General features: G+C 55.7%; 1 protein-coding gene across 1 annotated transcript; it reads left to right on the top strand.

The window, feature by feature from the left end:
* Window positions 1–24593: 24593 nt before the first annotated feature.
* LOC309583705 (uncharacterized protein) lies at window positions 24594–55221 on the top strand (the record flags this gene model as incomplete). The annotated part of the gene is given in 7 exon segments (XM_082299495.1): window positions 24594–25209; window positions 25212–25320; window positions 51759–51993; window positions 52168–52218; window positions 52422–52788; window positions 53404–53504; window positions 55087–55221. Coding segments are annotated over 7 exon segments (1614 nt in total).
* Between the last annotated feature and the right edge of the window lie 14939 nt (window positions 55222–70160).

Below are 70160 nucleotides of genomic sequence, written 5' to 3'. Positions count from 1 at the left end.
CCCCACACTTGTGGGGCATCTCCCTGCCACGAAGCTGCTCATGAACCACCAGCTCTGACCTCTGGCTGCATCTCCGGCCGCCTTCCCAGCACAGGGTGGGTCTTTCCTCCTCAGAGCACCCTGGGCTGCGTTTGCAGCCCCTCCTCCTGTGGGATCTCCGGGGCTTTTCCTCCCCGTTGGATTCCTGTGCTGCGGAGCCGCTCAAAACGGCCTCTTCCACCAGGTTCTGCCGCAGGGATGTGTCCTCCCTGGGCTCCGTGCTCAGCTCCTTGTCTGGGGAGGAAGGACAAGGAGAGGATGGGATTTGCCTCCGGGCCACAGGGAAGGGCAAGGAGATCCCCCCAGTCCGTCCCCGGCAGGACGGCGTCGGCAGCGGGGTTGTCCTGCAGCCGGGGGCGATGCTGGGCTGGGAGATGGAGCAGGAGAGAGGGGAAAGGGGCACTGACTTCCTCCTCACCTGCCTGGGGCTCCCGGGGCATCTTCCTCTTCCTCACAGCCTCCTCCTCCATCTGGCCAAGGGTTGGGAATGGGAAATCCTGGTTTGGGGAAAACAAGGGATGAGCACATTGAGTTTAAGGTCCCTCTGCCCAAGTCCATCTCTAGAAGTCACTGGGCACTGTGTGTCCATAAAAATCTGCTCTGAAAAAGCCTCTCAGGAGTTCCCTCTCTCTGGTCTCTCCCCTTTGGTGTCCGGGGGTTCCCCCTGTCCCAGCTGTTGGGGGTCCCTCTTTTATTGGGGTCCCCCTCTCTACTTGGTCTCCACCCTCCCCAGGCTGCTGGGAGTCCCAGGAATCCAAAAGCTCCCCCCTTTGGTCTTCCCACTTAGGGATGCTGGGGGTTATGGGGTCCCCAGGTCCCTTCTCCCCTTATTCTCTGCTTCGGGGTGCAGGGGGTCCAAGGAGTCCCCCCTGCCCCTCTCCAGGCTGTTGAGGGTCCCGCGAATGGCGGCGCTCCCCCCTCTCTGGGCTCCCCACTTTGGGGCCCTGGGGGTCACAGGGGTTCGCTCCTCCAGACTGCCGGGGCTCCCCTGCTCCCGGTACTGCCCCTCTCTGCTCGTCCCACTCTGGGGCTCCCGAGGTTCCCCCTCCGGCTCTCCCAAGGGGTCCCGCAGCCCCCTGGCTCCGGGCTGGAGGTGGCCGTGCCTGACCCGGGCAGACCCAACCCCCACCAAGGGGCGTACCCCACATCCCCCTGCCCGCTGCCAGGGCTCTGCTGGCACCGCCACCGGGACCCCCAGAAACACCTCCTGGGGACCCCCAATGTCCTCACAAGGGGCATTTTCTGCTCAGCTTTGGAGTTCTTCATTCTCCAAACATCCCCCCAAAAAACCCAACCCAGGGAACCCCCCGGGATATCTGGGCCGAGCTCCCCCTCCCCGGGCACCTGCGGGATGGGGGGCGATGATCCCACGGGTGGGGGGCTGTGAATTCAGGGAGCGCTCAACCTCATGTGGGGAGTGACTGGGTCTGAACTGGGGGCAACTGGGTTCAACTGGAACCACACTGGAAGATAATGGGAGCAGCTGTGCCCATGCTGGGGTCATACTGGGATCCTACTGGAACTGACTGGGATCATACTGGGAGTATCTGAGAGGGACTGTGATCATACTGGAATCAGACTGCAAGGGACTGGAAAGGTGCTCGACATGACTGGAACCATACTGGAGGTGACTGGGAGCAACAGAGACCATGCTGGGAGCAAATGGGATTGATCGTATTTGGAGTAACTTGGAGTGACTGGATTCATACTGGGAGCAACTGGGCCCACACTGGGAGTGACAGGGAGGCACTCTGGGCATGACTGGAATAATACTGGGAGTACCTGGAGTGACTGGGATCATACTGGGGGGGTGATTGGGTGCAACTGGGATCATACTGGCATTGAGAGGGAGCAGCTGGGATCACATTTGGGGACACTGGGACCATACTGGAAGTGACTGGAACCATACTGGCAGTGACTACGGGTCCTACTGGGATCATGCTGGGAGCCACTGGGATTACAGCAGGTGTGAATGGAACCTGACTGGGGGTTACTGGGAGCTGCTGGGCCCATGCTGGGAGGAAAATGTGGACACATTGGGAGTAACTGGGATCAACTGGAAGGTACTGGAACCACGCTGAGGGGACTGAGACCACAACTGGCATCATACTGGGAGCAACTGGGACCACACTTTGGGAGACTGACAGAAACTGGGATCACGCTGGAGGACCCTGGTAGTAACTGGAAAAGACTGGGATCATTCTGCGGTAACTGGAACCTTACTGGAGCAACTGGGAGTGCCTGGAAATGACTATAAGCATGCTGAGGGCAACTGGGATATACTGGGAGTGTCTGTAACCATACTGGGGGTGACTGGAACCACACTGGGAACAGCTGGGATCATGCTGGGGGGAAATGAGACCATGCTGGGGGCACCTGGGAGCAACTGGATCTATGCTGGGGGCAACTGGGCGTGACTGGGACTGTTCTAGGGGCAACTGGGATCATACTGGGAGGAACTGGGAACAACTGGAACTATGCTGGGGGCAACTGGGATCATACCGGAATCACAGTGGGTCCATGCTGGGTGAGACTGGCATCATACTGAGGGTGACTGGAATCATACTGGGATTGACTGGGAGTGGCTGTGAACAACTGGAATCGTGCTGAAAGCAGCTGGGAAGAAGTGGGAGGGACTGGGAGCATGCTGGGGGTGACTGGGATATACTGGGAGAGACAGGGAGTCACGAGGATCATACTGGAGGCTACTGGGCTCATGCTGGCATTGACAGGGAGCAACTGGGAACACCCTGGGCACCACTGGCATCATACTGGGAGTGACTGGGATCATCCTGGGATTATAGTGGGTGTCAATGGGGGTTACTGGGAGCGACCAGGCCCATGCTGAGAGCCTACTGGGGATGCACTGGGAGGAACTGGGAATGATAGAATGCATGCTGGTGACAACTGGGATGTACTGGCAGTGACTGGGATAAATCTGGGGGCAACTGATCCATGCTGAGGTAACTGGGAGTGCCTGGGAATGACCATGAGAATGGTCAGGGCAACTGGGATATACTGGGAGTGTCTGAGACCATGTGGGTGGTGACTGGGACCACACTGGGTGTGACTGGGAATGTGCCGGGGAGAACTGGGACCATGCTGGGGGCAACTGGGGGCAAACATGAGTGACTGGGGCTCTGCTGGGAGAGACTGGCATCATACTGGGAGTGACTGGGACTATCCTGGGGCAACTGGGAGAACTGGGAACACACTGGACAAAAGTGGGAGGAACTGGGAGCAACTGAGACTGTGCTGGGGGCAAATTGCATCCTAATGGGGAGTGACTGGGAGTGACTGGGTTCATACTGGGTGCAACAGGGAATCTGCAGGGAGTGAGGGGAAGTGACCAGGATCATACTGGGACTGACTGGGCTCATACTGGGACTGAGGAGGAAACTGGAACCACTCGGGGAGGGAACTGGGCTCATACTGGGAGCAGCCATTTCCCAGCCCCGGGACCCCCGAGCCCCTTTCCAGCCCCGGCACCCCCGAGCCCCTTTCCCGGCCCCGGGACCCCCGAGCCCCTTTCCCGGCCCCGGCACCCCCGAGCCCCTTTCCCGGCCGTGCCGCCCCTGCAGCCCCCAGACCCCCCCGCCGGGGTCCCGCCAATCCCAGGGGTCCCCCCTCTCGGGCTCCCCGCTTTGGCCTTCTGGGGCTCTCCTCTCTCCGGGGTCCCGCTTAGGGAAGCCGCGGCTCTCCCGGGGCTCCCCAAAACCGGTGTCCCCCCGCCCCCGCCGGCCCCGCGCCGTCCCCACGGGGCCCCGGCAGAGCTCGGAGGGCCCGGCCCGGGAAGCCCAACCCCCACCGCGGGGGGACCCGCATCCCCCCGCCCCCGCCGGGGCTCTGCCGCCACCGCCACCCCCAAAAACACCTCCCGGGACCCCCCGATATCCGCCCCCGCCGGGGCATCTGCGGCTCGCCTTTGGAGTCCCGCAAGCTCCAAACATCGCGCCGCCCGCCCCGACAGACAGCATGAAACAGCGAGCCCCAAATCGATTCCCTGCGAGCTCCAAATATCCCTCCCCCCTCCAAAAACACCGCCCGGCATGTTTGGGCCGAGCTCCCCCTCCCCGGGCACCTGCGGGATGCGGGGCGGGCGATGCTCCCGGCCCGAGCGGCTGCGGATCCAGAGAACGCTGCCCGCACCTGGAGCCTCCTCCGCCTGCTCCGGCTCCTCCTTCTTCCCCCCGTGCCTCCTCTTCCTCCTCCTCTGGCCCGCCTCCTCCTCCTCCTGCCCTTCCTCCGTGCCTGCGGCCGCGGCCCGGGAGCTCTCGGGGCAGCGGGGCCGGGCCGGGCCACGATGGGAAAGGGCTGGGTCACCCCAGAGCGAGCTGGGGCAGCGGAGCTTTGGGGCAACAGCGGCAAAGGGGTGCGAGAGGGGGGATCCGGGCAGGTGGGACAGCGGCAAAGGGCTTCCAGTGGGGTCCCCCAGTTAAGCCCAGCACCCCAAAGCCCGTCCCAGCCCTCCCCGTTCCCTCCCCAGCCCCGGCTGAGTGCGGGGCTCAGCCCAGGAGCCGTCGCCGTTCGGGGCTCCCCCGAGTGCAGCAAACGGGAGAGTGCCCCCCGGGTGAAATTTTGGGGTTCGCTCTACCATCGGCGCTTTAAGATGCCCCGGTAAAGTCGGTGCCCACTGTAACTCCCGTTAAAAGGGCAACACCACTCCCGTTGATTCCGGCAGCGGAGCCCCGGAGGGGGGTTTGGGGGTCCCGGCAGGGTTTGGGGGTCCCGGGAGGGTTTGGGGGTCCCGGCAGGGTTTGGGGGTACCTGGGTGGTGCCGATGATGGCGATGGGGACCCCGTGCTGGATGTGAACATTCGCGAGGGGCTCCTGCGGTGTTTTGTAGATCCCGGGGGTTTTGGGGTCACGGTGGTTTTGGGGGGTTCCCGAGGGTGGTTTTCAGGGGTCCCAAAGTGGGGGTTTGGGTGATCCCGGGGGGAAAATTTGGAGGTCCCAAGGCTGTTTTGGGTTCCCTGCCAGTGATGGAGATGGGGACCCCGTGCCAGGTATAAACCTTCTCAAGGGGGTCCGGGGGGTGTTGGGAGGTCCCGTGGAAATTTTGGTGTCCTGAGAGGGTTTTGGGGGGTCTGCATGGGGCTTTGCGGTCCTGGGGATATTTTCGGGGTCCCAGGAGAGGTTGGGGTTCCCCGGGGGGTGTTGGGGATTCCCGGGAGGTTTTGGGGTACCTGGGCGATGCCGGTGACAGAGCTGGGGACCCCGTGCCGGGTATGAACCTTCTCGCTGCGCACGGGCAGCGTCAGCGTGTTCAGGGAGATCCTGGGGGACCCGGGGGGTTCACCCCAAATCCCAGGGGACCCCAAATGCTGAGGGACCCCTGAACTCCCCTCACCGCTGGATCTGCTGCAGGCAGGGGGGCACCAGCACTCGGCCTCCACCCCCCACTCTGACGGGGGGGCTGCAGAAGAAATCTGGGGGGCACAGACGGGTGAATGGGAACACCTGGGACCATGGTGGGATCATAGTGGGATCATCCTGGGAGTGACTGGGATCATACTGAGTGTAACTGAAAGTGACTGGAATCATACTGGGAGTGACTGGGAGCCCCAGGGCCCATGCTGGGAGTGACCTGGGCCCCACCCCAGGTGGAACTGGGGGAACTGGCCCAGCTGGGGCTCAGGGTTGTTCTCCCCCAGGGCTGCTGCCACCCCCGGCCCCAGAGAGCCGAGGGACAGGGGACAGCCGAGGGACAGGGGACAGCCAGGGAACACGGCCTGGCGCAGGGACACTGTGCTCCAGCACTCTGGGCTGTTGTGCCCGGGGCGTTGCCCTTGGGCTCCCAGGACAGGCAGAGGGGGCAGAATCCCCTCCAGGAGCTGTTGTTGGCTCGAAGCTTTGGTGTTGGACATTCCCGCGGAGCCACCTGCAGTGGCCGGAGCCCGGGCGGTGCCCGGTGCCACCAAAGCCGCTCCGTCAGTGCCCTCCTGCCCCGGGCAGGGCAGAGAACACCGAAGGAAAGGCCCGAGCTCGGCTCGGGGCAGGGAGAGGGCACTCCCCTGGCGCTGCCACGGGCACCACAGACCCGGCCTGGGGAAAGGATTGGGATTCATGTCCCAGCGAGTCGCAGCAGGGATCGCTTCTCATTTCACCGCTGTCATTTGATTGGCCATGAATTCCAATCATTTCCCCATGGAATTCCCATGGCAGTGGGCTGGGGGGAGATCCATCCATGGAATTCTCACCTGACTGGGGTGACAGTGAGATCTGCCCGTGGAAATTCCATGGGAATTCCTGCATTCCCAAGTGCCCCATTCCTGAATCCCACATTCCCATAGGAATTCCCCTCCCCCTCCCACACCCACCTTTGTGCTCCAGAGCCTCCTGACCACATCCGATGTATTCTGGGAGCTCTTCCACACAGGTGTGTCCCAGGTAATGCTTCATCTGCTCTGCCAGGATCCCTTTGGATTCCCAGCACCTCTGGGGGATCCGGGTGGCACCGTCGGACACCGCAAAGCTCCCGGATGCCAGCTGGAAGGAGATGAAATCCCACCCGTCGTAGCCGTGCCGGTGGGATCCATGGACGCTCCGTTGGACAGGAGGTCGCAGCTGGAAACCACCTGCACCGTGGGGAGACCTGGGAACGAGGAGAGAACGGACCCATGGAGTTGTGTCCCAGCCCCACGGAGCCCCTTGCAGCTCCCTGCATTCCTATGCCAGGCACGCAGATCCCATCCCACTCCCACAGATCCCATTCCCACAGATCCCAGCCCAGCCCCCGGCTCCCCCCACTCCCCCCGCTCTGGTTGTACCGGCCCCGTCTCCAGGTCACTGTCGGCCGCGTGCCGGTTCCTCTCCTTGAGCCGGGTCTGGCCATCCCAATATCCCGGGTCTGGCCATCCCAATATCCCGGGTCTGGCTATCCCAATATCCCGGGTCTGGCCATCCCAATATCCCGGGTCTGGCCGTCCCAATATCCCGGGTCTGGCCGTCCCAATATCCCGGGTCTGGCTATCCCAATATCCCGGGTCTGGCTATCCCAATGTCCCAGGTCTGGCTATCCCAGTATCCCGGGTCTGGCTATCCCAGTATCCCAGGTCTGGCTATCCCAGTATCCCGGGTCTGGCCATCCCAATATCCCAGGTCTGGCTATCCCAATGTCCCAGGTCTGGCTATCCCAGTATCCCGGGTCTGGCTATCCCAGTATCCTGGGTCTGGCTATCCCAGTATCCCGGGTCTGGCTATCCCAGTATCCCGGGTCTGGCTATCCAAGTATCCCAGGTCTGGCTATCCCAGTATCCCGGGTCTGGCTATCCCAATATCCCGGGTCTGGCTATCCCAGTATCCCAGGTCTGGCTATCCCAATGTCCCGGGTTTGGCTATCCCAGTATCCCGGGTCTGGCTATCCCAGTATCCTGGGTCTGGCTATCCCAATATCCCGGGTTTGGCTATCCCAGTATCCCAGGTCTGGCCATCCCAGTATCCCGGGTCTGGCTATCCCAATATCCCGGCTCAGCTCCCGCTCCCATCCCCGTGCCTGCGGCTCCATCCGGCCCCGCTCGCTGTGGCAGCGCTCGGAGGGGGTCCCGTCCACGTCCCCGTGATCAGGGACTGGGGGACCCCCGGGCCGGGCCCTGACAGCGCCACTTCCAGGTACTGCAGGGGGTGGAGAACTGGGGGGACACAGAGATCTGGGGGGTGGGAGTTTGGGGATCCAGGGGGTCTGCAGGTCAAGGAAAGGGGGCACTTGAAGAGTTGGGAGAGCTGGGAAGGAGGTTCAGGGGCTCAGAGTCAAGAAAAGGGGGTGCAGGGACTGGGAGAGGTGGGATGGGGTGTCCAGGGAATCCTGTGCCCAGGAAAGGGGGTGCCAGGGGCCCTCAGTGTGAGGAAAGGAGGTGCTGGGGGGCTGGGAAATGCAGGAATGGGGTCCCAGGGTAAAGGGTGGGTCTGGGGGCTGGGAGAGGGGGGTGGCCGGGAAAAGGCTGGGTTGGTGCTGGATAAGGGGGTGCAGGGGGGTCTCAGTGCCGGGCAAAGGGGTAAAAGGGCATCTCGGTTCTCAGGAATGGGGGTGCAGGGGGGCCTCAGGGCCGAGGAAATGGGGGGCAGGGACTTGGAGAGGCAGAAGGGAGTTCCAGGGGCTCCCTGTGCCCAGGGAAGGGGGGTAACAGGGTGGGGGCACCCGGGAACGGGGAGTTCAGGGGGTCTCTGGTCTTGCAGAAAGGTGGGGCTGGGGGCTGGGAAAGGCAGGAATGGGGGTCCGAGGTGTTCCAGGGCATCCCAGGGTCAAGCACACGGGAGGTCTGGAGGCTGGGAGACATGGGATGGCCGGGAAAAGGGGAGCAGGGGGGTCCTGATGTCCGGCAGTAGGGGATTCAGGGGGGTCCCTGTGCAGGATGAGGGGTTCAGGGGGGTCCCGGGGGTGCTGGGGTCCCAGTCCCCCCTCGCCGCCCCAGGAGCCCCCAGCCCCAGCGCTGGAGCCATCGCGCTGCTCCGGGCAGATCCCGGCGGCGCAGGCTGGGAGATGCGGCAGTGCCCGAGGGAGGGCGGGGGAACGGGGGGATCACTTCCAGCTGTCCCAGGGAAGGCTCTGTAAATCCCAGTCAATCCCAGTATGGTTATAGACAATCCCAGTATGGTTACAGACACTCCCAGTACCTCCAAGTTCCCCTCAGCATGTCCGTAGTCATTCCCAGACACTCCCAGCGGCCCCAGTGAGGTGTTAGTTATCCCAGTATGATCCCAGTCATGCCCAGAATATCCCAGTTGCCTCCAGCATGCATCCAGTCATTCCCCGTTACTCCCAGTTGCTTGCAGCATCATCCCAGTTTCTCTCGGTTGCTCCCAGTAGGCCAAGGTGTGATCCCAGCTGCTCCCTTTCAACACCAGTATGATCCCAGTCACCTCCAGTATGATCCTTGTCACATGCCAGCATTGCCAGTATGGTCCCATTATCATCCCAATTGCTTCCAATCACTCCCAGTATGGTCCCAGTTGCCTCCAGCATGGTTCCAGTTGCTTCCTAGATCAACCCAGTCAGTCCCAGTATGATGCCATTTGCCCCCAGCGTGCTCCCAGTTGCTCCCAGTCACCCCCAGTAGGGGGGATGATATGCATGGTGTGTTCCCAGTCACTCTCAGATACTCCCAGTATTAGTCCAGTCACTCCCAATATGATCCAAATGTGACCCCAGTGTGCTCCCAGTCGCTGCCAGTATGAACCAGTTGTGCCCCACATGGTTCCAGTTGCTCTCTTTCACCCTCACTTTAGTTCCAGTAACTCCCAGTCTCTCCCAGTGTACCCCAGTTCCATCCAGCATATTCCCAGTCACTCTGTCGCGGGTTCGGTTCGTAACCGGGCAGAAACACCAATTTAGTGTAGTAGTTTGGTCCAAAATACTCATTTACTGTTTATCTTCTGTGACATAAGAATTAGGAGAAATGCAAAGCAGGCCCCAAACTTGGAAGAATATAAAGAAGTTTATTAACAGACCTTAAAGAGGGAAAAAAAATTACACCATACCTTCAGAACTCTCCTCCTCCCCCCACCTTCCTCCCTTCTCCCACTGACAATGTAAAAAGACAACCCTTGAGATGTTCAGTCTGTTACCACTTCCATAATAACCTTGTTCAGTCCATTTACAAAGAGAAGTCTCTTCTTGCTCATGCTATGAAAACATTATCACAACGAGCCAGCCGCCCACTTCCAAATATTGTTCAGTCCATTTAGGAAGAGGAGTCTCTCTGCTCGCATGTGAGTCCCTTCCCCCGACTTGCAGCTTTTCCTGCAACTGCTTTCAAGGGTCCACTCTTGAAGTTTTTGGGGTACAATTTTAAGGTTGAGCCGTTCAGAAACAAAAAACAGAGGCCCTTCTCCTTCCCTGGGAGCAAAGGGTCTTCCTCATCTTCATCTCTAGGACTATCTCTGGGAGCATTTCTAGGTACTGAGGTTTTCTCCTTTCCCGTTTGGAGCAAAAGTCCTCATCTGGTCCATCTCTCCCTGTGCAAACTTCTCATGAAATTACAGCTGCGTCAGCATCTGCCTATCTCAGCGCAGGTGCTTTTGCTTACGAGCTGAACACTCCACCCCCCATATCTTCATGAAATTACCACAGGATACTCTGATATATCACAGCTTCACAACAGAATTTCAGCTTTAAGCATCTCCTCTCTCTCTTCCCTCAGGTTTCCAGCTCTTCACAGCAATAAAAGGGTTAATCTCACCTCGGCCTTGCAGCTGTGTGGCTTATCGCTGTTGTCACCTGACCTCTGCCGGACAGAGGTGCGGCTTTGCTGAAATCTTGGCCGCAGTGGAGGGGGGGTGGAGTTCCGAGCCGCTCTGGCTGCCACAGCCCTGCTGGGGGGGTCATCCTGGAGCCATGGCCTGGCCCGAGCAGGGCCTGGGCCGGGCCCACTGGGCCCCGCTCGGGCCCCGCAGCCACCTGTCCCAGCGCCAGAAACGAGAGAGAGAGAGCTGGGGGGGTTTGTCTGTTCTTAAGTGTGGATCACAGAGGTGGTCACAACTTTAAGTGGCTTAAAGAATTGTCCATATTCAAACTGGCCGCTGCTAGGTTCTGTCAGGTCCCAGAGGAAGCTGTAAGCACCCCTTAGCAAGGACATCCCTTCTAGGACTTAAGAATTATTATCAAAATTACATTCAACTTCTACCATATTCCACCCCTAGCCATTTCAGTACAATTACAATATAAGTGTCTCACAATCATGCTACTTAACTTATGACTTAATACCTGCTTTGCCCAATATTCCTCCTAATTAATCTTTATCTCACAGGTCTCATCAATTGCCAGCATTCCCCACCATTTTGTAGCGGGTTCAGTTTGTAACCGGGCAGAAACACCAATTTAGTGTAGTGGTTTGGACCAAAATACTCATTTACTGTTTATCTTCTCTGAGATAAGAATTAGGAGAAATACAAAGCAGGCACCAAACTTGAAAGAATATAAAGAAGTTTATTAACAGACCTAAAAGAAGGAAAAAAAAAAATTATACCACCATCAGAACTCTCCTCCTCCCTCCACCTTCCTCCTTTCTCCTACTGACAATGTAAAAAGACAACCCTTGAGATGTTCAGTCTGTTTACCACTTCTAAAATAACCTTGTTCAGTCCATTTAGAAAGAGAAGTCTTTGCAGATTTCCATTCTATAAATTACACAAGTCCTTCAGTTGGTGTCTGTGTCTTTGGTGCTGACCCTGCCCACCAGCAAAACAGGGCCCCATCCTGCCTGAGTGTTACCTGGGAAGACAAAAACCCTCACTCCAAATGTCCCCCCTTCCTCCTTGTTCCCCCCACTTTATACACTGGCCATGATGTCCTGTGGTCTGGGATATGCCTGGGGTCAGTTGGGGTCAGCTGTCCTGGCTGTGACCCCTGCCAAGCTGCCCCGCACCCCCAGCCCCTCGCCAGCACGGCCGGACGAGGGGCAGGAAAGGCCTTGGCTCTGTGCAAGCTGAGCAAGAACAAAACCATCTCAGTGTGAGCAACGCTGTGCTCAGCACCGAGCCAAACACAGCCCCAGAGAAAGGGCTGGCAAGGAAATTCCCTGTGGCCCAGCCCACAGCAGCACCCCATGGCCACCCAGCATCACCACAGCTCCACGGGTTCCTTTCCATGGCCCCGGCCCTGGCCACGGGACCTTGGGCTGGTGGCCACGGCAGCCGCCTGTGGCCCAGGGCTGCGTGCCCGTGTCCATGGCAGCAGTGCCCGGCCACGGGCCCTGAGTGCAGGTGACCGTGCCAATGCCCATGGCAGCGGGGCCAAGCGTTGGTGTCCGTGGCACCAAAGTGAGGAACGGGTCCCTGTGGCCGCTGCCGTGGCACCTGAGGGCATCAGCGAGTGTCACTGCAATTGTAGCTGGCACCAGCCCGGCACCGCTCTGTCCTGAGGGCTGCCATGGCAGCCGAGGGCAGCCACAGCTCTGCGGGCAAGTGGCCACGGAGCCTGACTGCAGCAATGGGGCCTGGGGGGGTTTCCAAGGGCACTGGAACTGCTGAGGGTTGCCATGGCATCCAACCCCCTGGGATGTCACACAGCCACCCTGGGATGTCACAACCACTCTGTGATGTCACATAGCCACCCTATGATGTCATAGCCACTCTGTGATGTCACACCACCCATCTGTGATGTCACAGTGCTCTCTGTGATATCACTGTGATAGCTCTGTGATGTCACAGCTGACTACGATGTCACACAGCCACCCTGTGATGTCACACGACCACTCTGTGATGTAACACAAGCGCCCTGTGATGTCACAGTCGTATCTGTGACATCACAACTCTGCACTATGCTGTCACACCAGCACCCTGTGATGTCACAGCCATCTCTGTGATGTCATAGTCTGCCCAGTGATGTCACAGCCCAAGCTGTTATGTCACAGCACCACTCTGTGATGTCACGTAGCTGTTCCATGATGTCACAGTAGACTCTATGATGTCAAACAGCCACCCTGTGATGTCACAACCCACTCTGTGATGTCACACAGCCCCTTCCTGACATCACAGCTGCTCTGGGGGTCTGTGACACAGGCACAGAGGTGTTCCCAAAACTTCAGTGAAACAAAACCTCCTCAGCACCAGCGCAGCACGAAGCAGCAGCATTCTTTATTGGGCCGGATGCACGAGGGGAGAGCCCCTCCCAAAGCCGTGGGTGCCGAGTTCAGGAATGTTCCTGTTTGCAGACTGTGCTTCACAGACACATTCCCAGATTGTCCCACCAGAAACACACACACGATCATCATTGCCCCAAAATCATTGCAGATTTCCCCCACCCCTTTGCACATCCCTTCTTCTGCCCTGGGGGTCTCCTTGGGGGTCCCTGGTGGTCGCTGACCCCAAAGCCAGCCCTGACTGCCCAGTGAACTGGTGAAAGTTGGCACACCTGGGCTGGTTGCTGCCCACAGAATCAGCCTTGGGCGGGTCCATGGCCAGTGGCTTTTGCAGAAGAAGCATTGTATGAACCCACCAGGTGCAAACGGTTTTTCATCTGGCAAATTTCCCCTCCTTGGAGGGCTGTGAAGCTTCTCTTCCCTTCAAGCCTTCAGAAGCCTCACTCTGCTCCTTTACTCACATCCCACGAGTTCCTCAGCTGCTTTCACAGCCATGTTCTTTACACAGCTCAAAGCAAGTGTCACAAGCACAAGTAGTGCTGTGATCCCAGTTAGACTTTGCAAAAGTGAGGCCAACCATCAGTCAGGGAAAATCCAAGTCCTCTAAATATTTTATCCAAACAGTTACTGTCTAACCCTCCCCTTAATTCCCTGCTGGATGCAGCAACCAATTTTATCCTCTCTACCTGATCATCCAACCCAGCATCACATTTGGAATGTGCACACAACAAGTGTTGCTGTTTCAGTTCAAGAATCCACACACTCCCTGTCCATGTAGCAGCAACAGGGCTAAAGCCAATCTGCTCTGGAAGGTCATTTTAGCTGGGGCTGGCAATTGTTCCTTTATTTCAGCAAACCCCAAAGGAGCTGCATTCACTGAAGTTCCCATTTGCAGAGCCCAATGGTGTGGGGCTGGTCTGTTCCTAAAGGCAGATCTTTGCGGAGCAGAGATGGATTCTAAAATCCATCCCGCTGGAGTTCCCGCACTGGGATGTTTCCCAGTTCCATCCCCTTTAACCTTTCCCCACAGTCGGGTTCCCAGTGGTGACTCCTTGCACGAGGGACGGAACGTTCATACCCCCAGTGTCCGTGGTGCTCCTGATTCTCCCAGGGGCAAACGTGTGCTCCAAATTCCATCCCTTCCCACCCATCCTGGGGCTCCTAAGGATCTGACCGTGTCCTGCTGACACTGTGCCTCTCCAAGGCTCCTTGTTTGTTGGCTCAGCCCAGGTGTCCCTGAGAAAGGCAGAATCATTTCTACAAACACAGCCCAGCCTCAGAGCCTGGGCCACAGCCAGGAGCCGCTGGACCTCAGCATTCCAAACAGCTCAAGTGTCTGTCCCAGGGCAATCCCACTTTTCCTTGGTCCTGGCATCCTTTGGCCTTGACCTTGTTAAATCTGGATATTTTATACCCACCTCTAAGGGGTCCTGTGGGAGGCCTGGGCTCCCTGCCCAGCCCAGACACCCCTGAACTGGCTGAAAACATTCCCAGTGTCCTGTCTGAGGGCCATTCCATACTGCTGGAATTTGACAGCCCCAGGGGGTATCAGTGCAATCTGTCAGCTGATCAATATTTCCTGAGGTAATTTCCAGATCCGCTTTGGAAATGTTACAATTCTCAGCACTATTGTTCTGATGTGTCCATGGTAAGGAATATTCTCCTTCCATCCCTGTCCAGGTGCCTTGGGTGCTATTTCCTTCCCACACGCATTCCCAGATTTTTGTCAAATTGTTGACTGAAGCTCCCCATGGCACTGGATTTTCTGCAGAGGTTGGTGTTGGCAAACAAGCTGTTACAGGGGTTACATTCTGTCATCTGCCAACACCTTGAACTGACTTTGAAAACCGCATTTCCCTTCCCAGAAGTCAGGAACATCGTTTCTATTATTATTATAGATACACAATTATTGATCATCTTTATCCAGATCCAATAAATAGTATCCCCTTAGAAAATCAGATTCAATACCTAAAACAATAGGATTTATGTAAAACCCCAAACTCCACGGTGTCAGTCAGTCTTGTTTCTGCTGTGTTTAATGTGTGCTCGCTGGTTTTACCCACATGTGATGAACCCCGAGTTGGATTCCTTCTACCTTGAGTGCAGGGTAGGTTACCAGGAGGACTTGAGATGGTCCCTTCCACTTTGGCTGGATTGTTCCAGAATTCCAGGTTCTGATGCACACCGCATCTCCTGGTTGGAAAGGATGTACAGGCGAGTCCAGCCCCAATGATCTGTTGAGAACCATGCACCTTTTAAGGCTTACAAGAGTTAGTCCCAGTGCTATTAAATATTCATTTCTGCAAAACTTCTGAGCCTTCCCTTGTCTTGTTGGTGCCACATGGGAAAGCTTCTGGCCATCCAGAAAAAGGATCCACCAAATGCCAAAATGTGCCAGTGCCCCTTCTGCCTGGGCACTTCTGCAAAATCAGTTGGCCAAAATCACCTGGTGATTCCCATTTAACCAGCCCTGCAGGCAGCCTTCTTCCTTCAAAACCAATCCCATTTTTCTCAACAACTGATTATTTTTTGCCATTTTTCTGCTTACTAGATGCCTTTGTAAACTGGCCACCATATTCTCCATTTCCTCCTGTGTTTGCTGATGTTTTAGTTCCGTTCTACATTAATTGTGGAGCTACAATTACCTGCCCACACGGGGTTACCAATCACCTGCTGGGATTTTCCGTAGCTGCTGCTGCTGCTGGGGCTGACTGCCTGTCCTGATCACTGGAATCTGGTTGTTGTTGCAGAACATTCCAGTTTTTGCTAGGTATTAGTGCAAGGAGAGCTTTTGCAGCCCCCTCTTGAGCTGCTTGGTCAGCCAATGGATTCCCTGGATTACCTGGGGAGTCTCCAAACCCATGGGCTTTACAAGGGCACCAGGGCCACTTCTTTTGGCTTTGGCACACTCTGCAGTAGGGGACTGATTTCTTTTTGTGCTCACTGGAGACCTCTGTGCCCTTTCCTTCCATGTGGCTCCCTGGGCGTGTATTATTCCAAACCCAGAGTTCAAATCAGTCCATATGGTCACCCTTTGTCCTTCAGGGATTTCTAGGCAAGGTCATTCATTCTGCTTTTTGTGCTGCTCTGTTCAAAGCTAAAGCCTGGCCTTCTAGGACCTGGCTCGAGGTTCCCACTGCACACCCAGCTGCCCGTTTCCCATCCGCACCACGCTGCTCCCACCAGGGTGCAGGGCCAGTGCTGGCTCCTGCATGGGATTGCTCTCGAGGTCCCAGAGTCTGCCAGAACACACTTGTTCCATGCATCCCAGGCAGTCATGGCACAAAGACTCCAAGCCTTCTCTTAGAAGGGACTCCAACACTTCCCCACCTTGGGGACCTTGAACCAAACCCTGCAAAGCTTTTGCTGCACCTTACAGGCAGGTCAACAGTTTACACCAGGAAAGGAAAAGGAAAAGGAATAGGAAAAGGAAAAGGAAAAGGGAAAGGGAAAGCGAAAGGGAAAGGAAAAGGGAAAGGGAAAGGGAAAGGGAAAGGAAAAGGAAAAGGAAAAGGAAAAGGAAAAGGAAAAGGAAAAGGAAAAGGAAAAGGAAAAGGAAAAGGAAAAGGTGCCTTGATCTGAGCAGGGCTCTCTCTCTGATTTCCTTTGGAGCAGGGATCAAAGGCTCTCCCCAGAATCCTTCTGTGCTGCCTGCAGGTGCTGCCATCCCTCAGATGTGTTGGAATTCCAGAGGATGAGGCCACGGGGTGTCCCAATGGTGCCTTGGTTCCATGGCCCCGCAGTGTAACCATGGTGTCCTTGGCTCTGCAGTGGCACCATGGACCCTTCATTCCATGAGGCCCCACAGTGTGGCAATGGTCCCTTGAGTCCAGGAGGCCCCACAAGGTCCCAATGGTCCCTTGGTTCCGTGGCCCCGCACTCTCACAATGCTCTCCTTGGCTGCACAAGGTCCCGCAGTGGCACAAGGGTTTCATTTTCTCCTGGATTTCTTTTAGCTTTCTTTCTTTCTTCATTCTTTCCTCTTTTTTCTTTCTTTTTCCTATTTTTTTGTTGCTTTCTTCTTTCTTTCTTCATTCTTTCTTTTATTTTATCTTGTGTCTTTCTTTCTTTTCTTTTCTCCTTCTTTTTTGGTTCTTTCCTCTTTTTTTTTTAAAGTTTTTTTGTTTCACATTACTTAGTCTTTCTTTCTTCTTCTCTTTTTCTTCACTTTTTAAATTTTCTTGTGGATTTCTTTTCGTTTTCTTTCCTTCTTTTTTCTTTCCTTCATTTTTTTACCTTTTTTCTTTTTCTTGTCTTTGTTGCTTTCTGTTTTTCATCTTTCTTTCTTTTTCTGCTTTCTTTGGTTCTCTTGTTCTTTTATTTTTTCTCATGTCTTTCTTTCTGTCATTTTCTTTCTTCCTTGTTTCTTTCTTCTTTTTTTGACTTTTCTTAACATTTATTTTCTTGTTGGTTTCATGTTTTCAGTCTTTCTTTTTTTCTTCCTTTCCTTCATTCATTTTTATTACCTTCTTGCTTTTTTCTTTATTTCTTCATTTTTCAATATTTCTCTTGGTTCTTTAATTGTTTCTTGCTGCTTTCTTCATTTTATTTTTTCATTTTTCTTCTTGGTCTCACATTATTGAGTCTTTCCTTTATCTTTTACTTTCCTTTGCTTTTTAAATTTTCGTGTTCATTTCTTTTAGCTTGCTTTCTTCATACTTCACTCTTTTATCTTTTTTTCTTTCTTTTAAATTTTTTTTGTTGCTTTGTGTTTTCCTTCATTCTCTTTTGGCTTTCTTTCTGTTCTTCTTTTGTTTTTTTCTTGTGTCTTTCTGTTCTTTTTTTCTTTCTTCCTTGCTTCTTTCTTTCTTCTTTTTTTTTCTTTTCCTTTTATTTTTCTGTTGGTTTCATGTTATGTACTCTTGCTTTCTTTGTTTATTTCTTTGTTTCTTTCTTCTTTTCTAATTTCTTCACTTTTTTCATTTTCTTGTTAGTTTTTCTTTTCTTTCACTTTCTTTCTTTCCTCTTTTCTTCCTTTCTTTCATTTTTATTATCTTTTTGCTTCCTTGCTTCATTTTTTTAATGATTTTTCTTTTCTTTTTAAATAATTTTTCCTTGTTGGTTTCATGTTATTTAGTCTTGCTTTCTTTCTAATTCTTTTCTTTTTTAATCACTTTCCTTTTTTATATGTCTTTTGATCTTCTTCCTTTCTTCTTTTCTTTTTTTTCATTTTTATTATATCTTTCTTGCTTCCTTCCTTCATTTTTAATTTTTTTCTTTTTTTTTCTTTTTTATTATTTCTTGTTGCTCTCTTTCCTTCTTTCTTTTTTTCTTTCTTCTATTTTTCTTTTCTTCCTTCCTTTCCTTGTTCCTTCCTTCCTTCCTTCCTTGCCCAATTCTCACCCCACTTAAGGGGTGCAAAGCAGCAGGACCCCCTCCCAATTGGGATCCCCTCACCCTCCCAAAATGTGGGGACTTCACCTCAGCCCCCCAAATTGCAGGGGGTTTCGGCACCTTCCCCAAATTCACTGCAACCTCCCAGAAGCCACCTAGAGGCCCCAAAATTGTCAAAAAGCAGCAGGAGCCTCCCCAAAAGCAGCTCCTTCTTTCCCTTCCTGAAATGCCCCACTCCAAGTGCCCAAACCACCCCATCAATCCCAAACTTCATCCCACCCCCACAATGCCACCCCCATCCCATCCCATCCCATCCCATCCCATCCCATCCCATCCCATCCCATCCCATCCCATCCCACCCCATCCCATCCCATCCCCATCCCACCCCATCCCATCCCATCCCATCCCATCCCATCCCATCCCATCCCATCCCATCCCATCCCACCCCTCCTGGACACCAATTCCCCTTCTGTGCTTCCTGACTCCCCACAGCCGGGCCTTGGGGCTGATGGATCGAGCCATTTGGGGCTGCCATCGACACATTGGGGCTGGCATTGAGTTGATTGCAGGCACCCGCTCAATCCCTCCATCCCAAATGGGAGCTTGGAACCTCTCCTCAGCCCTTGCTGTGCCCATGGGCTCACCTCAAGTCCCAAAATGAGAGCCAGGGCCCCACAGCCCATTCAGAACCTCTCAACATTGCCACAAACAGCAGCATCCTTCCCAAAATGGGCTCCCTGCATCCCTGACCATAGGTCCCTCTTCCAAGGAACAGAGCCCCCCTCTCACAACCTCTCCCAAAACATTGGGGGGACCCCAAAACTGCCTCAGGAACGGGACATACCCTGAGATCCCTTCAGGAATGTGGGATACCCCAGAACCCACTGAGGAACGGGGTCCCCCCGGCCTCATCATGCGCAGCCTTCAGCTGTCTCAGGCAGAGCCCATCCCGCCCTCAGCAGCCCCAGCCCAGCCCAGCCCAGCCCTCCTGGGCAGGAAGCCCCAATGGCCGAGCCGGCCTGGGACACTTGCAGGGATGCGGGGGCAGCCGCAGCTTCTGGGGCCAGCCTGGGCCAGGCCCTGAGCGCCCTGCCAGGGAACCATTGCTGCCCCACATCCCATCTCAGCCTGCCCTCGGGCAGCGGGAAGCCGTTCCCTGGGGCCCGGCCCCGCAGGCCCTTGGCAAGAGTCTCTCTCAGCCAGCAATTGCTGCTCCTCCCTGCTGCGGGGCCCAAGCTGCAAGTTGATTTTCTGCCGCTGGCCCCGGCCCAGCCCCGAGCCAGGGCCAGGACCTTGCCCTGGAGCTCTGCGGGCGCTGCCTTTGTGCGGCCGCAGCGCAGCGGCCGCAGCTCGGAGCTGCCCTTTGTGTCCCCGCCGGCAGCTGCCAGAGCTGGCGGGGCCGGGCCAGGGCCGGGCCAGCCCCGGCCTTCCCGGCTCTGGGACACAGCGGCGGCAGCCCCAGCCTTCCAGCCCTGCACACGCTCCCACACAAGCCTCCAGAGCCGCGGCCACGCAACGCAACTGACCGGCCGCTGACCCCCCAGCCTGGCCTGATGGCCATTCCTCTGCCCACACCTCGGCCAAGCTCCCCTTGGCCACCTCCTGAGCCACAGTGCCACACACAAGTGGCACATACAGCTACAGAGCTCTGCCCACAGCTGGCAGGGAACGTTCCTTCAACAGAAAAACCACCAAGAAAAAGAGAACTGCCCCCAGCAGAGCTGTTCCCTCCTGCAGTAGTTACACCTGCACACCCACAGCGCCTGAGACTGCAAGCAATGAGCATTCCCTGGGCACATGTGCAGCCCAAGCAGCTCGAGGACAGCCTTGCAGCAGGACTGCTCTCAGCTGAGCCAAAAAGGCCCCTCTGGCAGCTGCAGGGCCATTGCAAAGGGCAAGGGCCAGAGCCTGGGCCCACGGCGGAGGAAAGGGCTCTCAATTCCCCTGCCCTGGCACCTCAACCCTGTTCCCAGGCTGCTTCCCACACAGGATTGCTCTGCAGGACTGCGGAAAGCTGAGAGGCAGCTCTGGCTTCTCCACTTCTCCTGTGCTAAAGCTGCCTGGCAGAAGAAATGGAGGGACAGCTCTGGTGGCACAATCCCTCCCGGCCCAGGGCCCAGCACTGGGAAGGTCTTTCCGTGCCGAGGCTTTGCTGCGGCCAAGGAAAGCTCCTGGCTCAGGGTCACCTTTCCTGCTGGGCCAGAGCCCCCGAGTGGCCCAGCAGCAGCAGAGAATTCCAGCACAGCCCCGGCACGGGCAGGGCGGCCCTGGGCGGGCTGCGGGAGCCGGCAGCGCCTGAGCTCAGAGCAGCTGAGCCCGGGGGCTCTTGGCCAAGGCCGAGGCCCAGCGAGCATTTCTCAGCTCGCAGGGCGGCCTGGAAAGGTGCTGGGGGGGATCATTCAGCCCCCAGGGCGGTCCCAGTGGCTCCCAGGATTTCCATGTCCGTGCTCCCAGCGCTGCTCCCAGCCCTGATCCGTGGGGATGGCAATGTCCCGCTCCCTTCCCGGGGCAGGCTCACACCTGAGCCAGGTGTGCAGGGCAGGACCTTGCCCTGAGCCCAAGCCCTGTCCCCCCTGCAGGATCTGCTTCCCATCGGCCTCTTCCTCCTGCGGCCCCAAGCCCAGCTCGGTGCTGAACGAAGGGCGCTGGGCCGGGGTCATCCCCCGGCGGGGGCTGCACACCCCCTCTGCCCCCTCCCCAAATTCCCTCCCGGGGCAGCAGGGGCTGCCTCAGGAGCCCTGGGGCTCCTGGGGCTCCGTGCTTTCCTTCCTAAAGAAGAGAACCATCCTTCCCATCCAGGCTCCCATGGCCAAAACTGAGATTCTACCTCCCAAATTCTGTCTATCCAAGGATTGCTCCCAGACAAAAGCTGCCATGAGAGACAGGTCTGGCTGCCCTCGCCCATGGTGGCCACCTCTCATCTTCTTTCCAAACTCTTGGACTTTGTGCTTTTCTTTCATGTGGAATAAACCCATCCTTCTCAACAAGGTGTCCATGGCCAAAATTGGGATTCCACCTCCCAAATTCCCAATATCCAAGGGCTGCTCCCAGACAAACCTGCCAGGACAGACAGATGTGGCTGGCCTTGGCCTCTGGTGGCTGTGTCTCATCTGCCCCTGAAACCCTGGGGCTCGGTGCTGCCCTTCCTCTGGAGACCACTGTGACCCTGCGTGGCCTCGTGGAACCCAGGGGCCGTTGTGACCCTGCAGGGCTGGTGGCACCAAGGGGACCATTGTGACCCTGTGGCGTTCCATGGAACCAAGGGGCCACTGTGGCACTGCTGGCCCCAAAGAACCGAGGGGCCTTTGTGACAGGGCAGCTGGGGAGGCCCAGAGTGGACACCAGGAGAAAGGAATTTCCCTCCCAGGCAGGGCTGGGGTGCAACACGTCCCCCAGAAGGAGTCTGGAGCAGCCCAAGGCTTTGTGTGCCCAGGCAGAGGCAGGCAGGACGCAGAGCTGCCAGCAAAGGAAGGGGCCAGCCAGGTGGGGCAGCCGGGGGGATGAGGACAGCCTGCAGGGACAGAGGCGCAGGGCAGGGACACCGTGGGACAGCCTGGGCTGCAGAGGGCAGAGGGATGGGCAGCAGCTGCAAGGCCCTGACAGAGCCAACTTGTGCAGCCCTTTGGCCACGGCTGCTGGCCCTGGCCCTGAGGCCAGGAGGGGACAAGTGACCCCTGCAGCCCTGGGGCCTCAGTGCCTCCTTGTCCCTGCCCAGCAGCCTGGCAGGGGCCGCCCCATGGTGCTGCCCTGGGCACTGCCCATCCCCACATCCCAGTGCCCCGGCAAGAGCCCTGAGCACTGAGGGAGGGACAGGATCTGCCTTGCCAGGGGCTGGGGCTCAGGCCTTGGCCCTTTGCACTCCTGGAACACAGCCAGCTTTGCTCAGCACCAGAGACACCTTTCCCTTGCTTGTCCCCCCCTGCCATCGCTGCCTCCAGAGTTCTGCTCTCACTGGAACCTGGGGACACTTTCACGTGAGTCGTGTCCCTCACTGGGACCCATTAAAAGTTAAAGAAACTTTGGACTTCGAATCTGACTTTGAGTTCTTGGGAAGTTTTTTGAAGACACTCTGAGGGACTGAGTCTGATGTGAACAACACCAAAGCCCCGAGAGGGTCATTAAAATCCTTGTGCTGCTGCTGTGCTGCTGAGCTGGGCTGGGCTCCTGGCACAGAGGGAACTCTCAAGCTCCTGGCAACCAGTGAGAGCTTCAAAGAGGCAGCTCTGCTGAGGAGCAGCTCCTCTGCCAGCCCAGCAGGGCTGAGGGCACTGCCTGCAGGTACCTGGCAGGAGTGAGCAGAGAGCTGGCTAAAGCAGCTGGGAGGGCAGCTCTGAACTCATTCCTGGAGAAACCTTCCCAGCGTGGGACACAGTGAGTCTCTGGCTGCAGGGATCCTCTAGAGCTGGCCCATGGCACGGCTGCCATGGCTGTGAGGATGGCTCTGCTGCCGTTCCTGCCTTGGGGGAGGATGTGCTGCAGAGCGGGGCTGCCCTGGGCACCGTCAGAGGGACAGGGCAGGATGGCTCCTGCTGCCAGGGCCGGCTGCAGGCTGTGAAGGTGGGCAGCAGCCAGGGGTGCCCAGGGCTGTCCTGCAGAGCAGCTCCTGCAGCCCTGAGGGCTCTTTGCCAGGCCAGGGCATCTGCCACCTGCCAGGGGCAGCTCTCAGCCTGCCTGGCAGCTCCCCATGGGCGGTGCAGGGGAGCTGTGGCTGCAAGGAGTGACTCCTGCAGGGCAGGTCCTGCTGCTGTGGAGAGGCTGCTGTGGGGGCCAGGGCTGCTCAGAGCTCCAGCTCATGCCCAGCTCATTCCTGAGGGGATTTTCATGAGCACATTCAGGGCAGGAGATTCCTGCTTGAGTCTCTGCTTTCCTCAGTTTGTGCTCCCACTTTTCCCAGGCTCAGCTTGGTGGGAATGGAAACTCAGCTGTGCAGGTGGAGCAGGGGCTGAGGCTCTTAAACCATCCCACTGAGGATTCCTGGGAGCCTCAGCAAGTGCCTGCACCTCCGCGGCCTCCAGATCCAGCCAGCATCACCTTTCCATGGTGCCCAGGCCCGGGGGAGCTGCTCTTTAATCCCCGCAGCCCCGAGCGGCTGCCGGGCAGGGCTGGCCCAGGGGCTGGGCTGGGCTCCGGCAGCAGCGGCAGGGACGGAGCCCGGGCCGCAGGAGCAGCTCCCGGCTGGGACAGCTCCAGCAGCAGAGCCGTGGGCAGGGAGGGAGGGAGGCAGCGCTGAGGGCAGCCCTGCTGAGGGGAGCTGTGGCAGCTGCCGGGCCTGCCCTGCAGTGCAGACACCGCGCTGAGCAGCGCAGCCCCGGTGTCCCCTCGCAGCCAGCACAGCCCTCAGCCCGGGGGCTCGGGGCCCTCAGCCCGGGGGCTCGGGGCCCTCAGCCCGGGGGCTCGGGGCCCTCGGTGCCCTCCTGGGCCGGCAGAGCAGCACCAGAGATGAAGGGCATCTCTGCGGCCGCGGGCCCGTTCCTGCTGCCCGGGGCCTGAGGGCGACTGTCCTGCCCTGGTGCTGCCCGGGAGGGGCTGGGCAGCGCTGCGCAGGGAAAGGCTTTTCCTCAGGGCCCGGCTCTCTCTCCTTGCCCTGCTCAGCTGCTCCTGGCGCTGCTCAGGGGCTCTCTGGGAATGGCAGCTCCAGCTGCAGGCTCAGGCCCAGCCCTGGGGCTCCTCCTGTGCAGGCTGAGCACAGCAATGGGGTGTCCCAGCTCCCTGTGCCCCGGGAGCTCTGGGCACGCCGGGCTGGGAGGCTGGCAATGAGCCGGCTCTCCTCCAGCAGGGCCATGGACAGGACCCTCGCTGTGCCCTCGGGATGCCATCCCAGCTGTGAGCTGCCTTCCAGGGGACACTGGGGCCGGGAGTGTCCTTGGCCAGCAGTGGGGCTGAGACTCTGAGAAAGGCTGAGCCACTTTGCTCTGCTGTGGGTCCCTCTGCTCTCAGCTGTGCCAGGCTGATTTTCAGGGGAACACAGTGACTGCCCTCGATCTCAGGAAGGGCAGCTGGGGACAGATGGAGCGACAGAGCAGCTTCCCTCACCCTTCTCTGAGTTACAGCCAATGCTCTTGCCTTGCACAGCTCTCTGCTCTCCCTGGGCACGGCAGGAAACCCTCTCAAAGTGCCTTTGGCCGTCACCGTTCCTTAGCCCTGGCACAGGAGATGCTGCCCAGCTCCTCTGCCTCAGGAGCACTTTGGGCTGATGGAGTCCAGCCCCAGGACCGGCCCCTGTCCCCATTCCCATGTCCCCGCTGAAGCAGAGCAGAGCTGACTCCTCGCTGTCCATGGGCACAGCCCCTGCTCGTCACAGCAATGGGGCCAGATACCAGCAGAGCTCCAGGCACGGGGCTGAGGGAAGGGCTCTGAGAAAAGGAAAACTGGGGGGCAGGGCCAGGAGAAAGGGCTTGGACATTGCTCAGCAAAGTCTCCCTTGACTCCTCACTGTCTCGTCCTTCAACAGCACTCCATGGCCAGAGGCTCAAAATGTGCAACAGCAGCTCCATCAGCCCCTTCCTCCTGCTGGCATTGGCAGACACGCGGCAGCTGCAGCTCCTGCACTTCTGCCTCTTCCTGGGCATCTCCCTGGCTGCCCTCCTGGGCAGCGGCCTCATCATCAGCGCCGGAGCCTGCGGCCAGCACCTGCACAGCCCCATGTTCTTCTTCCTGCTCAGCCTGGCCCTCACCGACCTGGGCTCCATCTGCACCACTGTCCCCAAGGCCATGCACAATTCCCTCTGGGGCACCAGCCACATCTCCTCAGCATGTGCTGCTCACGTGTTTTTCTTTCTGTTCTTCCTCTCAGCAGAGGATTTCCTCCTCACCATCATGTGCTACGAGCGCTACGTGTCCATCTGCAAAGCCCTGCACTACGGGACCCTCCTGGGCAGCAGAGCTTGTGCCCACATGGCAGCAGCTGCCTGGGCCAGTGCCTTTCTCTACGCTCTCCTGCACATGGCCAATACATTTTCCCTGCCCCTGGGCCAGGGCAATGCCCTGGGCCAGTTCTTCTGTGAAATCCCACACATCCTCAAGCTCTCCTGCTCACACTGCCACCTCAGGGAGCTCGGGCTTGTTGTGTTTTCCATCTGTTTAACTTTTGGTTCTTTTGTGTTCATTGTTTTCTCCTATGTGCAGATCTTCAGGGCTGTGCTGAGGATCCCCTCTGAGCAGGGCCGGCACAAAGCCTTTTCCACGTGCCTCCCTCACCTGGCCGTGCTCTCTCTGTTCCTCAGCACTGTTATGTTTGCCCACCTGAAGCCCCCCTCCATCTCCTCCCATCCCTGGATGTGGCCCTGTCAGTTCTGTACTCGGTGGTGCCTCCAGCCCTGAACCCCCTCATCTACAGCCTGAGGAACCAGGAGCTCAGGGATGCCCTGAGGCAAGTGAGGACTGGATACTTTTCACAAGTTAAAATCTTTCTATTTTCTTCTGCCATGCGAGGAAAATTATGACTAGGATGCTTCTCAGAAGCAATAAACTCTCTCTTTTCTGCTCCAGAACCTTCAGAATGTAACTCTTTACAATCTTGGCCTCTTTTTCCTCTTTGTCCATATTTTCATTGGTGCTTTTTCTTATTCTTTTTCTGGTGTTATTCTGCTTTTTATAAAGTACTGTAGTACTACTCCTTGCATTTCTGCATGAACATCTACCTTTCTTTTGAAACACAAAGACTTTCAGGAGGCTTCTTCCCTGTGCATTTGAATATAAACAAGGGGCTGTCCTGACCTTTGTGTCCAAGGTTTGTTCCTCAGCCCTTCTCTGGCTCTGCAGGGGCAGTGCCTGTGGGCAGAGCTGGAGGGAAGAGACTCCCAGCACAGCAGCACGGCCAGGGACAATGGCCCAGCCTCTTCCCACCTCTGCTCTTCCCAGCTCCACACTCCCTTTCCCAGCCCTTCTGAGGGTGCAAGGCCGGAGTGCTCGGGCAGCTCGGTCACTGTCCTGCTGCGTGTCCGTGCTGTGAGCACAGGCAGGGACAGGCCACGGGCACTGCTGGGACACAGCCGGGCTCCAGCACAGCAGCTCCATCAGCAAAGGGCATCTCCTGGGGGCAGGGCAGGAAGGCTTCGCTCTCCTCCAGAGCTGCTGCCAGGAATGTGCCCCAGGAATGCCCTGGCAAAGCAAACCCCAGTGCCCAGGGGCAGGGGGGAGTGTGCAGGGGGGGCAGGCAGCAGTGTCCTGGCACTGCCAGAGCTCCTGGGATGGACCTGAGGGAGCAGCAGAGCAGGGCCTGGGCTGTGCCTTTGTTCCGGGCACAGCCTGGGAAGGTGCCCAGGGCAAGTGTCCCACACCAGCCCCTGCCACCAGCAATCCCAGCACTGGCCTCTGCCCTCCCCTGCAGGAGGTTGTTTGTCCCTGCACGGAGGGACACCAAGTGACCAGGCCAGCAGTCCGTGTTTGCTGTGTCCTGAGGAGCCTTCAGCAGTGCATCGAGTGGGTGTGGGGAGATGAACCCGAGTGAGCACAAACACCATCAGCAGCACTCGGGGCTGGCACAATTCCAGGGGCACAAACTGTGCCCTGAGGCCACTTCACTCCCAGAGTAATGTCCTCTGGGAAAGCACCTGTTATAAACATATAGTATTGGCTTCTCGCAAAGTATTAAAGTAGATATTATATAATGTTAGAAATGCTTTTTGCTGTGTGGATGTAGTTTTCTCTCGTTTTAGCAAGAATGTTAGCAAGTGTGAGCAAGTAAGATAACCTCCAAGGGAGCAGAGGATGAGGCCCAAGGAGCTGCTAATCAACACTTTGTCCAGAGAACAAAAGGGCCCAAAGGCTGCTCCGCCCAGAGAACGGGCAGCCAGGAGGGTCCGAGAGCTGCTATCACCGCTCTGCCCGGGGGGCAAAGAGGCCCAAAGCTGCAATCAGCCCTGACTGTCTGGAGAATTAAGAGATCCACCCCACCATCGACTCTTACCTAGCGGGCCCAACCCCAAGAATCAAAAGAAATAAAACCACAAGGCAGAAGACTACGCATGCTCTAAAAAGGCGGACCCAAGGAGTGGCCATGCAGATCAATTCCTGGAAAAGTTTTAATATGAATACAGAACAGACAGTAAAAATGGTATAAAAGAGACTCACCTCGGGCATCAGGTGTGCTCTTGGCAGAGCGCCAAGGCACCCGGCCGTTATCCCTTTGCTTTATTTTACGTGTCTCTTATTGTCTTTATGTTAAACTCTTTAAATTCTAACAGGAGAGTGAACCTCGCTTTTCACAGCACCTGAATTCTTTGCTGGGCTGTGCTGAGAACTGCATGGAGACAAACGTCCAGGGCAGGGAGGCTCCAGGGAAAGTGCTCAGGACAGCCAAGGGCTGCACAGAGAGACACCGGAGTGGTGGGTCTGTGGGGAGAAATCACAGCTGCCTCCCTTGGGAATCGCCCCCAGGACCTGGACAGGCCTGTGCTGTGTTCTGGGCACTGACCTGGAACCGAGGGATGTGGAAAAGGCCTCTGGTGTCAGGGACGTTGGGAAGGCTGGGCAGGCACTGGCATTTGTCCCTCAGGGATTCCATGAGGGTCCTGCCAAGATGAGCTCTGCTCCTCCTTGGAGCCCTTCATGGGCACAGAGGGCTGAGAGACCTTTCCAGGACAGGCTCAGGCCAAGGAGCCCTTGAGTCTCTCAGCCCCCCGTCGGTGCCTGCTGGAATTCAATCCCCCTCCCCATCCCGCAGCAGCCCTGCATTTCCCTCCTCCAGCCTTGCTCTCCAGCACAGCCACGGGGGCTCTTCGGGCTCTCGGCTTTTCCTGCAGCCACCGAGGCCAGCTGAGCTCTGCCTTCCCCACACTCAGCCCTGCCCAGCGCAGGCAATGCCCAGAAATTCCCTGTGTGTCCCTGGCCTCGCTGTCAGCCCCGGCAGCGGCTCCGTGGCCCCTCTGTGCCCCGCTGCCCCAGCCATGGTGCCCCAGCCCCTGTGCAGGCCCAGCCCAGGACAGGAGCGCTGCGGGTGGGAACGGCCCCTGGGCCCTGCTGCCCACAGCAGCCTTGGGGCTCTGCGCTGTTGAGCTTTGGACGGGGTACCCTTCCTTCCCGGACCAGGGTGAGAGAGCAGAGGAGGCTGCTGTTCTGCTGAGTTCTGTATTTCATAGTCTCACAGCTTTCTTGAAGGCAGAGTTCGAAGGGGGTTACATGATAAAGGCAAGCAGCAACAGCAACAACAGGCAAAAACAGCTTCTTCTTCTTCTTCTATATGCTCTATATGCTCTATATGCTCTAGACTCTATATTTTTTCTTACAGAAGTGTGGATTAGATTTGTTAATTGACCAATAAGATTAACACACGATTCTAGTTTTCCTTTTCTTAACCGATCCTGGTCTAATTCTAACAGTCGTAAGCCTCACACCAGTGTTACACAGGTATTACACAGATTTGTGGATGCAGTTTCTATCAGCTCTTATTGTTTACGTGAACGCTCTATCTAAAAAATGTGAACAGTGTCATTCTATCCATATTTTGTCTAAAGTAAAGAATTCTGTGAAAAGGTAACACTGCTGCAGTAAGAACTGTGTTTAAGGTCTCTGCTGCAGCTTTTCAATGTTTAAGGCACTTAGCATATATTTCTACTAAAAGTTAAAAAATCTGTATTTCTATTTCACTTTGGTGTGACTTCATGTATCTCAGCTTGTCCAAAGGTTTTAATTCAACCCCTGTGCTTTGGCTTCCCTCTGGGCCTGAGTCCAGAGGAGCTTTCACTTCAACAAAACAGAACACTTACAAGAAAAGTAAATGGAGTGGGAACTCATGAGAGATTGAATTTTCTCTGATTCAACTCCAGGATTGATGCCATAGACTTCTGAGTGGAAGAATAATTAATTCATTCTCCTTAAGACAATAAATCAAGAGAATAAATTAGACTTTTGTATCAGGTATGAGTGAATAGATTGCATCCAACATAAGTTTTTCCTGTAGGATTTTTATTTTTTTTTTTTATTTTCTCAGGAGATTGTATCAAGGCAGAAGAATTAAATTCAAGATATTTGTAGCAAAGAGATCTCTGCTGAACTGATTGTTCCAAATAAACATATCCCTTACCCCATATTTCCATGACCAGAAGTTTTTCTAATTTTGGACTCTAGTATATTGTACTGTATGTGTATTCAGAATACTTTGCAACAGTTAAATTTGCTTAAATTTCATTTCAGACATTTACTTAATTTTAAGAATTTGCCTCATTTCAGCCATCTTTTAAAAAGTATTTTCACACTTTTATTTTTTTTGTCTGTTACCTTTTCAGTGAGGAGGATCATCATTTGGGTTTTCTCTTGGTACCTCACTAATGCACTCTGAGAGCCATGTTCTGTGTTATTAATGTAGTAGTGATCCGGGGTTCATGGATGGCTACTGCAGGAAACTTGATGGCCAGTAGTGAAAACAGCAAAAATAATGATGAGAGGAGCCACAGACGTTCTGCTGTCTGAGAACTGTGAACTGCCAAAATCAAAAAGGTCAGTGCTCTTCTGGTTCAGAATGCCCTTCAGTTGGAGCTGGAACATACTTTGGGCTAAGAGCCTGAGCACAAGAGGCTGTAGCACCTATTTGGTTCAGCAGTTCCCTATTGCCCTACTCCATACTCCACTGCATTCCAGCATGTGATTTGCTGAGCTGTAGACTGTCCCTGAGTGGTGTGATTGCCTGGAATGCTTGAAAATTTGGCTTCACATTCCTCCGTTTCTTTTCAGCATTTTCTCTGTTGCCCTCGTTGCCTCACACCAGCCCCTGTTTTACTTCTAGATGGAGAACAAGGTTACAAAATACAACTTCTCTTCCTATGTACTTAGAGGGGTTCTCACCTGTAATAATAAATGAAATAGGTTTCATTCCTTTTGATTCCTCCTGGTATGATGCAAAGAAAGGAAAGGTAGCTGGAACTATGGCTTTTTGGGGTGGCTGTTTTACCAGAGCCCTGGGTCTGTATTACGGATATTCGTGTTGGCCAGACTGTCTCAGCAGAAAGAGGGAGGAGTGCAATATTAATGTCAGGAGCTCATCCCTGTCCGTGATTTATTAAAAGAAGCCTAGCTTCATGTCTTAGGCCCTGAATGAAATACCTGCAGTTTGGCTGCCTGAGTTTGTATCTATGGATCCCACTTCTGTGCAATGTCTGAAGGCCAGGGAACTGCCTTTGTTACCTCTCCTACTGGCACTGCTACAGGAGAAGGAAAGAAATCCAACTAATTTTGAATCAGCTAACGTGTCCCTTTTGGATACAGAATTCACTGAGAGCCATAAATACAGTGCGTGGCTTTAATAAAGCACAAACGTGAATTTTAAACCACACCTGGCATTGATGTTGCTTGGACTGAATGTGTGCACAGCCCAATGTTTCTCCTCATTGTCCCTGTTATGAATTTCTGCCATTTTTCCTCTTCATTCCTGTCTGAACAAAAGCAGACTTTGTGCCACTGAGTTGAGAACGTTATAAATAAGGTATGTAATTCGTGCTATTATGTATAAAATTGGAGTGTAATCAGACCCTACAGAGACCGAGTTTCAAAATCCCTTCACCAGCCCAGCTGAGAGAAAAATTTCACAACACTAAAAGAAGTTCTCTCACAATAAGTGAGGATTCCACCCAGGTGGGGTTAGATCTTATCACCGGGACATTTGCACCATAACGACTTGATTGCCACCTTCTGATATCTACATCTCATCTGATAAGGAATCGGACATCCCGGGAACTAAAAATAACTGTTCCAGGAAGCAGAGATGGCCCATTCATCAGCAGAAATGGCCCACTCATCACCCAGGATGGACAATTCCTGGGATCCAGGAAAGGCTTTGCGCAGCCCAACTCCGGGACAAGAAAACTTCATGAATATGCTAAAATGACGAGAAGAATAGAATTAATTCGGACTCTGCCCAAAAAATGCATAAGAAGGGACCAGCCAAAGCAGCATCCGTGAACTTGGGAGGTCTGGTGCGACAGAGATCAGATCTATGCGTGTTCACCCAGCTCCGACCCCGGGCTCGGAGCTGCTTTTCTCCATCGTGGCTTTTAAAACCGATATTTCGGTCACATAATAAATGTCATTTCTTTATAAATTTTGATTGGGCAATTTTGTTTATCTTAAGAACATCCTTCTCAGGCATCAGGAAACTGCCCCATCTCTTTGTTCACCATCTCGAGTGCTTTTCTCACTCAGAGAGGATGGTAACACCACAGGGATTCGTGTACTGACTCTGAGCAGCAAGCTTTGGCCCTGGTGAAGCTGAAGGACCATAAGGCAAGGCAGGAATTTGTTAAGAAGTTCTCACTAATCCCTGGATTTGAAGGAATGATGGAATAAATGGCAAACCTTTTGCTTCAGGCACTGGAGCAGATGATTTTTCTAACAAATAATATTGTTTTGAGCGTTACTGAGCTCATTCACCTTGTGAGGGATTTTTTCTTTAAAAAAACATTGATTTCTTTGTACCTTAACTGCACAGCTTTTGAACAGCTGGGTGCTTTTGTGTTCCTTCTCCCGTTTATGACGTCAGTGTGCTTTTTACTGCATATCCAAGAACAGCTTTTAATTTTTCTCATTTTTAGCTTCACTTCCTAGTTCTTACAGTTAAGTGCATTTTTTATGTTGTAGGTCACCTGTCACATTTCCCTCGGGCAGTATCTGTACACTGCAAGTGATTCAGCCTCTCTCTTTCTGTTCCATCTCATGCTAATGGCTGGGAGATGTTATCTGGGTTAGCCAGGCTAAGGAACATCCTGTTCTTGCCTGATTTTCTTGAGCTGAGAATCTTCTGGCTATCTCACTGCTCCTTGGAGTATTGTGTTGCTCTGGGTTCTGCAGATAGTTATCTGAGGTGTGAACTGGCCAGATGAGTTGCTGCCCTTTGTAAATGGCTCTGTTTAAATTTCTGTGCTATCTTGGACACCGCTTAAGGTGTTGGATCCTTCTTGCTTCAGGTGCTGTAAATGGGAAGATGAGAAATTCCTTCCCATCACTGATGAAAGTCCTGGCCAATCTCAGTATCAGGGGAGATCTTAATGTGATGAATTTCCTTTGCTGCAGTGTCTGTGCCAGGCTTTTCTCCCTTGTGTTTGATCGTTTATAACATACACAGATACATGTTTTACTTAGGGAAAATCTGGGAGCATGGTGTGTTCATAGCTACTCGGTAACATATTTTCAGTATATATAACACGTGAATGGAAAAGGGGAAGTGCAGCACAATGAGTGTGTTTTGGGTATCTCCTGCAGATGTTGAATCTGGCCATAAGAAGAGATTTCTAAGAAAGTTTTATTAATGAACGTTGCATCATTGCTTTTTTTATGCTTGCAGCTGCTCAGAGGGAAGGAAAGTCCCACGTCTCTCTTACACTTGTTGAAACACAGCATGATTTGTTGGTGTATATAAATTTAAGCTAGCTATTTCTCATTTGACTTCATTTTGCTTTGTGCCAAGGTCCTCTGGAGTAACTGAAACAAAAGTAAAATGCCTGTTCTGATGGAATGATTGAATAAAATGTAAAAGGATAGCAACAGTCAAATTAGATCCTCTTGCTGCTCATTGCCAGGAAGAGCTGGTTCATTAAACCAAAGCAGGATGGAAGTGATGAGCAATGTGCTTGCTTAAAGGATTCCTCCCTTGAGAGGGTGATGGTGTCACCTGGATCCTTGAGATCATCATCTGCTGCTTGCTGACTGCCTCTGAGGAACAAGCCTCAATGTCACCTTACCTGTCTGTGACCCATCGGCCTCGGGAAACAGCTGCTTTCTCTCATGCTGCACTGGTTTGGAAAGGAAGGAAGAGGCAGGAAAATTGTGACTTTCACCTGTGTGAGTGCTTTGGTGGCAACAAGATTGTGTCTTTCTATGTAAGAAAGTGTGTCTCTCTCTTTAAAAGCCTGGTGCTTGTTATCTTTGCTAAGCAATTGCAAAGAACCAATGAAATAGACAGTGTTGTGGTGGATATTAACTTTTAATGAGTTTACAGAATAGAGCCTTTCATAATTGGAATTCCTTAGCTCTACAGAGATAATGAAAATAAGAATGTAGTGAAGTTGCTATATACACTAGCAGATGATTTCCAAACACTGAAACCCAAAGGATTTAAAATTTATTCTGCTAAGAAATTGCTTGGGACATGCAACTCTTGGACAGGAACTACATTTCATGCTAAGTAGACATCATCTGGTTATGTTGAAATGTAAAGACTCAATTGGGGTCTTGCAGAAAGCAGTGGTAGAAGTACTGTTGGCTTTGCTAAACGCAGACCTGGGGCAGTGGGAACTATCCTGGTGCTGGCAGACAACAAGGTCTGCATGGAGGCGGGGGTGGGGGAAATCACGGGTAGGGCTTGGCCCCAGTATTTTCAGAACTATAAAGGACTTGGAATGGCCTGGGAAATTCTGTTCCGGGTAGAGCTGATGATGGGATGGGTCAGCATTTAGGAAATGCTGATTAAATGAAGGGCACGCAGGGAGTTGAAGACATTGTGTTAAGGTGAGGAACAAGACCGGGACACCGCGCTGGGGCCCCGCGCACTTTTCCAGCCCGGCCGCCCCCACGGGCCGGGCCCCGCGGCTCCCGCTGCCGCCCCCCAGCACGGGGCTGTGTCCCAGACCCCACGGTCCAGCCCGAGGGTTGGGGGCGGCAGCGGAGCTGCTGGACGGAGCTTCCAGCCCCGCCAGCCGCAGCTCCGATCCCTTGGGCCGTGACGCCGGGGATGGGTGTCCGTCGGCGCTCGGGGTCTGTCAGCTTTTGCAATGCAGAGGGAGAAACTGAGTCCCAAGGGGTGTCGGTTTCCATCAATCGCTATTTCTCCTCTCTTTTCCATGACGGATTTCACAGCGCTTCCTTTCGCCCCAGAGATTTGGAAAACAAAATTCCCGGCTGCCCCGGATCCCTGCAGCTCTCCACAGCTCCAGCCTCGTCCCTCCTCTCCGTTTCCTTCTCTCCAGTCTCTCCCGCCTGGCCCTGCCGGCTCGGAGGAAGGAGATTCCCCCGGCACCCCCTGCCTCCTCCTCCTGTCCCGTGGGGCGCAGTTGGTGCTTCTGGAGCCGCCTGCCCGCGCAGCCGGACCCGCCCTGCGGCCGCTCAGCGCTGCAGCCGAGGGAATGAATTGCAGGCACCGCTGCGCTGGGCTGGCCCTGGCCGGGTGCCCGGGGCCACCAAAGCCGCTCTGGCACTCTGCTCACAGCTGCAGCACACAGAGCACTGAAGGAAAGGCTCGTGGGCTGGGATCGGGGCAGGGAGAGCTCACTCACTGCTCACTGCCAGGGCCACAACAGACCCAAGCTGGGGAAATGAATGGAATTTATTTCCAAACCAATCACACCAGGACAAGGAGAACTAAAACAAATCCTAAAGAAACACCTTCCCCACCCCTCCCTCCTTCCCGGGCTCCCAGTCTCCGCCCGCAGTCCCTCCTCTGCCCTCCCTGCACGGCAATCGTGTCACCAGCCATGAACTTGGCTTTTGCCTCATCCCGGGATCTCTTCCCGGACAGGAAGAACTTTCCCCAGCACAGATTCAGGCTGTGGCGGCCTTTGAGGCTCAGGGTGTTTCTCCTGCAGCTCCTTGCAGGTCTCCTCTCCCCGTGCCGGCTCTCCTGCGCCACAGAACTCTGCCGGCTGCAGCTTTGCAAACGTCAGCTCCAGGTCTGGATGTTCCTGCACGATTTGCTCGAGGTCCTTGGGGGCTGCATCCGATCCACTGTTGTTGTGTTCCCTCTCGGCACGGAGCCCGTGGATCTGATGGCCCCTGGCCAGGGCCTGGCACAGGAGGTGGAACCTGGGTGCTGCTGCAGCGGCGCCGGGGGAGCCCCAGGACTCGCTGTGGCCGCTGTGGCAGCCGCAGCATAGCCCGTTCCCAGCGAGGAGCCCAGGGCTCCGTGGGGCTCTGCAGGACCTCGGCCCTGGGGCTCGTCTGCATCAGCCCGGGCAGCTGGGCTGGACTTGGCTTCGTTTGTGCCTCTGGCTGCCCTGGCACAGCAGCTGCCCAGCGCCCAGGGGACAGCAATGGGAGCGGGGCAGGTCGGGGTGAGCTTCAGTGTCTGTGCCCGGCAGAAATGCCAAAGCCTTCCCTAAGGAGCAGCGAGTGCTGCCAGAGCACAGGATGCTGCTGCTGCTGCTGCTGCTGCTGCTGCTGCTGCTGCTGCTGAGCACGGGACGGCCCCAGGGCTGATGCCAGACAAAGCCGGGATGGGAGCCACAAACAACGGGAGGGGGGGGGGAGGGGCAGGAGAGGACGAGGAAGAGCGAGGGGGGAGGGCGGATGGAGGAGCAGGAGCGGCAGGAAGAGGAGAGATAAAAGGGGAGGGGCGGGAGGAAGAGGAGAGATAAAAGGGGAGGAGCGGGAGGAAGAGGAGAGATAAAAGGGGAGGAGCGGGAGGAAGAGGCAGGACAGAGGAGGCAGGAAGAGGAGCCTCCACGTGCATCCATCGCTCTCTGTGTCCGCAGCTCTCAGCTCCCCCCATCCCGCAGGTGACCGGGTAGGGACAGCTCGCCCCAAATATCTTGGGCGATCACTGGTGTTATTTTTGGGAGAGGGGATTTTTGGAGCTTGGAGGACTCCAGCACCGAGCCCCAAATATCTTTGTTGGTTCCTGGGGGAAGGGGGTTTGGTGGGGCGGGGGGAGAGGCGGATGTTTGGATCTTGCGGGGCTCCAAATGTGAGTCGGAAATGCCCCTTGGGGGATATTGGGGAGCCCCCGGCACGCGGGGTTTTTGGGGTCCCGGTGGCGGCTGCCGGGAGAAATGGGATGGGGCGGGATGGGGCCCGGGAAGGGTGGGATGTGGATTGGGGGGTGGGATGAAGTGTGGCGGAGGGGGATGGGCGGGATGGGGCCTGGGCTGAGGCAGCCGAAGGTTGGGGATGATGAGGCCGGGGGGACCCCACTCCTGAGGGGCGTGCGGGGTATCCGGCAGCTCGGAGGGAGTTTTGGGGCACCCCTAATCCTGAGGGGGTGGTGCCGGCAGCGGGGGACACGTGGCTCCGGCAGCTCTGGCCCCAGCTGAGCCCCCCCCGCCGCCAGCGCCCCCCGGAGCGGAATTTGGGGAGGGGGAGGTGGGGGCGGCCAGGCCGGGCCCCCCCGCGCTGTCCCGGCGGGGGCCGAGTGCGGGCGGGAGCCCCGCGGGGCCCGGCCCTGCCCGGGCACGGCTGATGCCGCCCGCCCGCGCTCCGCACTGGTCCGGACTGGTGCTCCCAGTGCCGTGCGGGGCGGGGCCGCTCTGGGGACCCCCCAGGGCACAGCGCGGCTGCTTTGGGGCTGTGGGCAGCGCCCGGCGCTGGGCATGGGGCGGGTGGGGGCAGCTGGGGCCGCACTGGTGGCACTGGTGGTGCTGGGAGCCCCCCGGCCGCGGGCGAGGAGCTCTGGGGTGAGGGGCGGGGGGGGGAAAGGGAGACCCGTTTTAAAGAGGGGAAGAGCAGTGAAAAGGGGATCGGACTCCCCAGACTGAGTGGGAGAGGGAACTGAGAGCCCCAAACCAGGTACGTGGGACACGGAGGCTTTGGGGGAGGATGAGAAAGGAGAGGGGGATATCGGAGAGAGGGAGGAAAAAGGGAGTGGGACCCTTCCCCTTCGTGGGGTCCGTTGGTGGATGAGGATTGGGGGATGATGGGAAAAGGGTGGAGGAGGGGAAAGATGGGGGGTGGGACCTCCAGAGGAGTGGGAGGGGTTCTGGAGAAGCCCAAAGTTGCCATCATTGCAGGGGACTGATCTCCTGTGGGAAGAGCTTTGGCCGGAGCACGGAGCTGATCTCCCAGCACAGGATCCAAGTGGGGGAGAAGTCCTGTGTCTGCCCAAGCTTTGCCCAGAGGTGCCATCTCAGAGGAGAGAGACCCTACAGGGGCCAGGAGGGCAGGAAAAGCTTTCATAGGAGCTCCAGCCTCCCCAGACACCAGGGGATCCACACTGGGGAGCCCCTATGGATGCCCAGACTCTGGGAAGGGCTTCACTGTGAGCCCCAAGCCCCTGGAACACCTGGAGGAGCCACCTGGAGGAGGGTCCCTACAAGTTCTCGGCTGCAGGAAGAGCCCCAAGGAGCCCAGGTCCCTCCAGAACCACCACCTGAAGCAGAAGGTGGTGACAACTCTCCATCCCAGGGCCCTGGGAACACTCTGGGGTCTCCGGGCTGACCTCTCCCAACAAGAACTCACAGCAGCCCTCGTCCTGCCCCTAAAATCCCTTGGGATCTCCCATCAGTCTCTGCATTCCCCGCTCCCCTCTCCATCCTGACATGAGACCAGAGGGGTGGAAGTCCCCACCCAGGGTGACCACAACACCAAGTTTTTATCTCCACCCACCAATTTTGCATCTTTTCCCTTGGCCAGGTTACCCCAGGGTGTGGGAGCAGCCCAGAGCCCTGCACTGCCCATCCCGACCTGTCCTGGCTCCATTCCCATTCCTCCCGTGGGATGTGAGGGGCTTGGGGAACAGGGGAGGAGGGATGGAAGACAAGAAGGGGGGAAGAAGAAGCAGGAGAAAGGATGGAGAGAGGAGGAGCAGGAGGTGGGATTAGGGAGAAGGAGGAGGACGGATAAAGGAAGACGAGAAGAAGGTGGAGGAAGAGGAGGGAGCTCGTGGGTCCAGCGGTCCCAGAATTTGCAGGCCCCTCACCCCAAGGAGCATCGACCCCCCCATCCCACAGGTGATGGGGAGGGGGAGCTTGGCCCAAATATCCTGGGGAGTCCCTGGGCCGGTGTTTGTGGGGGGGATGTTTGGATCTTGCAGGAGTCCAGAGCTGAGCTGTAGGTGCCCCTTGAGGGGATACTGGGGGGTCCCCAGGCGGTGTTTTTGGGGGGTCCCTGTGCTGGCTGCTGGCAGAGCCTCAGTGGGGGGTGGTGGGATGTCAGGTCCACCCCATGCTGGTGGGTCAGGCACGGCCACCTCCAGCCCGGAGCCAGGGGGCTGCGGGACCCCTTGGGAGAGCCGGAGGGGGAACCTCGGGAGCCCCAGAGTGGGACGAGCAGAGAGGGGCAGTACCGGGAGCAGGGGAACCCCGGCAGTCTGGAGGAGCGAACCCCTGTGACCCCCAGGGCCCCAAAGTGGGGAGCCCAGAGAGGGGGGAGCGCCGCCATTCGCGGGACCCTCAACAGCCTGGAGAGGGGCAGGGGGGACTCCTTGGACCCCCTGCACCCCGAAGCAGAGAATAAGGGGAGAAGGGACCTGGGGACCCCATAACCCCCAGCATCCCTAAGTGGGGAGACCAAAAAGGGGAGCTTTTGGATTCCTGGACTCCCAGCAGCTTGGGGAGGGTGGAGACCAAGGAGAGAGGAGGAATCCCAATGAAAGAGGGACCCCAGCAGCTGGGACAGAGGGGACCCCCAAACACCAAAGGGGAGAGACCAGAGACAGGGAACTCCTGAGAGGCTTTTTCAGAGCAGATTTTTATGGACACACAGTGCCCAGTGACTTCTAGAGATGGACTTGGGCAGAGGGACCTTCAAACTCAATGTGCTCATCCCTTGTTTTCCCCAAACCAGGATTTCCCATTCCCAACCCTTGGCCAGATGGAGGAGGAGGCTGTGAGGAAGAGGAAGATGCCCCGGGAGCCCCAGGCAGGTGAGGAGGAAGTCAGTGCCCCTTTCCCCTCTCTCCTGCTCCATCTCCCAGCCCAGCATCGCCCCCGGCTGCAGGACAACCCCGCTGCCGACGCCGTCCTGCCGGGGACGGACTGGGGGGATCTCCTTGCCCTTCCCTGTGGCCCGGAGGCAAATCCCATCCTCTCCTTGTCCTTCCTCCCCAGACAAGGAGCTGAGCACAGAGCCCAGGGAGGACAAATCCCCGCGGCAGAACCTGGTGGAAGAGGCCGTTTTGAGCGGCTCCACGGCCCTGGAATCCAACGGGGAGGAAAAGCCCCGGAGATCCCGCAGGAGGAGGGGCTGCAAACGCAGCCCAGGGTGCTCTGAGGAGGAAAGACCCACCCTGTGCTGGGAAGGCATCCGGAGATGCAGCCAGAGGTCAGAGCTGGTGGTTCATGAGCAGCTTCACGATGGGGAGAAGCGCCACAAGTGTGGGGAATGTGGGAAGAGCTTCAGGTACAGCTGCCACCTGATCCGCCACCAGATGATCCACACCGGGGAGAGGCCCTACGAGTGTGGGGAGTGTGGGAAGAGGTTTCAGACCAGCTCCAGTCTCCTCCGGCACCAGCGGATTCACACGGATGCGAGGCCCTTCCGCTGCCCCGAATGCAGGAAGGGCTTTAGGTACAACTCTGACCTCATCAAGCACCGGCGCATCCACACCGGGGAGAGGCCCTACGAGTGTCCCCAGTGTGGGAAGAGGTTTCAGACCAGCACCACTCTCCTCCAGCACCAGCGGATTCACACGGATGAGAGGCCCTTCCGCTGCCCCGACTGCAGGGAGGGCTTCAAACGAAACTCCCACCTCGTCACCCACCGGCGCATCCACACCGGGGAGAGGCCCTACGAGTGTCCCCAGTGTGGGAAGAGCTTCTCACAGAGCTCTACCTTGACCAGACACCAACGGAGGCACCACTAAGGGAAGCCCTGCGAGTGCCCCGACTGTGGCAAGAGCTTTGTCCTCTGCTCCAACTCCATCTCCCATCAGAGGAGCCACATTTGGCAGAGCCCTGGTGACCCACATTCCCTGTGATCCAGGTTGGGAAGAGCCCTGGCTGGTGCTCTCCACGTTCTCCTGGATCCCCGTAGGCACCTGGGTGAACGCAGGGGCAGGAACATCCATCGGGACTCAGATCAACATTGGAGATTCAATGGGAAGAGCTGATTTTTGACCTTTACACCCTAAAATTTTCATCTACTCTGTACAATTGTTTCTTCTGGTGGTATCAAGCAACCCTGGATGATCTTGGAGATCTTCTGCAGCCTAAGTAATTTCTGTGTTAATCCCATTGAAACAGTAAAAATTGGCGTAAAAATAAATTAAACAAAGAGGTCTAAAGCGGTGCCATTTTACCAGAATTTGGGGGTGAATTTGGGGTTCAGGGGAATATTCGGGAGGATCTGAGTGTTGTGAAGCCATGAAGCCAGGCAGATAGGGGCCACAATCTCGTAGTTCTGGGGGCAGAACATGTCCACCTGAGCCCATCTGTTCTCCAGGAATTCCGGTTGTGTGTCCCAGTCCCTGGCCTGGGTCTCCCCCTTTGGGGTGTGACCTCCCAAGTGCCCAAATTGCTGCTCAAGTGCCTGAGCTGCTCTGGGCTGTGGATGTTCCTTTCCCCCAGCCTGTCCTGGTCGGTACCATGGGGGGTGGGAGGGGGTTTGGAGGCTCCTTGGGGGACTGGGAGGGGCTTTTGTGGCCCTTGGAGCCACTTACAGTGATGGGATGGGGTTTAGGGGGATTTTGAGGCAGTCTCTGAGGGAGTTTTGGGTGCTGGCAGGGCTGTGTGGCTGGGAGACAATTTGGGTGTGTGTTTGGGGAGATGGAAAGGGGATTTTGTGGCTTTTGGGGCCATTTCTATTGCAGGGAGTGGTTGGGGGAGTCCTGGCTGGGAGCTGTGGGGTGGTTTGAGGGGTCTGGGAGTGGCTGTGGAGCTGGGAGGGGGTTTTACGGCAGTTGTGACCTCCCCCCCAGACCCCCAAAGCTGCCACCAGAACCCACCCCCCGAGATGCTGCTGGGGGTCGGGGCGCTCCATGTGGGGGTTCACCCTCCTGGCACTGCACGAGAAGGTGAGGGGGGGTCCCCAGGGGCCGTGTGTGTCCCCCCAGAGCGTGTGTGACCTCCCCCATGCCGGTGTCACCCCCTTTTCCCTGCCCACAGGGCTCCTGAGGCAGCCCCTGCTGCCCCAGGAGGGAATTTGGGGAGGGGGCAGAGGGGGTGCGCAGCCCCCGCCGGGGGATGACCCCGGCCCAGCGCCCTTCGTTCAGCACCGAGCTGGGCTTGGGGCCGCAGGAGGAAGAGGCCGATGGGAAGCAGATCCTGCAGGGGGGACAGGGCTTGGGCTCAGGGCAAGGTCCTGCCCTGCACACCTGGCTCAGGTGTGAGCCTGCCCCGGGAAGGGAGCGGGACATTGCCATCCCCAGGGATCAGGGCTGGGAGCAGCGCTGGGAGCACGGACATGGAAATCCTGGGAGCCACTGGGACCGCCCTGGGGGGTGAATGATCCCCCCCAGCACCTTTCCAGGCCGCCCTGCAAGCTGAGAAATGCTCGCTGGGCCTCGGCCTTGGCCAAGAGCCCCCGGGCTCAGCTGCTCTGAGCTCAGGCGCTGCCGGCTCCCGCAGCCTGCCCAGGGCCGCCCTGCCCGTGCCGGGGCTGTGCTGGAATTCTCTGCTGCTGCTGGGCCACTCGGGGGCTCTGGCCCAGCAGGAAAGGTGACCCTGAGCCAGGAGCTTTCCTTGGCCGCAGCAAAGCCTCGGCACGGAAAGACCTTCCCAGCGCTGGGCCCTGGGCCGGGAGGGATTGTGCCACCAGAGCTGTCCCTCCATTTCTTCTGCCAGGCAGCTTTAGCACAGGAAAAGTGGAGAAGCCAGAGCTGCCTCTCAGCTTTCCACAGTGCCCGCAGAGCTCCAGGGCAAGGTCCTGGCCCTGGCTCGGGGCTGGGCCGGGGCCAGCGGCAGAAAATCAACTTGCAGCTTGGGCCCCGCAGCAGGGAGGAGCAGCAATTGCTGGCTGAGAGAGACTCTTGCCAAGGGCCTGCGGGGCCGGGCCCCAGGGAACGGCTTCCCGCTGCCCGAGGGCAGGCTGAGATGGGATGTGGGGCAGCAATGGTTCCCTGGCAGGGCGCTCAGGGCCTGGCCCAGGCTGGCCCCAGAAGCTGCGGCTGCCCCCGCATCCCTGCAAGTGTCCCAGGCCGGCTCGGCCATTGGGGCTTCCTGCCCAGGAGGGCTGGGCTGGGCTGGGCTGGGGCTGCTGAGGGCGGGATGGGCTCTGCCTGAGACAGCTGAAGGCTGCGCATGATGAGGCCGGGGGGACCCCGTTCCTCAGTGGGTTCTGGGGTATCCTGGGGCTCCTGGGGCTCCATGCTTTCCTTCCTAAGGAAAAGAACCGTCCTTCTCATCCAGGCTCCCATGGCCAAAACTGAGATTTACCTCCCAAATTCTGTCTATCCAAGGATTGCTCTCAGACAAAAGCTGCCATGAGAGACAGGTCTGGCTGCCCTCGCCCATGGTGGCCACCTCTCATCTTCTTCCAAAACTCTTGGACTTTGTGCTTTTCTTTCATGTGGAATAAACCCATCCTTCTCAACAAGGTGCCCATGGCCAAAATTGGGATTCCACCTCCCAAATTCCCAATATCCAAGGGCTGCTCCCAGACAAACCTGCCAGGACAGACAGATGTGGCTGGCCTTGGCCTCTGGTGGCTGTGTCTCCTCTGCCCCTGAAACCCTGGGGCTCGGTGCTGCCCTTCCTCTGGAGACCACTGTGACCCTGCGTGGCCTCGTGGAACCCAGGGGCCGTTGTGACCCTGCAGGGCTGGTGGCACCAAGGGGACCATTGTGACCCTGTGGCGTTCCATGGAACCAAGGGGCCACTGTGGCACTGCTGGCCCCAAAGAACCAAGGGGCCTTTGTGAGAGGGCAGCTGGGGAGGCCCAGAGTGGACACCAGGAGAAAGGAATTTCCCTCCCAGGCAGGGCTGGGGTGCAACACGTCCCCCAGAAGGAGTCTGGAGCAGCCCAAGGCTTTGTGTGCCCAGGCAGAGGCAGGCAGGACGCAGAGCTGCCAGCAAAGGAAGGGGCCAGCCAGGTGGGGCAGCCGGGGGGATGAGGACAGCCTGCAGGGACAGAGGCGCAGGGCAGGGACACCGTGGGACAGCCTGGGCTGCAGAGGGCAGAGGGATGGGCAGCAGCTGCAAGGCCCTGACAGAGCCAACTTGTGCAGCCCTTTGGCCACGGCTGCTGGCCCTGGCCCTGAGGCCAGGAGGGGACAAGTGACCCCTGCAGCCCTGGGGCCTCAGGGCCTCCTTGTCCCTGCCCAGGGGTGCAGGATCAGGGGGGTTCTCCTCAGGCGGGCAGCGTCGGCTCCAGGAGGCCCCAGAGTGTCTGGCAGCAGGCGATGGTGGTGGGGGGGAAAGGCAAAGGTCAGGGACTCTGCCCCTCGCTTTTCCCTCCACACCTGCACCAGTTTCACCTTCCTTTTTATGGGCCTCAAGGCGAGCTACCCATGGTCTGTACCGCCCATTTTATGATAAGCAGACCAAATGACGAGGCATTTTTGAAGCAGTCATAATGACAAAGCACTTTTTGGAGCCTTTCTCTTATTATTAGGCTCTTACAGTGACCCTGCAGGGCCCATGGAACCAAGGGAACGTGGAACAGCTCTGGCTGCCTTGGGCTCCCGGGGCCGCCTGACAGCTCTGGCTGACCTTGGCATGTCCAGGGCTGATTCTCATCTGCCCCTGGAGTGCTGGGGCTCCGTGCTTTCCTTCCTATGGAACAGAACTGTCCTCCTCCAGGGGCCCGTGGTCCAAAGTGGGATTCTGCCTCCAAAATTCCGTCTGTCAAAGGATTGCTCTGTGACGAAAGGTGCCAGGACAGACGGGTCTGGCTGGCCTTGGCCTCTGGCGGTCGCCTCTCATCTGCCTTCCAAACGCTGGGGCTCCGTGATTTCTTCCCATGGAAAAGAAACGTCCTTCTCCTCCAGGAACAAATGGCCAAAAGTGGGATTCTATCTCCCACATTCTGTCTATCCAAGGATTGCTCCTAGGCAGGAGCTGCCAGGACAGATGGGCCTGGCTGGCCTTGGCCTCCTGGGGGCCACTTCTCATCAACCTTCAAAACACCGGTGCTCCACTGTGGGAATTAACAGCAGGTCAGCGAGCCTGTCTGATTCCGACATCGATCTTAGCACAATCCGTTTGTACCCATGAGAAACTTAGTGTGAACAGAAGCAAGACACCTAAACAACAGAAAGAGAAAACAGCAACAAGGCTGCACCTGGTGTTTTTCTGAACACTCAGAATGCTGATGCTATAGGTAACCAATAACAGGATGTTGCAGTTAAATAATAGCTAATGACTCTGTTGTAGAAGTGAAGCAACCAATGGATAAGTTAATGAATGATAAACATACAAAAGTGTATAAATGACACTGACTTTTTAGAATAAACAGCCTTTTGCCTGGGGTTGTTGGTGGGGTTGGTGTGTGTCGTGTCCGTCCCAACAGCAACTCTCCACCCTTTCCCTACAGTGGAAAAGAACCGTCATTCCCATCCAGGTGCCCATGGCCAAAACTGGGATTCCACCTCCAAATTTCTGTATATCCAAGGATTGTTCCCAGATGAAACCTTCCAGGACAGACAGCTCTGCCTGGCTTGGCCTCCCAGGGACCACCTCTCATCTTCCCATGGAATTAAATATCTTTTATGTCCGGGCATCCATGACCGATATTGAGAATCCACCTCCAAAATTCCAGATATCCAAGGATGGCTCCCAGACAAAAGCTGCCATGAGAGACAGGTCTGGCTGCCCTCACCCATGGTGACCACCTCTCATCTTCTTCCAAAACACTCGGACTTTGTGCTTTTCTTTCATATGGAAAAAAACCCATCCATCTCAACAAGTCGCCCATGGCCAAAATTGGGATTCCACCTCCCAAATTCCCAATATCCAAGGGCTGCTCCCAGACAAACCTGCCATTACCATCAAGTCTGTCTGGCTTGGCCTCCTGAGGGCCAGATCTCACCCACCTTCCAAACCCTGGGGCTCTGTGCTTTCCTTCCTATGGAAAAGACTCATCCTGCCTGTCCAGGCACAAATGGCCAAAACTGAGATTCCACCTCCCAGATTCCCAATATCCAAGGGCTGCTCCCAGACAAACCTGGCAGGACAGACAGATGTGGCTGGCCTTGGCCTCTGGTGGCTGTGTCTCCTCTGCCCCTGAAACCCTGGGGCTCGGTGCTGCCCTTCCTCTGGAGACCACTGTGACCCTGCGTGGCCTCGTGGAACCCAGGGGCCGTTGTGACCCTGCAGGGCTGGTGGCACCAAGGGGACCATTGTGACCCTGTGGCGTTCCATGGAACCAAGGGGCCACTGTGGCACTGCTGGCCCCAAAGAACCGAGGGGCCTTTGTGACCCTGCAGAGCCCACGGAACCAAGGGAACATGGAACAGCTCTGGCTGCCTTGGGCTCCTGGAGCCGCCTGGCAGCTCCGGCTGACCTTGGCATGGCCAGAGCTGCTTCTCACCTGCCCTGCAGCGCTGGGGCTCCGTGCTTTCCTTCCTATGGAACAGAACTGTCCTTCTCCTCCAGGGGCCCATGGCCAAAACTGGGATTCTACATCCACATTTGATTATGTAAGGATTGTTCCCATATGAAACTTGCCAGGACAGACAGCTCTGGCTGGCCTTGGCCTCTTGGGGGCCACCTCTCATCTGCCTTTGAAACACTGCGGGGCTGTGCTGTTCTTCCCATGGAAAAGAAACATCTTTCAAGTGCAGGTGTCCATGGCCAAAACTGGGAATCCAGCTCCAAAATTCCATATATCCAAGTACAGCTCCCAGGCAAAATCTGCCAGGACTGACAAGTCCAGCTTCCCTTGGCTTCCTGAGGGCCAGCTCTCAGCTGCCTTTGAAACGCTGGGGCTGTGCTTCTCTTCCTGTGGAACAGAACCATCCTTCTCCTCCAGCTGCCCATGGCCAAAATTGGAATTTGGCCTCCAAAATTCCATCTATCCAAGGATTGCTGCCAGACAAAAGCTGCCAAGGCCAACAGGTCTGGCTGGCCTTGGCCTCTGGTGGCCGCCTTTCATGGATCACAGGGATACAGTTTGTTTTATCACAGATACTGTCCATGGTTACATCCACCCCTCAGTCTCGTGCCACCTATAGGTGGCATCTCTGCCCTGATGACCTGAGGCATCATGGGCCCACGAGTAGGGCTAATGAGAAACACCAAAACAACAAGCAGGTAGATCAGGCTGCAAAGATAGAGGTGTCACAGGTAGACTTGGACTGGAAACACAAGGGAGAGTTGTTCCTAGCTCGATGGGCCCATGATGCCTCAGGCCATCAGGGCAGAGATGCCACCTATAAGTGGGCACGAGACCGAGGGGTGGATCTGACCATGGACAGTATCTCCCAGGTGATCCATGACTGTGAGACATGTGCTGCGATCAAGCAGGCCAAGCGGGTGAAGCCCCTGTGGTACGGTGGGCGATGGTCCAAATACAAGTATGGGGAGGCCTGGCAGATTGATTACATCACACTGCCTCAAACCCGCCAAGGCAAGCGCTGTGTGCTCACAATGGTAGAAGGCACCACAGGATGGCTGGAGACCTACCCTGTGCCTCACGCTACTGCCCGGAACACCATCCTGGGCCTGGAAAAGCAAGTCCTTTGGAGGCATGGCACCCCTGAGAGAATCGAGTCTGACAATGGGACTCATTTTAAGACAGCCTTATTAACACCTGGGCTAGAGAACATGGCATAGAGTGGGTGTACCACATCCCTTACCATGCACCAGCTGCAGGCAAAGTGGAACGGTGCCATGGATTGTTGAAAACCACCTTGAAGGCACTGGGTGGGGGAACTTTCAAAAATTGGGAACAGAATCTGGCAAAGGCCACCTGGTTAGTTAACACCTGAGGTTCCACCAATAGAGCTGGTCCAGCCCAGTCTGAATCCCTGCATACAGCAGATGGAGATAAGGCCCCAGTAGTGCATGTCAGAGGTCTGTTAGGAAAGACTGTGGGGATGAATTCTGCCTCGAGTACAGACCAACCCATCCGTGGGGTTGTCTTTGCTCAGGGACCTGGTTGCACATGGTGGGTAATGCAGAAAGATGGAAGAACACGTTGTGTACCACAGGGAGATCTGATTGTTGGGTGAAAACCACCTGTAGTGTGAAATGCCTGGGTACCCCTGCTTGCTGAGGGTCACTGTCACTGTTCGTACATAGCTGTATATATATATGTATATGTATATGTATTGATGTGTGTGTGTAGAGTTAGAATATCTTAGTTTGGGCATTGAGCCAATGATATGGGATAAGGGGTGGAATGTCTTGGGGTGACTTTATGATGCATATCCCATATCACTGCCCTATGCCCAGAAATTAATTTTTGTGCTTTTCTGTGCCTCTAAACTGAGCCTGAGAGGGGGAAGGAAAAACTGAGCAAAACTTTCTCAAAGCAGTTTTTGCTTGTTCAAGGTCACACACAGACAGCAATTGGTTTTCCCCACTGTGGCAGGGGAGGGAGGAAGCACCCGGCTTGCTGCTCCCAGGACAGTTTTTTTTGGCCAGTGGTTCAGCTGCTTTGTTCTCCGGAGAGAGACTGAGAGTTGAATTTTTCCTTCCCTGGAATTTTGGATTTTCTCCCTTTTCTACTGGACTGCTTGATTGCTTTAACATCAGAGCACATCAGGAGGACTTTCCACCGGGCACAGAGGGCCTGGCCCCGGCCCAAGCCCCAGCTCCGAGGAGACCAAAGGGAGGACTCGAACACTTTCCCAGGTTTTTCCTCTACAGCGAAAGATTTTACCAGTTAACATTATTTTCCTTTCCTGTGTGTTTGTTAAATAAATAGTTTTATCTTCTTCACTTTTCTTTGAGGAAAATTTATTTTTTTCCCGAACCTGGTGGGGGAGGAGTGGTTGTGCCTTCTCTCAGAGGATATATTTCTAAATTTGGCCAAACCAGAACAGTTTATATACACTTCAACATCCAGAAATTTCTCATATCCCCCCAACAGCCTGTCCTACATGTCACGTCTCTGAAGTCGATATCTTGCTTCACAGCGCTACTCTTTCATGGAGCAGGGCTGTCCTTTTCAGGTAATTCTGTGTAGGGAGTCTCTTCACTTCTTCATTATCTTCATCTTTGTCATTCTGTCCTCCAGCTGACCTGTTCAGGCTGGCTGCTCGTTGTGACACATGAAGAGATCAGGGACACCACCAACAAAAATGCGGGTTAATCTAGGATTTTATTCGGAAGCACTCAGTGTATATACCTCTAAACCTAAAGGCTAATTTTAGCTACAGCTTGCAGGCTTAATCACAGTGCTACAATAAATCTGTCCTATAGGAGAAGGGTTCACAAAGGATGTCTGGACTTCAGGCAGCTCTCTTGAAAGCTGTTTATTGCCTAGGTGAAGTTACAGCAGCTCAGGGAGTGGGTATCCAGAGCCAGCCCTACAGCTGCCAGCTCCAGCTGTAGGCATACCTGAAGCCGCTTGCTGTTCAAGTTACAAAGCATCAGATACTTTTCTTTGCTGAGTATCTTAATACATAACAACCCATAAGCACCACACACAATACCTTTACATTTGCCTATAGCCTATCATAGCTACTACCATCACCAAATTATAGTCATTATTATCCAATCACAAGAGTAAGTAAGTTACAATTTAAGCTTACAGTGGAAAATTCTCAGACCTCTCTTCTTCTTGCTACATCAACATTTCTTGTTTGCCTGCCATATCTTTCTTTTTGGTAAAAACCTGTTTTCTATTTACTTATGCTCTTCTTGAGACTCATTTACTTGGTGAAAAACACGTCTTTGTTCGTAGTCACATGCCTTTGTCCTATTTCTAAAAATCTCCTTCCAACTCATCTCCAACCTTTGCCTTCTCAGCTATTCAGTGATCACTGGTTCAGCAAAACATCTTTTACTCTATATCAAAACTTGCTTTCATTTCTACATTCGGAGATCCTTCTGCCAAGCCTACATACCTGTGAAACTTTCTTACCAAACTTTGATCCTCTCCAACAAGAGAAAAAGAGAGAGAAAGAGAAAAGAAAAAAAAAAAGGCAACAAGAGAAAAGGAAGGAGGGAGGGACATGGCAGGACATCCTCCTGCCAGGGCTGACGCTCCTCTCAGCCCCTCTCGGCCCCTCTCAGCCCCTCTCAGCCCCTCTCAGCCCCTCACGGCCCCTCACAGCCCCTCACAGCCCCTCACGGCCCCTCTCGGCCCCTCACAGCCCCTCTCAGCCCCTCTCAGCCCCTCTCGGCCCCTCTCGGCCCCTCTCGGCCCCTCTCAGCCCCTCTCGGCCCCTCTCGGCCCCTCACGGCCCCTCTCGGCCCCTCTCAGCCCCTCTCAGCCCCTCTCGGCCCCTCTCGGCCCCTCTCGGCCCCTCACGGCCCCTCTCAGCCCCTCACGGCCCCTCTCAGCCCCTCACGGCCCCTCTCGGCCCCTCTCAGCCCCTCTCAGCCCCTCTCAGCCCCTCACAGCCCCTCACGGCCCCTCACAGCCCCTCTCAGCCCCTCACGGCCCCTCTCAGCCCCTCACAGCCCCAGGCACGGGGCTCCTCCCAAGGAGAAGGGGTCAGGCCCTGCTTGTTCTCCTTTTATTTCGGGCACTTCACAGCAACGAGCACAGAAAGGCTGAACCGGAGCCTTTCCGCAGCGTTTCCCTCGGGGTTAATGCCGAGGCCGAAGCTCTGTGCCGGCGCTGGCCCGAGCGCGAACATCCCTGCAGCCCCCGAGCCTTTGCTGTCCCCCGGGCCCGTTCCCTGTCCCCGAGTCCCGCCCGGCTCTGGCAGCAGCAGGAGCCGCAGCGCAGCGGGCGCCGGCCCGGCCCGGCCGGGGCTGCCGGGCACGAGCAGCAGCAGCGCCGGCCCTTCCCGCCCGCTCCCGCCTCGGCTTCCCAAGGGCTTTTTCCAGGGGAGTTCTGGAGCAGAGCAACCATCACCCCCAAACAGCCCCGATTCCTCAGGGCCCGGCTGTGCTGCCCTGAGCCAGCCTTCAGAGAAAAAAGGAAGGATCGGCTTCCAGCGCTGCTCTCAGCACGGTTTTACTCCCCCGAGCTGACAGCACGGGGCTGTTGTTGCCTTTGCCTTGGGAACTGGAGATCGCGGCTGCTCTTGCCCCTCTTCTGGTTGCCACCTGAACTTTATCAGAAAACCGCAATTGCCTCTTTCGATCAGCACTACCCACGGTGCTTTCGTGACAGTGAACTCAGTATTTTTGTCACAGGCATCATGATTAGCAGAGATTGAAATGCTCAGAAGCCTGGAGCCCTGGGCACGGCCGCCAATTGCGGGGCAGCGGCGCAGAGGGAACGTCCTGCGGCCCAAACCTCCTGCTCCTCCCACACAGCGCCCATCCCATCGCTCTCCCCCTCCTGCTCTCCCAGCACGGCACAAATTCCAGCTGGGAGGAGGCTTCCCAAGAAAGGGCTCGGCTCCTGTTACAGCCTGAGTGTCCCTGCAGAAGAACAGGGCATCTTTCAGGCACTTCCACAAGCTCAGGGTTCTCATTTGATCTGGGATGCAAATGGCCTTGTTAGGAAGGATAAAAGCAGAGGAAATGGATTAGAAATTATTAGAAAAAAATCACCCTTCTTCAAGACAAAGTTCACAAAATCATTCCCTGCATTTCTCCTTTTCAGATTATTTCAGTGTCTGAGAGGTCCAGCTTGCATGAACTGATTGTGCTCTTGATTTATAGCAGTGCAAGAGATGTAGACTGATCTAAACTGAACACAGAAACAAAGTACCTCTGTCAGCCCATTTTCATGTTCTAGATCACTTTCCAGATGTCCACGGAGATGTGGGAATGATTATCACACAGCTCTCCATTTCTGGCTGCAGGCTCTGGGGATTCTTTCTCTGAGTTCAGCCAGGGTTGCAGTGCCTAACAATTCCTGGTTCCACCTCCTGATTTCTTAGGTTAGAACAGCCACAATGAAAACCTCACCAATGGCACAACTGCCCAGCCCACAGGGAAAAGAAAGGACAATTTGTAAACTTCTCCCAACATTTGTCCTGCTTTGCTGCAGCACTCGTGCTGCACTCACAGTGTGGGAAGCCAAGAGAAGCTGCAGTTGGTGGCACATCTTGTGACAGGAGCTGCACCTCATTCTCCCAGAAAGATTCTTGAAAAGAGCAGACAGGACTGCAGAGAAGATTCCCAGAAAACTGAAACAGCTTTCCAGAAGTGAAATGAAAATGGAAAGAAACAATCCGAGGTGTTTTCCTCTCTATTTCTGTGCTCCCCTTTTTCATGTTGCACTGCTTCTCCATCCCATGCATTCCAAATGGATCTCACCTCTAAGATCTGTGCCTTAGCAAGTTTTAGACACTCTGAAGTACCGTGAGCTGCACACAGTTTGCCTTCCCCTGTTTTTATTGGAAAGCAATGCTGGAGACAAAAGTGCAGAGCTTGGGTGGGGCACGAATTCTACAGGCAGGGAATGTGGCCCGGCAGTGTCTGACCCTCAGCAGGGACAAGGCACAGCAGCAGCCGAGGGGATTCCTCTGCCACCGTGCAGGAGCCAGGACTCTGGATCCGGGCTGGACACGGCAAAGTTCCCGTGTTTGCACAGACTCAGGGGCTGCCCCCGGGGCGAGCGGGGCTCGGCCGTGGGGAGCGTGGGGCGAGCGGGGAACGGACACGCGGACACTCGGACACGCGGACACTCGGACAAACGGCCCCGGCGCTTCAGTTGCAGCGGCAGCAGCGGCAGCAGCGGCAGCAGCGGCAGCAGCGGCAGCAGCGGCAGCAGCGATCACAAGCGACTCTACAGACTCTCTCCGTTTCTTGCTCTTGCTCCTCCTCTCCCTCTGTTCCGCACCTTCCCCGCGCCTCCCGTTCCCGCTGTCCCCCTCCTCTCTCGGTGTCCCTTTCCCGGTGTCCCCCTCCTCTCCCGGTCTCTCCCCCTCCCCCTGCCGGGCCGGGCCATGCCCCAGGCCCGCCCCAGGCCCCGGGCGGGGCCGCCCCCTCCCCGGCCCCGGGCGTCCCGCCGCGGTCTCGCCTCCGCCCGGCTCTCGCTGTGGCTGTGGCGCTGCCGGGCGGGCATCGGTGCCCGGGGCTGGGGCAGCATCGCCACCCTTTGGCTCCGCCTGTCCCGAGCCCGGCCCCGGCCCCGGCCCCGACGCGGAGTCCGGCTCCGCCCTCGGCTCCGCCCTCGGCGCCGGCCCCGGCTCCTCCCGGGGCCCGCGGAGGACACACGGGGCGCGGCCGCTCCCGCCGCCTCCGCTGCGGCTTCCCCGGCCCGAGCTCCGCCGCTCGGCAGCGCGGCCGCCGGCCCCGAGCCGCCGGTGTTCCGTTCGGATGGGGATGCCCGGGCCGGGGCGGTCGGGGGGCGGTCGGGAGCCGTGTCTGGCCCCGGGCCGAGCGCTGACGGCCGCGTGTCGCCCGCAGGGAAGGCGCAGGAGGCCCTGCAGGAGCGGTACCGGGTGGGTTCGCTGCTGGGCAGCGGCGGCTTCGGCAGCGTCTTCTCGGGCACGCGGCTCGCGGACGGCGCCCCGGTGAGTGGCGGGGCCGGCGGAGGAGGAGGAGGGTGCAGGAGGAGAAGGAGGGTGCAGGAGGAGGAGGGCGGAGGAGGAGGAGAAGGAGGGTGCAGGAGGAGGGAGGAGGAGGAGAAGGCCGGGGTGCGGCGGGGCGGGCGGTGAGCTCAGCCCGCTGCTGCCCCTTGCTCGCAGGTGGCCATCAAATGCGTGCCGCGGGACCGCGTCCGGCACTGGGGCGAGCTGGTGAGTGAGCGGGGCCAGCGGCAGAGCTGGGGCGTGCCGGGCGGCGAGGAGCCGGGGCCCGGCGGGGTGGGAGCCGCCGGGAGCCCCGGAGGGAGAGCGGGCGGGGGCTGAGCGGGGGGCGCAGAGCGTCCCGGGCTGGGTGAGGGGTCCCAGAGCCCTGGCACGGCCTCAGCCCCGCTGACGGCACCGTGCTCCTCCCGCAGCCCGACGGCGCCCGTGCGCCCCTGGAGATCGTGCTGCTGGACAAGGTGTCCACTGGGTTCCGTGGTGTCATCCGGCTCCTGGAGTGGGTTGAGCTGCCCAGCAGCTTCTTGCTGGTGCTGGAGCGTCCGGAGCGGTGTCAGGACCTGTCGGGTTTGCTGGCGGAGCGGAGGTTCCTGCCCGAGGAGGAGGCGCGGGGGCTGTTCGGCCAGGTGCTGGAGGCCGTGCGGCACTGCACCAGCTGCGGGGTCCTGCACCGGGACATCAAGCCCGAGAACATCGTGCTCGACCTGGCCACCGGGCAGCTGAAACTGATCGACTTTGGCTGCGGCGCCTTCCTCCAGGACACAGCCTACACTCAGTTTGCAGGTGAGCCCTCCCAGGGGATGCTCCTGGGCATCTCATGGCCCAGCCTGGGTGTGGCACTGGGGCTTTCCCTCATTGTTGCCGGGATGGGATTAATTCTTAAGCCAAGTTGCTTTTGGGTGGGGCTGGGAGGGGGCAGTTCCCAGCCCTGCTGCCAGCCTTCAGCACCCACTCTGCCCTGGGCTGGGGCTGGAGCGGGGGCAGCCAGCCCAACAAAATCTCCCGTGGGGGTAGCAGAGAGGGGGCTCAGACCCCGTGCACCGGCCGGTTTGGTGTGCAGGCGAGGAAGGGCCTGGACTGTTCTGCTGCCCTGGTTTGCCTTGGCTTCTTGATGTTTCTTGGGGCACTGGAGGCAGGGAGGAGAGTGGGGTTTCGCCACCACTGGGTGGGTTTTTCATTTGCATGTCATGGTTGGGCCTCCCCAGGGCTTCCACTGCCCTTTTCCAACACCAGTGGCCTCTTTTCCAACCCCAAGTTTGTACACAAGTCACAGGTGCTGGCAGGAGGGCAGCGGGTCACCCCATGTGCCACTGGTGCAGCCCCTGCGTGCCCAGGGATGCTGGGGCGAGGCTCTGGGAGCAGCAGCATCCCCTGATGGACTCAGTCTGTGTTCCACAGGAACCCTGTTGTACAGCCCACCCGAGTGGATCCACCACCAACGCTACCACGGCGAGGCAGCGACGATCTGGTCCCTGGGCCTCCTGCTGTACCACCTGGTGGTGGGGAAGCACCCGTTCAGGAGGGGCCAGGAGATCATCTGGGGGCGGATCCTGTTCCCACGACGGCTCTCTCCAGGTGGCTACCTCATCTCTGCGGCACGGGGGGAATAGCAGTGCTGGGAGGCAGCAGCGGGCTCAGGAGCATCCCGCTCTGGCAGCTCTGAGCAGGTGGCACATGTCCTGCTCTCCTGCTGCCTCCAAAGCACAGAATGCATGGGCAAGTTTAGGCACAGCTCTGGGCACAGCCAGCATGGCCTGGGCACGGGAACGGGGGGCAAAGCGGGCGGGATCCTTCTGCAGCTGACTGGTGGTTTCTGGTTTCTGTGCCCAGAATGCCAGGATGTTCTGAAGAGGTGCTTGTCCATGCAGCCCTTGGCCAGGCCGTCCTTGGAAGAGCTCTTCCGTGACCCTTGGCTGCAGGGTGTTCATGTGCCCTAGAGGATGGCAGAGAGCCACGGGCACAGTGTGATCCAGGGGCCTGGCAGGGAACAGCCCCACCCATCTCTTGGCAATCAGTGGCAAAGCAAAGCAGACTCTTTTGTCCTGCCTGTAGCTCTGAGCAGGGAGCATCAGAAGGGAACACGCAGCTCTTGGGCTGCAGCTGAGCTGGAGGCCTGCTCTGGCAAGCCCTGGTGGCCACCATCCCCTCTGGTTTTGCTTGTCTGGTTCATTGATTGTCTGCTGGGGCCCTGGGCAGAACGGTGAGAGCCTGGTGTGGCCCCAGGGAAGGAGAAGGAGCCCCTGGAGAAGCTGTAGCAGGTGGGGCTGCTGCTGCTGGAGCCACCAAGGCCGAGCTCAAGGCCGACAACCTCTTCCTGGAGCTGGCCAGCGGCAGCTGAAGATGATGGCCTTTGATTGTGGCACCTTCTCCAAAGACACGCTCCACGGCCAGTGTGCAGGTGAGTCCAGAGCCAGGGGGATGCTGCCAGAGCTGGGCATGGCACGGCCTGGCCGGGCACCAAAGGTTCCCCCTTTGCTGGGGCGGCTGCAGGGAATTCTTCAGTGGCTGCCAAGCTGCTTTTGGGCTCTGGGCAGCTGCTGAGGAGGTGGCTGTGCCATGGCTGGCTGCAGGCTGGGCACATGTCCTGCCCTGCTGCTCTGCTCCCAAAGGCAGCAATGCTGGGCAGCTTTGGGCCCAGCTCTGAGCACGGCCAGCACGGCCTGGGCACTGCGGGCGGCTGGGACAAGGGGACAGGAGGCTTCAGCTGACGGGTGGGTTCTGCTTTCTCTCCTCACAGCCGGGCTCTGCCGATGCTGAGGCTGCTCCGGGCTCTGCCAGGGCTCTGCTGGGGCTCAGCCCCGGGCACGGCTGGGCCCGCTCTCCCCTCACAGGGCTCTGACAGCTTTGCATCAGACGAGCCCCTTGCGAGCACAGCGACGGAGCTTTCTGCTTTTGCAGGTGAGTGAGACTCTGGTGCAGGCCAAGAGATTGCAGGCAGGGACACACATCCCACTGGCAAGAACCCAAACTCTGCACAGTCCCAGCTGAACGCCTGGATCTGCACAGGGTGTTCTGTCTGTCCCACTCTTCCTTCTTTTTGGGCTGGAATTGTGCCATTGCACTTTCTTCCTCCTCTGGAAGTGCCACGAGTGGGCCCAACCTGGCGAGTGGGCCGTGTTCCTGAGGCAGTGCAGTCTGGAGCTGATGGATGAAGAATCGCCCTTCTCCACGACCAAAGCAGAGCAAAAAGCCCTGAGTGGGACTTGGTGTCTTTAAGAACCCCCTGACAATTTCCAAGGGAATGTGCAGCTCATTGCAGGGTGAGAAGGAAGGGCATCTTCTCCATGAGTTGGGGTGGGACAGAGTTTAGATTGCCAGTCCTGCTCGGAGCTGGCAGGGCACAAGCAATTTCCTATTGCTTCAACCACAATTTAAAATAACAGTGTTGGAAACAAAGCCCAAAATCTTTAACAAAGGACTGCTGAGGTCAGTAAGATGGATCAATGCCCTCAGCATATTTACAAATACCTGAGTTGTCTTTTTGAAAAGATCAGTTACCTCTTAATCTAGAGTTACAAAAGACTTTTCACTCCACATTTGGGTTTTGGTTTTATGTTTCATAATATTTTCTGGGTTTTTTCTTTTTTGTTTTTCTAATTATTTAAACAGAAAACATATCCTAAATGATGGAGCAGCACTGCTGAACATGGGGACATGCAGAGGGAGCAGAAGCAGCTGCCTTTGTCCCCCTGCAGCTCCAAGGCCCAATCTCTGAGCAGACAGGGCTGGCAGAGACTCGCAGGCTCCCTGTTTGCTGTGCTGCCCCACTTGTGAGCGGCCCAGCTCTGCGTGAGGCACAGGGAGAACAAGGGGCAGCTCCCTGCCAGCCCCGCAGCCCAGGCACCCCTCGGGCCCCGGGGCTCGGGGCACTGTCAGCACCCGCTGCTCCAGCGCCCGCTCCTGCTGGCACTGACAGCAACACCCAAACTGTGCCTGATCCCGAGGGAGCAGCAGCAGGGCCTGGATCTGATCCCTGGCTCTGGGGCAGGGCTGGACAAATGACCCCCACAGCAGCAGCAGCAGCAAATGGAGCTGACTTTCAGCACAGCCCCTGCCACTGTTCCCTCCCGTTGGCAGCGGTGTCACAGCAGCCTGGGGCACCTGGGAGCCCTCAGTGCCAGCAGGGACTGCAGATGGCAGCCCTGGGCTCCTGGAGGGTGTGCAAGGAGCAGAGGTGGGCACTCCCTGTCCATGTGGAGCTTCCAGGTGGAAAAGGCTGCTGTGAGCAGGCAGCTCCGAGGGCAGAGAAAGGAGGGTCTCGAGCACTGGATCTGTGCCAGTGCCACAGCCCTGGGCAGCAGCCACCGAGCCCCGGGGGCACAGAGGGCACAGCAAGAAGGACAAAAGCAGCCAAGGGCAGAGACTGGGAAGGGCGAGAGCTGGGAGCAGGAACAGCTGCTCCATTGCACTCTTGGAGAAAGCTCTTGGCTGTTTCAAAGCGCTGAAAGGCGTGAAGGGCACAGAGGAGGCCACAGCAAACAATGCTCCTGTTTTCACAGCCTCCCCTCTCCGTGTGCCAGAAGGAATTGGATGAACTGTATTCTTCTCTCCGAGTCATCTCGTTCAGCATGAGCAGCTCAGCACCAGGAGCTGAAGGAGCTGAAGCCTTAGGCCACAAGAGCTGAGCCAGAGGAGCCTTTTGACCAAAGTAATGCTGATGCCATGGACCTGGCTGAATGCAGCAGACAGAATCCTGGAATGACAGAATCCTTCCTGTTGGAAAAGACCTCTGAGCTCATCGAGTCCAACCATTAACCCAGCACTGTCAAGCCCAGCACTAAACCACATCCCTGAAGTGCCAAGGCCTGGACAAGAGGCCCTGAGCCAAAGGTGACCTCTGGATGAACCTTCCAACCAAAGGTTATCTTTGTATCTGCTCATTACCGAAATATGCATGATCATTAGCGTTGATTGATGTATCCTCTCATTAGTGAAACATGTATTGACCTTTCTGTGTTTAGACACCAGACAAGGCCATGAAATCCCACATCTGGCCTTGTCTGGGGCTGTATGGTCAAAGGCAGCTGCCTTGGCTCCTCCTTGAGCCCTGGCCAGGCTTAGGAGGAAGCCAAGAGGAGGATGAAAGCAGATGTTCCCGCACTAGAAGTGCTGTCAGTTTGTTTCTCCAGCACTGTCAAAGCTGGGCCCTCTCCCAGCGGGGTTGGAGCCTCAGCTGTGGCTGGAGGCAGCTGCAGGAATTCCCAGTGTCCGCGAGTGGCTCTCCAGTCCTTGGCTGGGACAGCTTCCCCCAGCTGATGGGTGGCTCTGGGTGCTGGTAAAGTCTGAGGGGAACTGGGGCTGCATCTTGGTTAATCACTGCAGGCAATCTTTGGCAGGGATGATTGGGGGCATTGCTGAGCTGCTCCTGCTGTGATTCTTTGCTGCTTTGAGCTGTAGCAAATGACACAGTTCCTTCAGTTGGTGTCTGTGTCTTTGGTGCTGGCCCTGCCCACTGGTACAACAAAACTGGCGTAGTCTGGCCGGATCGCACCAAAATGTCACTTTTTAAATGTAAATGTAAGGAATCAGTCCTGTCCGAAATCCCAGATGGGAAGAGCTTCCCTGGAGTTCGCTGGCTCTGGAGTGGGCTGCGGTCGGAGCACCGTGCGAGCAGTGGGGCAGTTGGTTAAAAGGAGCTGAAGCGCTGGATGTCTTAAAATGCATCCAAAAATTGGATATGAAAAAAGGAAAAGAGCTTGTGGGTTTGGGAAGAGGAGGATGGATTTTGTTAACAGCGTATTGGAAGCAGCACCAACAGAAGGAACAATTGTTGTTGGAATGCTCCCACATGGAGCAATAGAAGAAGTTTCTAATCTTGAGCTCAAATGTCTTTGTGCAAGTGAACTAATAATAATATCCTAGTTGATATATATATAAAAGAATATTTATATTGTATATAAATAATAATGTGAAATAGTGCTGACAATACGAATTCTTTAGATGTAACACTATTATTATTATATAATACTACTATATAATTAGATGTAACACTAAATACCCTCCAGAAAATGGTTGGCCAGGACCCAAAGGTTACTGGTAAACTCTGTGAGATTGCATACAATGAATAAAGGAGGAAGGGATGGAATTGGCTGTTTTTATAGGGTTTGCTGATACTGTGATCTGGAATGCTTTGTCTGTTCCTGTGAAAAAGAGAGTGATGAAGACTGCTGGGTTTTTCATATCCCAGACTATGCACAAGCTGCAGGATTGGTTGAGCAGATGAAGGGGTTGTTAAAAGAGCAGCTGAAAAAATGCGGAGATGGGAACCCGTCCTGATGGAGAACCCATCTCCCAGATGTGCTCCATAGCCTTAACAATGGGCCCGCTGGGGAAATGGAAACCCCTGGGTGTGCCCGGCTGCACCCAGTCTGCAAATCCACCCATGGACAGGGAGACTTGGACTTCCTGGGAAATCGTTCTGGGTGCGATGGGCCCTGACAGGGCCACCCCAGAGGCTGCAGGGCTGGGCCTTCCTGCATTAGGATTAATTGGGATAAATCAGGAGCAAGGGAGAGTTATCAATGCAGGAATAGGAATTCAGATTCCTCCGGGACACTTTGGTTTGATAACTGCTTGCTGGAGCTTGGCCTTGCAAAGTGTTCATGTCATGGGAGGAGGAATTGATGCAGATTATCAAGGAGAAATCAAAGGAATTCTGGTAAACAATAGTGAACAAGATTGGATTATTTAACTCCATGACAGGCCAGCACAATTACTGATACTGCAGGTTTATAAACAATTGTGAAAAAAGGAGATCCACCTCAAATGACCACTGTTGGTGGAGAGAAAGGGTTTGGATCCAGCAGTCCTAATAATGGAGCCCGAGTGTGGGTCCAGAGGCCCAATGGCCCTCCCGAGGCAGCTGAAGGAACAGCTCCGGGGAAAGACAGCACTGTTTGAACCCTGGAACCCGGGCAGGAACGATGGGAATGTGTCCCTGCAGCCAAGTGTTCTGTGTGAGAACAAGGAGATGTTACAGGATATTGTTTCACAGATCCTGCCAGACCCAATCTCCCTGTTTGCCCCAATGGCCCCTCTGGAAAATGCTCTGATCCACGGGGCTCCATGTGAAGGCTGATGTGACTCTGAGTGACTTCCACACGGATTCCAGCCAGGAGCCTGGGTGCCCCTCAGGGACTGGGACCCGGCACCTCTCCAGCCGAAGGGGAAAGGACCCCACCAAGCCTTGTTACCCCCAGACACGGGGGTAAAGCTGAACAGCAAAGGACCTTGGGGACATTATTCTGGAATTAAAAAGGTGCCAGCTCCATGGACAATGGATTTATTGTTCCTAACCCCAATGAGACTGAGGAAAAAGAGTGATGCCTCCCTTTAGGGTGCTTCAGCAACAACTGCAAGGAAGAGTTTCATGTTAAGAGACCATTCTCCACCCAAAGAGTGCCTTGGATTTCAGAAAGCCAAAGATTCTGGTTCACCCTGTGCCCCACATGTGCTGCCTCGTCCTGTGGAGTTCGCATTAACGAGCTGAATCGATTATTAGAAGAAGCAGCAAATGATACTGTTAAAATATCCAACAGCACATCCTGTGAGCTCCAACAAACACGAACGGGGGCTCTGCAGACCCGCATGGCCTTGGATTATCTGCCTGCTGGCCAAGGAGGAGCCTGGGCTATTCTAGGACAGGAATGCTGCACTGGTATCAGTGATGGGTTTGAAGTCCAACAGTCAGGAATCACCTCGATGGAAAGAGCAGTGGAAGAGTGGTAGAAAGAAGAAAATTCTCCTTGCTGGGATTGGCTTTGGGGCTGCCAAACTGGAGGCTGCTGCGAAATGCATTTGTGGCAGTCACTGTAATCACTGCAGTGTGAGCACTTGGTGTGTTATGATTCCATGTTAGAGCTGTTGTGACACTTTGTGCTGGGAAATGGAGCACTGAGACTTGTCTAAAAAGAGACACAGTCTCACGAAAAAGGGGGATTTGATAAAGAACAGAGAATAGCAACTAATGAGGCATGTTTTAAAAGGAATGTGAATTATAGCTCTGAGTGATGACCTTGAGCAGCACTTAATTGGAGAACAAGAGGTGATGCCTTTATGCCTGATACCTAAATCTAAGACTCCATTATTAGAAGAATTGTTATGAAGGTTGCAGTTCATGTCCAGGTCAAAGCACTGATTGAAATTCCAAGGCCTGAACACCAGGCCCTGAGTGAGGCCTGAACAACAGGCCCTGGGCCACAGCTGACCTCCTGATGAACATTCGAACCAAATGTTATATTTGTATCCCACTCATTAACTCATTAACAAAGTACTTTTAACAATATGTTCTATGTAACCAGGCATTGGTGAAACACAGATTTACCTTTCTGTATTTAGAAACCGGACATGAAATCCAACATCTGGCCTTGTTTGGGGCTGTATGGTCAAAGGCAGCTGCCTTGGCTCCTCCTTGAGCCCTGGCCAGGCTTAGGAGGAAGCCAAGAGGAGGATGAAAGCAGATGTTCCCGCTCTAGAAGTGCTGTCAGTTTGTTTCTCCAGCACTGTCAAAGCTGGGCCCTCTCCCAGCGGGGTTGGAGCCTCAGCTGTGGCTGGAGGCAGCTGCAGGAATTCCCAGTGTCCGCGAGTGGCTCTCCAGTCCTTGGCTGGGACAGCTTCCCCCAGCTGATGGGTGGCTCTGGGTGCTGGTAAAGTCTGAGGGGAACTGGGGCTGCATCTTGGTTAATCACTGCAGGCAATCTTTGGCAGGGATGACTGGGGGCATTGCTGAGCTGCTCCTGCTGAGATTCTTTGCTAATGATTATGTGCTTTGCTGAGCTTATGCTTTTGTGACTTTTTGCAGATTTGCATTTTATAAATGGCACAACCCCTTCAGTTGGTGTCTGTGTCTTTGGTGCTGACCCTGCCCACCAGCAAAACAGGGCCCCATCCTGCCTGAGTGTTACCTGAGAAGACAAAACCCCTCACTCCAAATGTCCCCCCTTCCTCCTTGTTCCCCCCACTTTATGCACTGGCCATGATGTCCTGTGGTCTGGGATATGCCTGGGGTCAGTTGGGGTCAGCTGTCCTGGCTGTGACCCCTGCCAAGCTGCCCCGCACCCCCAGCCCCTCGCCAGCGTGGCCGGACGAGGGGCAGGAAAGGCCTTGGCTCTGTGCAAGCTGAGCAAGAACAAAACCATCTCAGTGTGAGCAACGCTGTGCTCAGCACAGAGCCCAACACAGCCCCAGAGAAAGGGCTGGCAAGGAAATTCCCTGTGGCCCAGCCCACAGCAGCACCCCATGGCCACCCAGCATCACCACGGCTCCACGGGTTCCTTTCCATGGCCCCGGCCCTGGCCACGGGACCTTGTGCTGGTGGCCACGGCAGCCACCTGTGGCCCAGGGCTGCGTGCCCGTGTCCATGGCAGCAGTGCCCGGCCACGGGCCCTGAGTGCAGGTGACCGTGCCAATGCCCATGGCAGCGGGGCCAAGCGTTGGTGTCCGTGGCACCAAAGTGAGGAACGGGTCCCTGTGGCCGCTGCCGTGGCACCTGAGGGCATCAGCGAGTGTCACTGCAATTGTAGCTGGCACCAGCCCGGCACCGCTCTGTCCTGAGGGCTGCCATGGCAGCCGAGGGCAGCCACAGCTCTGCGGGCAAGTGGCCACGGAGCCTGACTGCAGCAATGGGGCCTGGGGGGGTTTCCAAGGGCACTGGAACTGCTGAGGGTTGCCATGGCATCCAACCCCCTGGGATGTCACACAGCCACCCTGGGATGTCACAACCCATTCTGTGATGTCACAGCCACTCAGTGATGTCATAGTCCACTCTATGATGTCAGACTTCTGCTCTGTGATATCACAGCCATGTCTGTGCTGTCACAGCTCACTCTGTGAGGTCACATAGCTCACTATGCGATGTCATTGCCACTCTGTGATGTCACACACCACCTGTGATGTCACAGGCCTTTCTGTGACATCACACAGCTGACTCCATGATGTCATACAGCCACTCTGTGATGTCACAGCCTGTTCTGGGATGGCCCAGCCCTCTCTGTGATGTCACACCAATACCCTGTGATGTCACAGCCCACTCTGTGATGTCACACTGCCCCTTTCTGACATCACAGCTGCTCTGGGGTTCTGTGACACAGGCACAGAGGTGTTACCAAAACTTCAGTGAAACAAAACCTCCTCAGCACCAGCGCAGCACGAAGCAGCAGCATTCTTTATTGGGCCAGATGCACGAGGGGAGAGCCCCTCCCAAAGCCGTGGGTGCCGAGTTCAGGAATGTTCCTGTTTGCAGACTGTGCTTCACAGACACATTCCCAGATTGTCCCACCAGAAACACACACACGATCATCATTGCCCCAAAATCATTGCAGATTTCCCCCACCCCTTTGCACATCCCTTCTTCTGCCCTGGGGGTCTCTTTGGGGGTCCCTGGTGGTCGCTGACCCCAAAGCCAGCCCTGACTGCCCGGTGAACTGGTGAAAGTTGGCACACCTGGGCTGGTTGCTGCCCACAGAATCAGCCTTGGGCGGGTCCATGGCCAGTGGCTTTTGGAGAAGAAGCATTGTATGAACCCACCAGGTGCAAACGGTTTTTCATCTGGCAAATTTCCCCTCCTTGGAGGGCTGTGAAGCTTCTCTTCCCTTCAAGCCTTCAGAAGCCTCACTCTGCTCCTTTACTCACATCCCACGAGTTCCTCAGCTGCTTTCACAGCCATGTTCTTTACACAGCTCAAAGCAAGTGTCATAAGCACAAGTAGTGCTGTGATCCCAGTTAGACTTTGCAAAAGTGACACCAGCCATCAGTCAGGGAAAATCCAAGTCCTCTAAATATTTTATCCAAACAGTTACTGTCTAACCCTCCCCTTAATTCCCTGCTGGATGCAGCAACCAATTTTATCCTCTCTACCTGATCATCCAATCCAGCATCACATTTGGAATGTGCACACAACAAGTGTTGCTGTTTCAGTTCAAGAATCCACACACTCCCTGTCCATGTAGCAGCAATGGGGCTAAAGCCAATCTGCTCTGGAAGGTCATTTTAGCTGGGGCTGGCAATTGTTCCTTTATTTCAGCAAACCCCAAAGGAGCTGCATTCACTGAAGTTCCCATTGGCAGAGCCCAATGGTGTGTGGCTGGTCTGTTCCTAAAGGCAGATCTTTGCGGAGCAGAGATGGATTCTAAAATCCATCCCGCTGGAGTTCCCGCACTGGGATGTTTCCCAGTTCCATCCCCTTTAACCTTTCCCCACAGTCGGGTTCCCAGTGGTGACTCCTTGCACGAGGGACGGAACGTTCATACCCCCAGTGTCTGTGGTGCTCCTGATTCTCCCAGGGGCAAACGTGTGCTCCAAATTCCATCCCTTCCCACCCATCCTGGGGCTCCTAAGGATCTGACCGTGTCCTGCTGACACTCTGTGCCTCTCCAAGGCTCCTTGTTTGTTGGCTCAGCCCAGGTGTCCCTGAGAAAGGCAGAATCATTTCTACAAACACAGCCCAGCCTCAGAGCCTGGGCCACAGCCAGGAGCCGCTGGACCTCAGCATTCCAAACAGCTCAAGTGTCTGTCCCAGGGCAATCCCACTTTTCCTTGGTCCTGGGATCCTTTGGCCTTGACCTTGTTAAATCTGGATATTTTATACCCACCTCTAAGGGGTCCTGTGGGAGGCCTGGGCTCCCTGCCCAGCCCAGACACCCCTGAACTGGCTGCAAACATTCCCAGTGTCCTGTCTGAGGGCCATTCCATACTGCTGGAATTTGACAGCCCCAGGGGGTATCAGTGCAATCTGTCAGCTGATCAATATTTCCTGATGTAATTTCCAGATCTGGTTTGGAGATGTTACAATTCTCAGCACTATTGTTCTGATGTGTCCATGGTAAGGAATATTCTCCTTCCATCCCTGTCCAGGTGCCCTGGGTGCTATTTCCTTCCCACACGTGTTCCCAGATTTTTGTCAAATTGCTGACTGAAGCTCCGCATGGCACTGGATTTTCTGCAGAGGTTGGTGTTGGCAAACAAGCTGTTACAGGGGTTACATTCTGTCATCTGCCAACATCTTGCACTGACTTTGAAAACCACATTTCCCTTCCCAGAAGTCAGGAACATCATTTCGATTATTATTATAAATACACAATTATTGATCATCTCCATCTAGATCCAATAAATAGTATCCCCTTAGAAAATCATATGCAATACCTAAAACAATAGGATTTATGTAAAACCCCAAACTCCACGGTGTCAGTCAGTCTTGTTTCTGCTGTGTTTAATGTGTGCTCGCTGGTTTTATCCACATGTGATGAACCCCGAGTTGGATTCCTTCTACCTTGAGTGCAGGGTAGGTTACCAGGAGGACTTGAGATGGTCCCTTCCACTTTGGCTGGATTGTTCCAGAATTCCAGGTTCTGGTGCACACCGCATCTCCTGGTTGGAAAGGATGTACAGGCGAGTCCAGCCCCAATGATCTGTGGAGAACCATGCACCTTTTAAGGCTTACAAGAGTTAGGCCCAGTGCTATTAAATATTCATTTCTGCAAAACTTCTGAGCCTTCCCTTGGCTTGTTGGTGCCACATGGGAAAGCTTCTGGCCATCCAGAAAAAGGATCCACCAATACCAAAATGTGCCAGTGCCCCTTCTGCCTGGGCACTTCTGCAAAATCAGTTGGCCAAAATCACCTGGTGATTCCCATTTAACCAGCCCTGCAGGCAGCCTTCTTCCTTCAAAACCAATCCCATCTTTCTCAACAACTGATCTATCATTTTTTGCCATTTTGGTGCTTACTAGATGCCTTTGTAAACTGGCCACCAGATTCTCCATTTCCTCCTGTGTTTGCTGATGTTTTAGTTCCGTTCTACATTAATTGTGGAGCTACAATTACCTGCCCACACGGGGTTACCAATCACCTGCTGGGATTTTCCGTAGCTGCTGCTGCTGCTGGGGCTGACTGCCTGTCCTGATCACTGGAATCTGGTTGTTGTTGCAGAACATTCCAGTTTTTGCTAGGTATTAGTGCAAGGAGAGCTTTTGCAGCCCCCTCTTGAGCTGTTTGGTCAGCCAATGGATTCCCTGGATTACCTGGGGAGTCTCCAAACCCATGGGCTTTACAAGGGCACCAGGGCCACTTCTTTTGGCTTTGGCACACTCTGCAGTAGGGGACTGATTTCTTTTTGTGCTCACTGGAGACCTCTGTGCCCTTTCCTTCCATGTGGCTCCCTGGGCGTGTATTATTGCAAACCCAGAGTTCAAATCAGTCCATATGGTCACCCTTTGTCCTTCAGGGATTTCTAGGCAAGGTCATTCATTCTGCTTTTTGTGCTGCTCTGTTCAAAGCTAAAGCCTGGCCTTCTAGGACCTGGCTCGAGGTTCCCACTGCACACCCAGCTGCCCGTTTCCCATCCGCACCACGCTGCTCCCACCAGGGTGCAGGGCCAGTGCTGGCTCCTGCATGGGATTGCTCTCGAGGTCCCAGAGTCTGCCAGAACACACTTGTTCCATGCATCCCAGGCAGTCATGGCACAAAGACTCCAAGCCTTCTCTTAGAAGGGACTCCAACACTTCCCTCTTCCCACCTTGGGGACCTTGAACCAAACCCTGCAAAGCTTTTGCTGCACCTTACAGGCAGGTCAACAGTTTACACCAGGAAAGGGAAAGGAAAAGGAAAAGGTGCCTTGATCTGACGAGAGCTCTTTCTCTGATTTCCTTTGGAGCAGGGATCAAAGGCTCTCCCCAGAATCCTTCCGTGCTGCCTGCAGGTGCTGCCATCCCTCAGATGTGTTGGAATTCCAGAGGATGAGGCCACGGGGTGTCCCAATGGTGCCTTGGTTCCATGGCCCCGCAGTGTAACCACGGTGTCCTTGGCTCTGCAGTGGCACAATGGACCCTTCATTCCATGAGGCCCCACAGTGTGGCAATGGTCCCTTGAGTCCAGGAGGCCCCACAAGGTCCCAATGGTCCCTTGGTTCCGTGGCCCCGCACTCTCACAATGCTCTCCTTGGCTGCACAAGGTCCCGCAGTGGCACAAGGGTTTCATTTTCTCCTGGATTTCTTTTAGCTTGCTTTCTTTCTTCATTCTTTCATCTTTTTTCTTTCTTTTTCCTATTTTTTTTGTTGCTTTCTTCTTTCTTTTATTTTTTCTTGTGTCTTTCTTTTTTTCTTTTTCTCTTTCTTTTTTGGTTCTTTCCTCTTTTTTTTTAAAGTTTTTTTGTTTCACATTACTTAGTCTTTCTTTCTTCTTCTCTTTTTCTTCACTTTTAAAATTTTCTTTTTGATTTCTTTTTGTTTTCTTTCCTTCTTTTTTCTTTCCTTCATTTTTTTACCTTTTTTCTTTTTCTTGTCTTTGTTGCTTTCTGTTTTTCATCTTTCTTTCTTTTTCTGCTTTCTTTGGTTCTCTTGTTCTTTTATTTTTTCTCATGTCTTTCTTTCTGTCATTTTCTTTCTTCCTTGTTTCTTTCTTCTTTTTTTGACTTTTCTTAACATTTATTTTCTTGTTGGTTTCATGTTTTCAGTCTTTCTTTTTTTCTTCCTTTCCTTCTTTCATTTTTATTACCTTCTTGCTTTTTTCTTTATTTCTTCATTTTTCAATATTTCTCTTGGTTCTTTAATTGTTTCTTGCTGCTTTCTTCATTTTATTTTTTCATTTTTCTTCTTGGTCTCACATTATTGAGTCTTTCCTTTATCTTTTACTTTCCTTTGCTTTTTAAATTTTCGTGTTGATTTCTTTTAGCTTGCTTTCTTCATACTTCACTCTTTTATCTTTTTTTCTTTCTTTTAAAGTTTTTTTGTTGCTTTGTGTTTTCCTTCATTCTCTTTTGGCTTTCTTTCTGTTCTTCTTTTGGTTTTTTCTTGTGTCTTTCTGTTCTTTTTTTCTTTCTTCCTTGCTTCTTTCTTTCTTCTTTTTTTTTCTTTTATTTTTCTGTTGGTTTCATGTTATGTACTCTTGCTTTCTTTGTTTATTTCTTTGTTTCTTTCTTCTTTTCTAATTTCTTCACTTTTTTTCATTTTCTTGTTAATTTTTCTTTTCTTTCACTTTCTTTCTTTCCTCTTTTCTTCCTTTCTTTCATTTTTATTATCTTTTTGCTTCCTTGCTTCATTTTTTTAATGATTTTTCTTTTCTTTTTAAATAATTTTTCCTTGTTGGTTTCATGTTATTTAGTCTTGCTTTCTTTCTAATTCTTTTCATTTTTAATCACTTTCATTTCCTTTTTTATATGTCTTTTGACCTTTTTCCTTTCTTCTTTTCTTTTTTTTTCATTTTTATTATATCTTTCTTGCTTCCTTCCTTCATTTTTAATTTTTTTCTCTTTTTTTTCTATTTTATTATTTCTTGTTGCTCTCTTTCCTTCTTTCTTTTTTTCTTTCTTCTATTTTTCTTTTCTTCCTTCCTTTCCTTGTTCTTTCCTTCCTTCCTTGCCCAATTCTCACCCCACTTAAGGGATGCAAAGCAGCAGGATCCCCTCCCAATTGGGATCCCCTCACCCTCCCAAAATGTGGGGACTTCACCTCAGCCCCCCAAATTGCGGGGGGTTTCGGCACCTTCCCCAAATTCACTGCAACCTCCCAGAAGCCACCTAGAGGCCCCAAAATTGTCAAAAAGCAGCAGGAGCCTCCCCAAAAGCAGCTCCTTCTTTCCCTTCCTGAAATGCCCCACTCCAAGTGCCCAAACCACCCCATCAATCCCAAACTTCATCCCACCCCCACAATGCCACCCCCATCCCCATCCCCATCCCCATCCCCATCCCATCCCACCCCTCCTGGACACCAATTCCCCTTCTGTGCTTCCTGACTCCCCACAGCCGGGCCTTGGGGCTGACGGATCGAGCCATTTGGGGCTGCCATCGACACATTGGGGCTGGCATTGAGTTGATTGCAGGCACCCGCTCAATCCCTCCATCCCAAATGGGAGCTTGGAACCTCTCCTCAGGCCTTGCTGTGTCCATGGGCTCACCTCAAGTCCCAAAATGAGAGCCAGGGCCCCACAGCCCATTCAGAACCTCTCAACATTGCCACAAACAGCAGCATCCTTCCCAAAATGGGCTCCCCGGCTCCCTGACAATAGGTCCCCCTTCCAAGTACCAGAGCCCCCCTCTCAGAACCTCTCCCGAAGCATTGGGGGCACCCCAAAACTGCCTCAGGAACGGGACATACCCTGACATCCCTTCAGGAATGTGGGATACCCCAGAACCCACTGAGGAACGGGGTCCCCTCAGCCTCATCATGCGCAGCCTTCAGCTGTCTCAGGCAGAGCCCATCCCGCCCTCAGCAGCCCCAGCCCAGCCCAGCCCAGCCCTCCTGGGCAGGAAGCCCCAATGGCCGAGCCGGCCTGGGACACTTGCAGGGATGCGGGGGCAGCCGCAGCTTCTGGGGCCAGCCTGGGCCAGGCCCTGAGCGCCCTGCCAGGGAACCATTGCTGCCCCACATCCCATCTCAGCCTGCCCTCGGGCAGCGGGAAGCCGTTCCCTGGGGCCCGGCCCCGCAGGCCCTTGGCAAGAGTCTCTCTCAGCCAGCAATTGCTGCTCCTCCCTGCTGCGGGGCCCAAGCTGCAAGTTGATTTTCTGCCGCTGGCCCCGGCCCAGCCCCGAGCCAGGGCCAGGACCTTGCCCTGGAGCTCTGCGGGCGCTGTGGAAAGCTGAGAGGCAGCTCTGGCTTCTCCACTTTTCATGTGCTAAAGCTGCCTGGCAGAAGAAATGGAGGGACAGCTCTGGTGGCACAATCCCTCCCGGCCCAGGGCCCAGCGCTGGGAAGGTCTTTCCGTGCCGAGGCTTTGCTGCGGCCAAGGAAAGCTCCTGGCTCAGGGTCACCTTTCCTGCTGGGCCAGAGCCCCCGAGTGGCCCAGCAGCAGCAGAGAATTCCAGCACAGCCCCGGCACGGGCAGGGCGGCCCTGGGCGGGCTGCGGGAGCCGGCAGCGCCTGAGCTCAGAGCAGCTGAGCCCAGGGGCTCTTGGCCAAGGCCGAGGCCCAGCGAGCATTTCTCAGCTCGCAGGGCGGCCTGGAAAGGTGCTGGGGGGGATCATTCACCCCCCAGGGCGGTCCCAGTGGCTCCCAGGATTTCCATGTCCGTGCTCCCAGCGCTGCTCCCAGCCCTGATCCGTGGGGATGCCAATGTCCCGCTCCCTTCCCGGGGCAGGCTCACACCTGAGCCAGGTGTGCAGGGCAGGACCTTGCCCTGAGCCCAAGCCCTGTCCCCCCTGCAGGATCTGCTTCCCATCGGCCTCTTCCTCCTGCGGCCCCAAGCCCAGCTCGGTGCTGAACAAAGGGCGCTGGGCCGGGGTCATCCCCCGGCGGGGGCTGCGCACCCCCTCTGCCCCCTCCCCAAATTCCCTCCCGGGGCAGCAGGGGCTGCCTCAGGAGCCCTGGGGCTCCTGGGGCTCCGTGCTTTCCTTCCTAAAGAAGAGAACCGTCCTTCCCATCCAGGCTCCCATGGCCAAAACTGAGATTCTACCTCCCAAATTCTGTCTATCCAAGGATTGCTCCCAGACCAAAGCTGCCATGAGAGACAGGTCTGGCTGCTCTCGCCCATGGTGGCCACCTCTCATCTTCTTCCAAAACTCTTGGACTTTGTGCTTTTCTTTCATGTGGAATAAACCCATCCTTCTCAACAAGGTGCCCATGGCCAAAATTGGGATTCCACCTCCTGAATTCCCAATATCCAAGGGCTGCTCCCAGACAAACCTGCCAGGACAGAAAGATGTGGCTGGCCTTGGCCTCTGGTGGCTGTGTCTCATCTGCCCCTGAAACCCTGGGGCTCGGTGCTGCCCTTCCTCTGGAGACCACTGTGACCCTGCGTGGCCTCGTGGAACCCAGGGGCCGTTGTGACCCTGCAGGGCTGGTGGCACCAAGGGGACCATTGTGACCCTGTGGCGTTCCATGGAACCAAGGGGCCACTGTGGCACTGCTGGCCCCAAAGAACCAAGGGGCCTTTGTGAAAGGGCAGCTGGGGAGGCCCAGAGTGGACACCAGGAGAAAGGAATTTCCCTCCCAGGCAGGGCTGGGCTGCAACACGTCCCCCAGAAGGAGTCTGGAGCAGCCCAAGGCTTTGTGTGCCCAGGCAGAGGCAGGCAGGACGCAGAGCTGCCAGCAAAGGAAGGGGCCAGCCAGGTGGGGCAGCCGGGGGGATGAGGACAGCCTGCAGGGACAGAGGCGCAGGGCAGGGACACCGTGGGACAGCCTGGGCTGCAGAGGGCAGAGGGATGGGCAGCAGCTGCAAGGCCCTGACAGA

Source organism: Coloeus monedula (genome assembly GCF_965178545.1).
Source record: "Coloeus monedula genome assembly, chromosome: 32".
NCBI classification, from domain to species: Eukaryota; Metazoa; Chordata; class Aves; order Passeriformes; family Corvidae; genus Coloeus; species Coloeus monedula.
This window is presented reverse-complemented; position numbering and strand designations above follow the sequence as displayed.